Raw genomic sequence first — 72,089 nt, forward strand, 5'->3', positions numbered from 1 at the left:
GCCCTTTGAAGAAGGCATTCTTTGTTGAGTAGTAATGAAAATGGGAGGGATGCTTCTGACCATCTCAACACTAACAGACCATTCCTTTGCTTTCCTTTTTAAAATCACATCTTTGAAGTCAAAAATAAACTCTTTGGCAGGTTTTTGTGTTTTATGATTTGTGTTTTTGATCCTCTATCCTGGGTAGGACAAGAAGTAGGCACTCTATGTGCATTTGCTTAATATACGCTTGACCGGCTGCAGAGATGCAGAAAGTTTGTGCAATGGATCAGATTTAAAGGGCATATCACTCAGCCATAAAACGAAACAAAACTGAGTTATTTATAGTGAGGTGGGATGGACCTAGAGTCTGTCATACAGAGTGAAGTAAGTCAGAAAGAGAAAAACAAATACTGTATGCTAACACATATATACGAAATCTAAAAAAATAAAATAAAATAAAATGGTTTTGAAGAACCTAGGGACAGGACAGGAATAAAGATGCAGACGCAGAGAATGGACTTGAGGACACAGGGAGGGGGAAGGGTAATCTGGGATGAAATGAGAGAGTGGCATGGACATATATACACTACCAAGTGTAAAATAGATAGCTAGTGGGAAGCAGCCACATAGCACAGGGAGATCAGCTCGGTGCTCTGTGACCACCTAGAGGGGTGGGATAGGGAGGGTGGGAGGGAGACTCAAGAGGGAGGAGATATGGGGATATATGTGTATGTATAGCTGATTCACTTTGTTGTAAAGCAGAAACTAGCACATCATTGTGAAGCAATTATACTCCAATAAAGATGTTAAAACTATAAAATAAAGGGCATGTCTGTGGCAGAGCTGTCTGCTTCCTGTTTGCTAGCTTTCTGTGTTATCTGTTCGCATTATTTAATTTAAATTACCCAAGTACCCCTGCATCAGGTCCCATTTCCAGTAACTATGTGTTGCTATGTGTTTATGTGCCATAGTTGTTATCGAAGCACAGAGCATAAACAAATTGCTTAGTAAATACTTTCTGAAACTAACACAAAAAATTGTTCAGCGGTGTGGAATCAGATGCTCGTTTACTCCCTGAGAGTTTCTGAACACAAGGTTTAGCGCCCCATGATAGAAGAATGAGGAGAGGAGTAGCTATTTGGTAGAGGGATGGGAAGTGGAGTTACAAGTCTAATTGTCCCAAGTGTCCATCAACAGGGAATCAGGTCATTCCCACCACCTGGCCACAGGGCAGGTGATGCTGAGTTCATCTTCTCACTGCAAATGCTGGGATGATGCAGGACTGAATTACCACACTCACCCATGACACAGCCAGAAGTGGCTCTGTAGCATCGCAGAGGGGAGAAGCAGCTTGAGAGCTTCCAGCACCCTGGATAGCACACATTTCTTCCAGGCCATTCTGGGTCACCTGCATGGGGACAAACACAGCCCTGGTGCCACATGTCTGTGTGGGTGATCACACGCACACAGAGGCGTAAACCTCTTGACAGATATCAGCCAGTGTGTGGCTAAGGCAGTCCTCAAACAACAGAGTAGAGAGATATATTTCATGCCTGAAATGGCATAGATCTTCCTCCAGCTTACACCTTGAATCGATACCTTTAAGAGGTTTTATAGGCCACACAGTGATGATTGGTGCAGAACAGGTGGTAGAAACACGTTGTGCCCAATGTCCCCTGTCCACCAACGCCACTCCACAAGCATCAGGCCTTTAAGCATCTGTCAGGAGGGGAAAAAATTGAAACAGCAACCATCAAGACTCACTAGCCCAAACCAGTAAAAAAAAAAAAAAAATAGTCCTCTTCCTGTAGCCACCTACGAAGGGAAAATCTTTTATTACCATTCTTTCGTGATGCTTAATGCTACTGTGTGTGAGATGTTCTACAATTTGCTGTCACTATTTAATACCACCTCAGTATAAAATTGAGCAGAATTCTTGACATTCGTTAGCACGCACAGATCCATTTATCTCTGTCCCCTTTTTTGCTTCAGGAACCAACCTTGCATTGCAAAAAAAAAAATGTACACAGATCCCATAAAGACCCACTGATAGAGTGATAGATCTTTTTTAAACACTGGGACATTACAGGATTTTATGAAGCAGTAAAACTTTCTCCAGGCATGAGAAGTACAGGCTGACAGAGAGACCATTTTATCTATAAGGCATTAAAGTGTAAGTGCCACATCGGGCAAGCATAATAGAAGAGAAGAAAATAATAATTTCAGGAAAGGTGGCCAAGTCCTCAAGCAAAAAGAATCAGACCAGGAGGTAGCTAATGATCTTCAAGAAACCCGAGAAAGAGCTACTCTGTACAGTGCCTGAGTTTTCAATCAGAGGAAAATTCGCTGCCGCTCTGCCCTCTAACTCGTTGCAAAGAGCAGCAGAAAATTGAAGTAATTCCAGAAAGCCTTTTCTGAAGTGAATAGTTTAGACACTAAGAGAGAGGATGCTATTTTCTCATCCCATCCTGCCTCATTCTCTGCATCACTTTAGCAACAATATATGTAGTTCTCTTTTTCCACAAATATCTATTGAGCACCTACTATATACAAAACAAGGCATTATATGCTGGGTAGGTAATAGCCAGGTCTTTGCCCTCACAGACTGTACATTCTTATGAGGGAAGAGGCACAATACTTAACTAAACAAAATAAACTAGATGATTTCAGATTAGCCTAAGGACTGTGAAAGAAATGAAGGGGGGTATTATGGGTTCTTGACGAATGGTGGGGGAGAAAACTTCAGATAGCGTGATTGGAAAAGAAATGTAGGAAGTAACTATATCATGGGCTTACCTGGATGCCTTCATTCCTTTGTCTCATAAGAGTCTCATTTCTGGAAGGAATCTCCAGTGTTTAATTCATTCTAATTCTCTCTCTTCAGATAGTTTGGCTCATAAGTCTTTGCTGTTACAGAGATGTCTGTCCTATTCTAAAGGAAACAGATTCCAAATACTATTTTTTTCTGTTCTAGGTTTTAACTGTCTTTAGTCGTGACCTTGAGTTTACCTTGAGTTTCCTCATTGCTTAATTTAAGCATCTATCTGGGTTTTTCCGTTTTAGTAGGGGACCTAAAAACTGTTATTATCTCCATAGCAGGACTTCTGTTCTTCAAATGTTTACTTTCTTTATTTAAACTTTAGATATCATTACTATTTTCTAAGCTTTGGTTTTGCTGAAGTGACCTCTTCTGAGACATCTCAAGTACTCCAGCTTGCCATACGAGTGCTCCATTTGGACAAAACAGTAGAGTTCTTGATCCAAACTCAGCATGCAAAGCTCAGCCACTTGGAGATGGACTCAAATCACTGCTTCATCCAAGGATACAGATCATATCCAGGACCGCCTACAACAAAACTGTTCCCTATGCTTCATTTAATCTGTGTTTCCCTTGATATGACACTAACAGATTGAAGTTTGAGTTGGGGAAGCGATTCCTTAAGACTTGCTTCGTGATTTCACTTCACTGTTCAAAATGTCCAATGACCTCTTCTTGTCTGAGATATTATGTCCCCCTGACCTCCAAACAGCCATGAGGCTATTCTTTTTTTTTTTTAAACATCTTTATTGGAGTATAATTGCTTTACAATGGTGTGTTAGTTTCTGCTTTATAACAAAGTGAATCAGTTATACATATACATATGTTCCCATATCTCTTCCCTCTTGCGTCTCCCTCCCTCCCAGCCTCCCTATCCCACCCTTCTAGGTGGTCACAAAGCACCGAGCTGATCTCCACGTGCTATGCTGCTGCTTCCCACTAGCTATCTATTTTACTTTTGGTAGTGTATATAGGTCCATGCCACTCTCTCGCTTTGTCACAGCTTACCCTTCCCCCTCCCCATATCCTCAAGTCCATTCTCTAGTAGGTCTGTGTCTTTTTTCCGTCTTGCCCCTAGGTTCTTCATGACCATGTTTTTTGTTTGCTTTTTAGATTCCGTATATATGTGTTAGTGTATGGTATTTGTTTTTCTCTTTCTGACTTACTTCACTCTGTATGACAGACTCTAGGTCCATCCCACCTCACTACAAATAACTCAATTTCGTTTCTTTTTATGGCTGAGTAATATTCCATTGTATATATGTGCCACATCTTCTTTATCCATTCATATGTTGTTGGACACTTAGGTTGCTTCCATGTCCTGGCTATTGTAAATAGAGCTGCAATGAACATTGTAGTATATGACTGTTTTTGAATTATGGTTTTCTCAGGGTATATGCCCAGTAGTGGGATTGCTGGGTCGTATGGTAGTTCTACTCTTGGTTTTTTTAAGGAACCTCCATACTGTTCTTCATAGTGGCTGTATCAGTTTACATTCCCACCAGCAGTGCAAGAGGGTTCCCTTTTCTCCATACCCTCTCCAGCATTTATTGTTTCTAGATTTTTTTGGTGATGGCCATTCTGACCGTTGTGAGATGATACCTCATTGTAGTTTTGATTTGCATTTCTCTAATGATTAATGATGTTGAGCATTCTTTCATGTGTTTGTTGGCAATCTGTATATCTTCTTTGGAGAAATGTCTATTTAGGTCTTCTGCCCATTTTTGGATTGGGTTGTTTGTTTTTTTGATATTGAGCTGCTTGTAAATTTTGGAGATTAATCTCTTGTCAGTTGCTTCATTTGCAAATATTTTCTCCCATTCTGAGGGTTGTCTTTTGGTCTTGTTTATGGTTTCCTTTGCTATGCAAAAGCTTTTAAGTTTCATTAGGTCCCATTTGTTTATTTTTGTTTTTATTTCCATTTCTCTAGGAGGTGGGTCAAAAAGGATCTTGCTGTGATTTATGGCATAGAGTGTTCTGCCTATGTTTTCCTCTAAGAGTTTGATAGTGTCTATTGAGCACCTACTATATACAAAACATTTAGGCCTTACATTTAGGTCTTTAATCCATTTTGAGTTTATTTTTGTGTATGGTGTTAGGGAGTGTTCTAATTTCATACTTTTACATGTACCTGTCCAGTTTTCCCAGCACCACTTATTGAAGAGGCAGTCTTTTCTCCATTGTATATTCTTGCCTCATTTATCAAACATAAGGTGACCATATGTGTGTGGGTTTATCTCTGGGCTTTCTATCCTATGCCATTGATCTATATTTCTGTTTTTGTGCCAGTACCATACTCTCTTGATTACTGTAGCTTTGTAGTATAGTCTGAAGTCAGGGAGCCTGATTCCTCCAGCTCCACTTTTCGTTCTCAAGATTGCTTTGGCTATTCAGGGTCTTTTGTGTTTCCATACAAGTTGTGAAATTTTTTGTTCTAGTTCTGTGAAAAATGCCAGTGGTAGTTTGATAGGGATTGCATCAAATCTGTAGATTGCTTTGGGCAGTAGAGTCATTTTCACAATATTGATTCTTCCAATCCAAGAACATGGTATATCTCTCCATCTATTTGTATCATCTTTAATTTCTTTCATCAGTGTCTTATAATTTTCTGCATACAGGTCTTTTGTCTCCTTAGGTAGGTTTATTCCTAGATATTTAATTCTTTTTGTTGCAGTGGTAAATGGAAGTGTTTTCTTAATTTCACTTTCAGGTTTTTCGTCATTCGTGTATAAGAATGCCAGAGATTTCTGTGCATTAATTTTGTATCCTGCTACTTTACCAGGTTCATTGATTAGCTCTAGTAGTTTTCTGGTGGCATCTTTAGGATTCTCTACGTATAGTATCATGTCATCTGCACACAGTGACAGCTTTACTTCTTCTTTTCCGATTTGGATTCCTTTTATTTCTTTTTCTTCTCTGATTGCTGTGGCTAAAACTTCCAAAACTATGTTGAATAATAGTGGTGAGAGTGGGCAACCTTGTCTTGTTCCTGATCTTAGTGGAAATGGTTTCAGTTTTTCACCATTGAGGACGATGTTGGCTGTGGGTTTGTCATATATGAGGCTATTCTTAATTACAGAGCTTTCTTCACATACAGAGCTGTGTCTCCACGTAGCCTACTCATTTCTCTCACCCTCTTTAATCCTGTATCCCTCTACCTGTCCTCTACCATGAAGCCATGTTTATTTGTTTCACCATATTTTTCTCCATTTTTCTGAAATCCTACTGTGATTATTATCTGAATTTCTCTTTCAGAGTACTTCATATGTAGCAACATAAATTCTATTATATAACTGGGGATTGAATAGCCAGACAACATACAAACACCATGCATATAACTATATGAACATAAGTAACTATATATGAAATGCACCAAAGTAGCTATATATGAAATGCACCAAACTACAAGTTCAGATAATAACACGTAACTATATTGTATATACTATATTATGCATTATATATTAGATGTTGCACATTATACATGACTATTATTCTCCTGAATACATTCTGTGGCATACAGTATTCACCGAATACTTACTGAATAATAAAGATTTTCAATGTTATTTTTAAAAAAAAACGACTGGGCTTCCCTGGTGGTGCAGTGGTTGAGAGTCCGCCTGTCAATTCAGGGGACACAGGTTCGTGTCCCAGTCTGGGAGGATCCCAGATGCCGCGGAGCGGCTGGGCCCATGAGCCATGGCCGCTGAGCCTGCGCGTCCTGAGCCTGTGCTCCGCAACGGGAGAGCCCGCAACAGTGAGAGGCCTGCGTACCGAAAAAAAAAAAAACAAAAAACACAATTTATAAATACTGAGAACAAACAGGTGGCTGCCAGAGCAGAGGAAGGTGGGGAGGAGGGAATAATAGATGAAGGAAATTAAGTAGTGCAAACTCCCAGTTATAAAATAAATAAGCCATGGGGATAAAATGCAGCATGAGGAGTATGGTCAATTATGTTGTAAGAACTTAGTACAGGGGCAGCTGGTTACTAGGCTTGTGGTGATCATTTCATAATGCATGCAAATGTCAAACCACTATGTAGTACACCTGAAGCTAACATAATGTTGTATGTCAGCTATATTTCAGTAAAACTATGTTTCCACTGTTACACCTTATTTTGAAACTCTTGTTGGTTTGGGTTTAAACAAATGGGTACAAATCTTTTCACAGAAGACTTTTTCCCACTTGGAAATTGTTTTCACATAAATTCATTTGTAAAGGTTATACAAGAAAAAAAGCCTATTTTAATGCATGTTGATTGGAAAAAAATATATTACATAATATCTGTGTCTTACATAATATCTTCTGAAAAATATTTAGGAAATATGGTACCAGAACCACAGCCTAGTCTGACTATAAAACTTGTTTGATAAATGTCACAGAAGGAAACCAGAGGTCACCAAATTCATTACATAACTACATGACGTTCACCTGTCCTGGACTCTGGCTAGACCTACAGAAGTGACTTGTCCACTGTAGAGGCGTGGGTATTAGCCACAGTGTTGGTGGTATTTTGAGTGGGACCTCTGCCCCTAGGCTAGCCATCTGCATCCCAGCAGGGCGCTTTAGTTACACCAGTACCAGTTGGTGGGGAGCAATGTGGCCAGCCTCTGGCATAAACTTTTACTTTCCTAACACTCTTGTCGGTCCTCATATCATTTAGCCGTTGTATTCATCATTCTGTAGTCAGACACACCAGGGAATTCTAAATGGTGTGTAAAGAGAGCATCTGTCCACTGCAGGATGGGCACATCTGCACCCATTAATTTTTCATCATTTCCTCAAATCAGAGGTCAGATGTTCACAATGTGCTAATGTCCTGGCATCTCTTCATGTCTCTGAAGCAGATCTTGCAATTATAAGAAAATGATGTAGCTCCAGCAGGGAACATGGAGAGCTGTAGGGAGACTACCTCCCACTTTCAATGGGGGGGAAAAAAAAAACATTTAAAAAGATTATATCTTCAAGGAGGATGGAAACAAGGAATCAGCTTGCTGATTATTAAACATGGGATAATCATCTTTGTTATTTCCTATATGCTTGTTTGGAATAAAATAGGCACGATTTTCTTGCTTGAAAGCTCCTTCTTTTGTATTGTTCTTAGATGTAATGGCCCATAACATTATCTTACTTTTCTTTTACCTGCTAATAGAACTGTCTTACCACCTATTATCTTTTTTCCTCCAGGTATTTCTTAGTTTTTCACATTTACATCATCTTTCATTTTATTCCAAGAGAGGAAGGCAATGATCAGGTGCTTTTGGACACCTACCCTTAGCCACTGTATTTGCTGAAGATTTCTGATCCCTTCCCTTTCATTCTGCCACTTGTGGTCCGGTACAAGGAAGGGAAACAATTTACAGAAAGACAGATAATCATGACCTTTGTACGTGGCTGGCAGGGATTAAAGTCTTCAATGAGCTAACAAACATTTGCTGTAGGGGAGAAAAACCCTTATGCAAATATTACCTTTGTATATAGAAGCAAACTATTCTCAGAAACATCACCTTGGTTAATTACCAATCTCATGGTGTGTTAAATATCTAAAAATAACTGTTGATTGTCCTTCTTTGCAGAGAGTTGAAATCACAGCAGGAGGACCACGAAGAGAAAAGATGTTTTTAAAACTTGGATGACTTCCCAGGATTTTTTTTTTTTTTTTTTTGGCTTCTCACTTTCCAAAAATACAAGGTAACTTCAGAGATTTCCCAAGCTGTCATAAGGTTTGGAGAGCATGTGCCGGCTTGCTCATCGCCCCTCAGGAAACAGGCTCTCTGGGTTTCTTCCCAGCCTTGCAGTCCATGGAAGCATTTTGCTAACAGTAGGTCAGCTGTTCCAACTTCGCAGTGGCTATCAACATAGACCTCGTTATCAAGGGTAAGAAAATGCTTTATTTCAAGCCTGGTTTTCTTGAAGTCTCCCCTTTGTTAGAAACCATAGCCATCACTGCTCTTGTGAATATATTTCATCCAACAACCGTCCTTCCTTAAATAAAATTGCCTGGCTCCATTCCAGAATTTTCACAGGGCCTCTAAACCACTGCCAACACCGGCCCTGGCACCCTCAAGGTAATTATCCAGTGGACATAGTTGGTACAGCACGTTTTCTTGTTATTAAAAAAACAAAAGTAGTTTGGCATCCTGGCATCCATTGAACTGTTCGAGTACTTGCTCTCTTTGCTCTTTATCAATCAATCACTACAGACTTTCTGTTTGTTTCTGGGGAGCTAATGTTGATCCAGGTGTTACAGGATGCAAAAGGACACACAAGGATGGCATTTTAGATACGCACAGCACTCTAGTTTGTGAAGCATCTTTATAGATGTCGTGTTTTCCTTCCAGCCACAGATTAGAGAGTATTAGAGACAGTAACAATCTATTTTGGGTGATAGGGCTTATACACATTCACATTTTTTTAATAGGGAAGGAAGCTAATATTTACCTAACATTGCCCTAGATATTGTGGTAAATTTATATATACATATATATTATATATATTAATACATATAAAATGAGATATACATATATAAATATACAGTATAGTAATTATATATTTATATATACATATCTCTTTATTATATATACATATAATCTGTATATATGCACATATATTTATTACATGTGTAAATTTACATATATATATTCTAATTTCTCCTCCCAACAGCCTTTCAAGATAAATTTTACTGCCCAAATCAGCCTCAGAGAAATGAAGTAACTTGTCCCAAGTCCAAACCAGCTCTAACATCTGTGTTCCCTCTACTAAATCATACAGACAATTTATAACAAATATTTTCTGTAGGAATTTTTTAAAAAGGACTACTGCCACAGGGTAGTGGTATTTCAGTGCTCCTCGTACGTAGTGATGTTTCTAAGGTCAGCTACGGGGAGGGCCAGATGGGGTTTCACAGAGCATGGGCATCTACTGGGTCATAAGCCCAGGTTTTGAGTCTCCCCTTCATTATATGACCAAGTGCAAATGAAATTCCTGTCCCAATTTCCATGCCAGCTTCCTGTGTTAGTGGATGGGTTCAAGTTCCTGACCTACCCATGAGACTAGGCAATTTGTGTTAAGTGCCAATTTAGATAACTCAAAGAAGATTCCAACTGGTAGGTTTTGACCAATGATGAATAATATAGATAGTCCTGCATATGAATCCTTTCTTTTATCTTCAATCCCATAAGCACTAATTCCCAGAACCAGACACTGTCCAATTAGGGAATTAATTGGTTCTGTTCTATCTACTAATTTACCCAGAAAAGAATTGTATAGGTAAGGTGAGTGTAACTCACACTGGTATAAAAGGATGCCCAGATGAAAGTAGCTTCCCAATTGTCAGAAAACAAGCATACATGTATACTGCTAGTGGGACTCTAAATAGTAAGGGCAGTTATACAATATGTGCTCAACTCCCTAAAAAGTTCAGACCATTTTTCCCCCAAGAAAATAGCCTCTAGGAATATGTTAAAGGAAACAGAGTTTTGCAAAAATCAATTTATGAATTCAGTTGGTCATCCCATATCAACACATTATATTCACACCTAATTGTGGAGTTTTAAAATTACTGTGGTATTATATATGTACACTAAACAATACATAATTAAAGTGTACAACTCAATGAATTTTAGTTTATGTTTCCTGCCATGAAACAATCAGAAAAATCAAGATACTGAATATTTCTATCACCTCCAAAAGCCCTCTCATGTCCCTTTGGAATCCATACTTGTCTTTAGGCAACTGCTGTCACTGTAGGGTACTTTGTAGTCTATAGAATTTAACGTAAATGAAACCATACAGCACATGTTATCTGGTATCTGGATTCTTTCAGTCTGCACAATGATTTTGAGATTCTCCCATGTTGTTTGATGTTTCAGTAGTTCTTTCCTTTTTATTGCTAAGTAGTATCACAGTATATGTATATATACCACATTTTGTTTATTCTCCTGTTGATGGGCATTTGGGTTTTGTTCAGTTTGGGATATTACATATAAATCTGCTATGAATATTTGTATACATATAAGTCTTTGTATGGACAGATGCTTCATTTATCTTGGGTAAATATCTAAGGAGTAGAATGGCTGTATTATATGGTAGGTGTTAACTCATTAAGAGAAAATTTTCACACTACCTAAACAAAAAACAATTAAGTAAATTAATGCTATCTCCAAATGGATCACTATGTGATAATTTATAATTAAAAATGATGACCCTGAGGAATATTATGAACATGATATAATGTTTACAATATATTATTAAGTGAAAAAAAAGTACACTCAAGTAATATATACGATTTTTAGAAAAAGGATTTGAAATATGTACAGTAATGTCACCAATGATTTTCTGTAAGGATAATTTTCAATTTTTTCCAGTTGCCTTTCTTTTCTAAATATTCTAAGACAGAAATGTATTATCAGAGAAATACATAAATATATTTATAAATGTGTCTACCCTTTTACTGTTTACCAAGCGTTTTTCACATATATTAACTCTGGTTAATCTGTACAACCACCCTGTAAGTGGTCCCAAAGGAGTTTATTGCTGGAGTAAAACTATAAATTGTGAGTTTAAAATTTGCTAGCAGATATAAAGCTCCCTCTTCAAGTGTTTTATTCAAAAGTATAAAATTTTAAAAAGCTCACTGTATCCTAGGCTTACTTGGCACAATCTATGTGTACAGGTGCTTGAGGAGAAAAAACATCATGGTGTGTGCCAGTGAAAGAGTCGTTCTGAGATGGCTTTGTGTTGCTATGAGTAATGGTAGAGATGGAAGCAGGGATGTCGGTTTTGGTCTCTCCACGTCTATAAATAGGCACAGGGGATCTGTACATAGAAGATGAAGGATGCTTTTTCTTTGTATACCTCCTCTTTTCCTTCAATCCAACATCTTCTGCTCTCTCCCCATCTCTTATAGTGTTTTGCTCAATGAACGATGAGGGATCCCAACTCTAAGACCTAAGTTAGATAACTCCAGGCCAGTGCCACGAAGGCCTGGTGGTGTTTAGATACTGTAATGAATGCTCTCTCAAGGTCCCTGCTCTGACCTTCCTTCGGAGAGAGGCTTCTTCATGAACTTTTCGTTGGGAGCATGCAGACTAACCAGAGATGTGGAACTCACACAGATGGAGCCAGAGTAAAACAATGCCCACACCTAACTTCCTTCCTCCAAAATGTCTAATCCCTTAGTACTTGGCGCCTCTTTATTTTTACAGCACTTATACAATTTATTTAAATTACTTTATGCAAATTGCAATATGATTTGATACAAAATGTTTCCCACCCAAAGTATAAGCTGCCTCATTTCTCCTTAGTCATCTCTGCGTCATTTGTAGAGCTCAGCCTAGTGGCTTTGCGCCTAGTAGGTGTTCAATACGTTTGTCGAACTGAATTTGTTTCGCTGATTCACAGTCCATTTTACAAAATGCTAACGGATGAATGTACCTTAACAAACTGTTTTCATCATACTTTTTCTGGCATTATGATCGTCACAAGCACACCCGCCCCCGCACCGTCACCTAACGTCAGTCTTCTTAGTGCCAGCCCAATGCGGACAGTGGACTTCCTGTTTGCTCTGTAGGTTCACTCTATGTTGCCCCCCAAAATTCCTGTTCCTCCCACCCCAGCAAGAGAAATACCTGCAGAGGCCTTAGCATCTTTAGTATCATAAGTCTTGGGTGTGATCTAGTTCTGGCATGGAACTCCTCCGAACAGTATCAAGAACTGAGAAATAGTACTCTACTTGCAAGCTAACGAGTTAACCTGCCACATCTTCGTGGATTTGCTGATAGAAAACATTAAGTGTCTTGTGTCAGAGACAAAGGACATTTATTACAGCAACAGAAAGTGCCAGAATGTTAACATTTTAGCATTTGTGCTGGTTCTCTGACACGGGGACAGGAGGAAGGCCAGATGAACCCATCACATGCAGTAGATTCCATTCCAAAAGAGGAGCCCTGAGCTTAGGGCACTGGAGTCTTCTATAATGATCAGAAACCACGCATACCTACCCTTTGCTCCAGGGGGAGACACTATCACGGTCTTCCAAGACTGTAAGTCAATCTGTCCTTTGCTGTGGAGGGGAGTACAACCTCTACCTTCCAAGAATGTTTGTTGTGCAAATCTAGAATGAAGGACTTGCTTCCTGAGTTGTGCAGAAATGCAAGAGACCCGTGGAGAATTGTCTCCCAACAATACCCACCCCTCATTTCTATGTCATCCCTGCTTCTCATTTCTTTGCCATGCGTATCTCATGCCAATGATACTCTGATTAATCTGACCAACAGAGTCTGGAGCAAAGTCCATTCAATTTGTATCATATAGCATTTAATAACAGCTACTATGAACAGGACTCCAGGCAGCAGGATAAGGCCAACCTGCAATAGTAACGTCAACTATTCCCCCCAGGATCCGAGATCCAGCCGGCTGAACCCACCGTATAAGCCACCAGGGTCTACTTCAGAGAGTCAAGTCGCTTTCTTTCTCTCTACGTTTCTATATGGACGTTTCCACTTGACCTGAGACAACCAGGCACAGCAGGATGTATGAACACTTGCCCAGACTCTGTGCCTTGGCCCATAAGGAGGAAGACTAGAGCAACTGCATCATCCGTAACAACTCTGGCCAGTGAACTGGGGCTAAAATGTATACTTTCTAGGGTAAAGTTTTCATCGTTGATGACATCAGCCCACGTCAGAGACAAATTTCTTACCAACTTTTCTAATTGCACGGTGCCTATCATATGAATAACTCTACATCGTATGCATAAATGTCTACAGAGCGAGCATAAATAATGAATCGGTTATGCCTCCAAGAAGTCTCCCCCACCAGTATCTAAGGGTACCTTTATTTTAGAGACATCTTGCCATCATCTGGGGCTACATGATTTATTGTTGGTGTTTCCTTAAATACTTGAAGGTCTGTTATGAACACCTGCAAAGTACAAGTCACTATGTTTTTAGAGAGAAGTCAATGAATGTCAGGCTTTCTCACAATACAGTCCTGAGGTCACCCATGGTACCACTTGAAAGAATTTATAATTGCTAGGGCCTGCCAAGTGGAAACCACAAGCCTGATGGCAGAGGCTGACAGTCCCTTCAGTATGACCTCCTAGTCAGATGGCAGGCCGTAGGTTTTCCAGCTCAATTGGAATAATTGTCTTGGAGGGCCTCCAAAGAGCAATCCAGCCAATCTGTCATGTTTATCCACACCACACACTGGGTAGCATTTGCCTGCCCTGTGGAATGACGGAGAACAGGGTAGGGAAGCCATCAGAAGGTGATGACAGGTGGACCCTGGGACCATCCCCTGTTATTTCTAGTAGGCTTGGCAGCAAGGTTAAGAGGAAATGTGATCAAATCATGGTCAGGACTGTCTGGTTGGGAATGGCAGACCCAACACTGGGTTAAATATATGGTACTTGCAATAGCTTGGGAGAGATACAACAGGGTGTTTTGTTTTGTTTTTTGAGAAAGTCTCCACTGGTAACTCTGGAAGACAGAGATCATTAATATCTGCCCGCCGTCACATCTCCCGGGGTCTAATGTTTTCCCTCCCCAGCCCTACCCCCCAGATTGTTGTTCTCATTCCACTGCCACAAATGTGGCCTGGTCCCCACCTGCACTCAGAACTTTTGTCTAAGAGAGTCAAGTGCAAGAGGGAAAAGTGAATTTTTACAAATCTCACAGAGACTCATTATGCCCCCAGTTTGGACCCACGTGGGCCTCCATCAGGGATTCTGTGAGCAGTACACACAACCAAGAGGTAACGTTTTATCCTTAAAGATCTTAGACCCTCTCAGTCAAACGAGACTCCAAAACCTGAACCAGAATTAAGTTTCAATCTCCTAGGTCCCCTTCAGGCTGGCCTGTCATCCAGCATATGGGCCAACCGGGCTGACCTGGGGCTGTCATTAGGGAAAAGGAAAAACATCATGCCCAAGAATAATCAGGGAGGAATCCCAAATTTACAAAATAGGTCTATATTATTTTCTAGTCCTCTTATCCTAATCATAGGAAGCAGCTAAGAGAAGATGAACTCTCTCTGGGGAGAAGTCATTTGGGGAACAAATGCCTTACTAAGGTGCAAAGCAGGTAAGGGGGTGGATTCAGAACTCCTTTTCTGGCAAGTTTTGAGGAGCCATTCCAAGCTAGGTAATAGTAGGTGCGTGTGTATGACAAGCAATGTGGGAAGTCCATCAAATATCCTTACTATACCACTGTTGAAGGGTTGTTGCAATGCAATGTGTAACAATGCACCTCATTTTCAGTCTAAAAATGATCTGGAAAGCTGAAAAGATGGCACAATTAGTTTCAGAGTCCACATCGTATGGCCAGAGTCAGCTGACTGGACTGGTACACAACGTGGTTACCTGCATCAGCAACGTAAAGTCCTTTGAGCCCAGTCTATGGAGACTGGTGTATCACTGCATACGGTATGATGAGGGACCCAGGCAGGTGTGTGGATTTGTGTAGTTCAGGCTCCATGAGCAGCTAGATTACAGTTGGTCTCATAAGAGAACAGCCCTTCCCATGGGCATCTTTGTGAGTGACATAGACGCTTCAATCAGCAGTCCCCAGAGTACCTTTAATCTGCTCCAAAGGGTGCCTTTAATTTGCCCAAAGTTTGTCTTTAATCTGCCTGCCTTTGGTTTTCTACGTGACAGACCAAACAGCCAGACTCTTGGCAGCAGCTCAAGAATGAGTAAAAATATACCACAGTTTATGAAGGTAGGCTTTGGCCAGAGCTATGAGAACAAGGGCTGTGTTCTGTTCACTGACTGGCACAACTGCATCCGTTTTCACTGCTGTGTAGCTGAGTGGACACCATCGAATATCAGCTTGGCCAAACCATCCGATAACCACTTCCCAGTATCCAGGAGAACCTCTGGAAATCGACGGTTCCACTGAGCCAGTGACTCTGCTACAGGTTGAAGTTGGGAATGACATTCCCCCCAAATGAAATAGCTGTCACTTTTTTGCAGACACTGCTGGAGCCAGGCCCTCTTCGTTGTTGAACATGCCATTTTCCATTGAAAAGAGCCTTGTTGGGCCCTCCTACCTTGTTACCCGGTAAGTAGGAATTGATCCACCCCAAAATAGAAATATCAGGACACAGAGTATCAAATCCTGCTCGAGTTCAGGGTTCAGGGTTGACGAAAGCCCAACAGCAAGTCAATAGCTGCTTTTCAAAAGGGAGGCAAGGAAAAAATCCCAAGGAGGGACTTCCCTGGTGGTTCAGTGGGTAAGACTCCCTGCTCCCAATGCAGGGGGCCCAGGTTCAATCCCCGGTCAGGGAACTAGATCCTGCAGGTATGCCGCAACTAAGAATCCGCATGCCACAGCTAAAAACAAAACGATCCCGCATGCCGCAACTAAAAAAAAAAAAGATTCCCGCATGCCACAACTTAAGACATGGCACAGCCAAAAATAATAATAGATAGACAGATATGTAAATAGATAGATAATAAAATCCCAAGGAACGTTTCCAGGTAGAGGCTGGCTCCCTTTGCCAAAGGCTCCAACTGGTAAAATCCTAAATCATAGAGAATTGTAGTTCAAAGTGGTCTTCAGAATTAAGGACCCCAAAGGCATGATTACCTCTCGACATGCAACAATTTCTGATCAGAATAATCCTGTCTGGCATTTATGGGACAGAGAATTAAAAGCATATGACACATTAATTCTTCCTTTACATCAGATGTAGAAACAACATCAGTACATTGAATGTGCCCAAGGCCCCACCCACAAGGTCATGCTGGCTTTTCTTTCCCACTGAGACCCGTGGTTGGAGTTCAGGTGCCCCTGCCTTCGCAAGATTGAGTAGGATGGAGACCTGGATGCCTATATCCAACAGAACCGTAGGAGTTTAAGTCCATTCCCTCCCAGAAGTTCCCTAGCATGTTTATTCTGGTATATATGGCTTTTGGTAGTCTTTGGGGACAGGGAGACCTCAGCCCTACCTCTGGTCATCTTCTTAAAGCAGCTGAGGTTGGAGTAGACGAGGAGGAAGGAATCAGGTGGCACCAATCACAAGGTATGTTTACTTTCAGTTTTGAGCAATATGGCGTCTTCTTGTGGCTCAAACAAATAAAATTGGTTTTGGGAACCCTTTGGCTCAGCAACCATAGGCACTTTATTGTCTGCCTGGGACCACAGGGTTTACATTTTTTGTGGACTTGGGCTTGACTTTTTTGTTTGTTTATTTACTAGATAATAGGTATAAAGATTTATCAAACACTTTTATGGTTTATGGGTACTGCATAACTTTCTACTTCTTAAATAGGTAAAATTGTCCTTTCCATAGTACTTTGATTGAGATATAATTCACATGGCATAAAATTTACCTTTTTAAAGTATACAATTCAATGGTTTTTCTTATTTTCATTCAGTTGTACAACCATCGCCACAATCAGTTTTAAACCATTTTCTTCACTCCTAGAAGGTTCCTCATAACCATTAGCAGTAACTACCCATTTACCACCACGAACACTACTCCCAGCACTGCCAGCCACTCACCTACTTTTTGTCTTTACAGATTTGACAGATTTGACCTTGTTATTTATCCATTCTATATATAAAAGCTGACATCTGCTCACCCCAGCCTCCCACTCCATCCCTCTCCCAACCCCCAGCCCCTCCCCCTTGGCAACCACCAGTCTGTTCTCTATGTCCACAATTCTATTTTTGTTTCATAGTTAGGTTCATTTGTGGCATATTTTAGATTCCACATATAAGTGATATCATATGGTATTTGTCTTTCTCTTTCTGACTTCACTTAGTATGGTAATCTCTAGGTCCATCCATGTTGCTGCAAGTGGCATTATTTCATTCTTTTTTATGGCTAAGTAATATTCCATTGTATATATAAACCACATCTTCTTTATCCAGTCATCTGTTGATGGACTTTTAGGTTGTTTCCATGTCTTGGCAATTGTAAATAGTACTGCTGTGAACATAGGGGTTTATGCATCTTTTTTTTTTTTGCTGTACACAGGCCTCTCACTGTTGTGGTCTCTCCCGTTGCGGAGCACAGTCTCCGGATGCGCAGGCTCAGCGGCCGTGGCTCACGAGCCCAGCTGCTCCGCGGCATGTGGGATCTTCCCAGACCGGGGCACGAACCCGTGTCCCCTGCATCGGCAGGCAGACTCTCAACCACTGCGCCACCAGGGAAGCCCTATGCATCTTTTAAAAGATAATTTGAACAAAGGCTGATCAATGTGTCACTTTGCAAGATGTACAGAAATACGAGGGACCTATAAAGAATTGTCTTTCAACGAACAGTGAGTACCAAAGTTCAGAATGTTTTTCTCCTGCTTGTGGGATTTTTCTTAAGCTCTTACTGTATAAACATCAAAAACATACATTCTCAGAATGGCAATAAACTATGGGGCCATAGATCCTATTTAGTTGATTTTTCCTTTTAAGTTTCTCTAATAGAGCCTATTTAGTGCCTAAACCAAGAGATTGTTTTATAGTATTGGGCATCTTATAAGTGTCCTGGTTTAACTACCCCTCTCCTGTTAGATATTTTAGTGGATTTTTGTTTGTTTGGTGATAAAGGAGGGATTGTGAAAGGTGTGTGTGTGTGTGTGTGTGTGTGTGTGTTTTACTGTTCTTTGACTTTATTATTTTTTTGACTTTATTTTTTAGAGTAGTTTTAGGTTTACAATGAAATGGAGAGGAAATTATTCACCCCCAAACATACATAGCCTCCTCCATTAACAACCTCACTCAACACAATCGTACATTTTTAAAAGGATGAACCTACGTTGACATATTATAATCACCCAAAGTTCACAGTTCATCTTAGGGTTTATTCTTGGTGTTGTACATTCTATGGGTTTGGAAATAGGTATAATGACATACATCATTATCATATCATACAAGTATTTTCACTACCTTAAAAATCCTCTGTGCTCCACTGCTTTTTATTGTCTCCATAGTTTTTTTTTGTCTTGTTTTGTTTTGGCTGCGTTGGGTCTTCGTTCTGTGCACAGGCTTTCTCTGGTTGTGGCGAGCGGGGGCTACTCTTCTTTGCAGTGTGCGGGCTTCTCGTTGCAGTGGTTTCTCTCGTTGTGGAGCACGGGCTCTAGGCACACGGGCTTCAGTAGTTGTAGCATGCGGGCTCAGTAGTTGTGGCTCGCAGGCTCTAGAGCGCAGGCTCAGTAGTTGTGGCTCACGGGCTTAGTTGCTCCGCAGCATGTGGGATCCTCCCGGACCAGGGCTCGAACCCATGTTCCCTGCATTGGCAGGCGGATTCTTAACCACTGCACCACCAGGGAAGCCCTGTCTCCATAGTTTTGCCTTCTCCAGAATGTCACATAGTTTGTATTATACAGTGTGTAGTCATTTAAAGTTCCTCCATGTCTTTTCATGCCTTAGTATTTCATTTCTTTTTAGCATTGAATAATATCCCACTGTCTGGACATGCCACAGTTTATCCATTTGCCTACTGAAGGACATCTTGGTGGCTTCCAAGTTTAGGCAATTATGAATAGTTTCTGTAAACATCCGTATGCAGGTTTTTATGTGGACATAAGTTCTACATCTATTTTCGAATTTAATCGGATCTGTATGCATTCCTCATGATTTTGCAATCTTTGAGCTAAAATTGCAGCTATCTTTAATACTGTCCACTTACAAGGTATGGAAAAAGTAGAACCACCACATTAAAAACTCCAGTATAGAAAAGTGGAACATGGGAAATAATATCGAGTCCCATATCCTGCCTTCTAGGAAAAGCACAAACTTCTTGTTGAAATAACCTGGTGACCCTGAGTTTCATTCTTTGGAAGAATTTCTCTTGGCCAATATCTTTCATGGCTTAGAAGGGCACTGAGCAGGGCTTTCTGTTAGGGGCCATTCCCCTTAGCAGACTCTTTACTGTTGGCACAAAAGTTGCCTGAAAGAAAGGGAAAGTTATAAACCTTTAAATGTGGTGCTAACTGAGCCGGTGGTAAACATAAGAAGTGAGAGACAGTGTCAGGTATATTTCATTTGCTTCTTTTAAAAAAAATAATAAATTTATTTATTTTATTTATTTACTTCTGGCTGAGTTGGGTCTTCGTTGCTGCATGGGGGCTACTCTTCATTGCGGTGCATGGGCTTCTCATTGCGGTGACTTCTTGTGTTGTGGAGCAAGGGCTCTAGGCGCACGGGCTTCAGTAGTTGTAACACATGGGCTCAGTAGTCGTGGTGCACAGGATTAGTTGCTCCACGGTATGTGGGATCTTTCCGGACCAGGGCTCAAACACGTGTCCCCTGAATTGGCAGGCAGATTCTTAACCACTGCGCCACCAGGGAAGTCCCTATTTCATTTACTTCTGACATGGGACTCAGTCCTATTAAAGCACACCTTGGTTCATCCAGGCAATGGCTAGTTCTCTTCATAGTCTGTGGGAGATCATAGCCATTGAAATCTGTGATACAATAAATAAGAGAGCAGAAACATTTCTTAAATATTCATAAATTTGCCACGATGGATGAACTATTCATGAACATATTCCTACTTTCAGTCCTTGGATATAGATTACACATGGTGAAGAAAAGAAACTTTGTAAAGGGATCATTTTCTAAGTTCAATCGATCCTTTATTATAGGCCACTCTAGGGAGGAAAAAATTATCAGCAACTCAGGATCCTATAAAAAGGAAAGGAGAAAATGATCTACAGAATTTGATTCTAATAGAGAGCCTGGATAATTTTGTAAAATCCATGGTGCACACACACACACACACACACACACAAATATACATACACACACACCCATACAGACACATACACAAACATACACATACATTTATGGTAAAGTTCATCTAATAATCCATCCAAATAAATAAGTGGATGTCCTTATGCCTCAACACCTAAAAAAATATTTTCTTTCCAAGTGGCTATTTATTTAGATGGTGGCCAGTAGCTCTGATACTTCTTAAGCCCCTTAATCTTTTTCTAGTCCAGTGATTCTCAAAATTTGCAGACATATAATCATATTTTGTAATAAAATACACAAAAACTCCCAATAAATAAATAAAAGCATATTTATGAGTACATTTTACATTTGCAAGTATTAAATTCAAATTTATAATATATACTTGTAAAGCTAATCAATAGGTAGTCAAGTTAATGCATTGTTTACCTGCAATGAGTTAATGTTCACATAACGCATTTGCATGCGCATTTTTTTCTTTTTAATTCAAGTTTTTAAATAGTTTGAAGTAAAGAAGAAAAGGAGATTTGAAGCATTTGTGGAACCTAAAAACACCTCTGAGGAATAAACATAGTTTGAATGGCACAGTCTATTTCACTTAAAGTTTCTGTGAAGCGGTGTCTGTAATGGTTTAACTTAACTGCGGTTACAACGTCTTCCTGTAATTCCCTTTAGAACAAAGTAACTTCAGAGCTATTAATTCACTTAAAAAAAATTATCCTGGCTAATTAAGTGACTCCAAAAGTCATCAGTGAGTTGTGTCTAGTAGATGCTAAGGACCCACTGATCATAGGTCTATCATATTTCCCTTTGAGACACACTTCTTTGAAATTTGTCAACATGGGGATTGCTATTTTCAATTTCCCATTGCTATAATCCTATTAAATGTTAGCTTGTAAGGGAGTGTATTTGATGTCCTATATGAACAAGCCAGCATATCCTTGTTTATATAGGAAATTGGAACGCTGGGTGGTGTGTGTGTGTGTAAGAAGATATATGGATAACCATTGATAAAATGAAAATCAAAATATCAGTAACCTCCTAATATAGAAAAATTTGGACATTCTTTGGGCAAACATATTAGACAACTAAATATTTGGAATATTTTTGCTCTGTTGCACTCCCAAAGAGAAGTCATTGTAAAACCTCATTAATAGGGCTTCCCTGGTGGCACAGTGGTTGAGAGTCCACCTGCCAATGCAGGTGGTTCGTGCCCCAGTCTGGGAAGATGCCATATGACGCGGAGCGGCTGGGTCTGTGAGCCATGGCCGCTGAGCCTTCGCGTCCGGAGCCTGTGCTCCGTGCAACGGGAGAGGCCACAACAGTGAGAGGCCTGCGTACAGCGAAAAAAAAAAAAAAAAAAAAAACTAATTAATAAAATACAACAAAATAAACATGATTTAGGACTGGCTTAAGAAGAGGGTCGGAGTTCAAATTAGCTCTGTGACCTTGGGAAGCAATTTAATTTCTCAGGGCATCCCCTTTTTCAGTTGCATAATAAAATGGTTTCACACCCTGTGGTGTGAAAGTATAGTAAGTCTCAATAGGAAAGTACAGTAAGTCAAATGTAGTAAGTCTCAATAGGAATCACCTGGGGTTTCTTAAAGATCCTGATTCCTGGGGCTCATCCCACATCAAACAAATCAGAATTTCTGGAGCTGAAGCCTAATTTTCGTATTTGATATTCTTTTCCTCAGTAGTTCTGATGTACAGACTGGGTTGAGAACCATTGCTCTAGCATGGTTCTAGAATCTAGTTGGCCACGAAGATCCTCTTCAATGCTAAGTCTCTTCTATTATTTTAGCTCAGTGTCCCTCAAACTTTAATTTGCCTCAGAATCCAATTACCAAAATCAAGAAACTAGAAAAAATATACAATAAAATAAAAGAAATAACAAGAGAAGAAATAAAGATAAAAGCAGCAATTAGTGAGGTAGAGAAAACTAAAACCACAGACCTAATTAACAAATCAAAATCCTTTTTAAAAATATAATAGTCAAACTACCAGCCAACTTGGAAGGAAAAGAAAGGGGAGAAATCACAGTATGCAAAATACAAAATGAACTGGAGATACAGTCACAGAAATTTTAAAACAAACTCATAAGATACTACTCATAAGGTGCAGGCACCTGTGCAAATAAATTTGAAAACCTAGATGAAATAGATCATTTCTTAGGAAAATACAGATTACCAAATTTGAACCCATTGGAATTAGAAAGATTAGCCAGACTAATTTCCATGGAAAAAATAGAGAAAGTTATTAAGGAACTATGCTACCAAAAAACCATCAGGTTCAGATGAATTCATATTAGAAATTTAGCAAATCTTTAAAGAACAGATAGTTCCAGTGTTCCATATATAGTTCAAGTGTATTCAAAGTGAAGAAAAACTCCCGAGTTATTCTTATGAAGCATCTGTAATGTTGATACCTAAACCTGACAAAAACGGTATAAAAGAAAAAAGAAAAGACCAATACCATTTATGAATATTAATGCAAAACTGCTAGGTAAAATATTAACAAACAATTCAATACCACAATAAGAATTAATAGACTATTACCCAGTGGAATGTATTCCAGGAATGCAATTTAGGTCTAATATTAGGAAATCCATTGATATCATATATTAATATATCTAAGGAAACAATTATATGATATTTCCACATATGCTAAAACCTCCTTTTACAGAATTTGACACCCATCCATGGTAAAAACATTCAAGAAAATAGGGTTTGAAGGCTACTTTCAAAAAATCATGAAATATGTGTACCTCATCCTAAAGCCAGTATCTTACTTAATGAGCAAACATTAGAGGCATTTCCACTAGAGTCAGAAACAAGTCAAGGAGGCTACCCTTGCTGTTATTCAACGTTGTATTTGAGACATTAGCCAATTCAGTTGGACAAGGGAAACCAGTCCGAGGCATAAAGGATGGGAGTTTACAAGTAAAACTCTCTGTATTTGCAGAGTGAAGGACATTCTGCAAAATATCTGAACAGTACCCTTCAGAAGTGTCAAGGTTATAAAACTTAGGGAAAGAATGAAGGACTCTCACAGAGTTGGGGGTACTTAGGAGGATATCAACTAAATCCAATGTGAGACATTGAATTATATCCTAGGAATGAAAAATAAAAAGGACTATAATTGGGGCAATCAGTGAGATTTGAATAAGGTCTGTATATTGGCAATATTATTATGTCAGTGTTAGTTTCTCTGTGTTGATCATTGTGCTATGATCAGGGATAACTCGGAGAGTATAAGGGAACTATTTTTTCAACTTTTCTCTAAGTCTAAAATTATTTCAAAATAAAAATAAACAGCAGTAGCAGTCCCTCCAGTCGATTCTAATGCATGCTAAAATTTGAAAGTCAGTGCACTGGAGTTACAGTCCTGATCTCTTCCCTCTTGTTATTTTTCCCCATGGAGGTGATGTTCACTTGTTTCTGTTTCTCAAGTGGGACTTTAAGAAACAGATGACTCTCCCTTTTGCTTCTCTCTCCACCGTGGATCTGTGAGATGTCTTGCTCTATAGAACCAATCTTTCCCTCAGGTTGGCTTCCCCAAAGTCTAGACTTTGGACAAGGGTGAGAGGGAATGTTACAAAACTATTTTGACCAATGTTCTAGAGTCACATTTTCTAATCACCTTATCAGTAATAAAGCTAACATCTGCCTATGCCTGCTTCTGCCTTTCCAATGATTCTGAACTTGTGGAGAGGAGACCTTCCTATAAACCCAACACCTCAGTCAATCAGATGTGATCAAGGGATGTGAAGTCACATGGTCAGTATAGAACGTCTGGTTCAGTGCAGGCAGTAGGAAGGGCCGTTTCCTAAATTCATTCCTAAGTGCAGGTAGGAAGATACATTTACCAAGGGATAATAACTCGTCATTTAAAATAGATTAGGGAATATATCTAAAGCAACAGAGAAATGTCCTGAAAAATTCCACATATATAAATGCATGGTAGAAAGTTATATGCAAGTCAATGGGGAAAAGAACAGTTTTTTAATGTATGCTGGGCCAACTGGATATCCACATACAAAAGAATGAAGTCGGATCCTTTCCTTACATCATAAGCAAAAACTAACTCAAAATGGATCATAGACCAAAATGTAAGAGCTAAAACTTTGAAACTTTTAGAAGAACACACAGGAGTCAGTTTTCATGATCTTAGATTAGGCAAAGACTTCTTAGATGTGACACCAAAAGCACAAGTGAATAAAGAAGAAAATAAGTTATTTGAACTTCATCAAAATAAAAAACATTTGTGCTTCAAAGAAAGTGGAGACAGTGTTCAAGAAAGTAAAATGATAGCCCATAAAATGGGAGAACATATTTGCAAATCATTTATCTGATATGGGAATTGTATCTAGAATATATAAAGAACTACAATTTATTCACAAAATGATACACGAACAAATTTTAAAAGAGGCAAAGGATCTGAATGGGCGTTTCTGCAAAGAAGCTGTATAAGTAATCAACAAGTATATGAATTGATGCCTAACATCATTAATTTTTAGGGAAATAGAAATCAAAACCACCATGAGATACCACTCCACATCCACTAGGATGTCTACAATCAAAAAGTTGGATAACAAGCGTTGGCAAGGATGCGGAGAAATTAAAACCCTCATACCTGGCTTGTAGGGATGTAAAGTGGTACAGCTTTTGGAAAGTTGTTTGACAGTTCCTTAGAAAGTTAAAAATAGAGTAACTATAAGCTACAGGAATGCTACTTCTAGGTATGTATGTATATATATATATATATATATATATATATACACCCAAGAGAATAGAAAACACATCCACGCAAAAACCTGTACACAACTGTTGAAGGCATTATTCACAATATTCAAGAGGTGAAAACAACCCAAATGTTCTGCTGATGGATGGATAGATAAACATAGTATATCCATACAATGGAATGTTATTCAACAGTGAGAAGTAGTGAAGTACCGATATATGCTACAACATGGACGAACCTTGAAAAAATATAGGTTAAGTAAAAGAAGCCAGTCACAAAAGAGCATGTATCGTATGATTCCATTTCTATAAAACATCTAGAGTAGGCAAATCTGTGGAGACGGAAAGTATATTAGTAGTTTTCCATGGCTGGAGGATTGGGTGGGAGAGGGGAGGGGATGGGAGTGACTGCTAAAGAGAAGCTTCTTTTGGGGTGAAGAAAATGTTCCCAAATTGATTGTGGTGATGTTTCCACAGCTCTGTGAATACGTGAAAAGCCATTGAATTGTACACTTTAAATGGGTGAATTAAATGGTATGTGAATTATATACTCATATGAATATATGAATCAATAAAACTGCTTTTAAAAAGAGACTTGAGGGAAAAGAAACTTACACAACTTGTTAAACAAAAACTTAACCTCAAAATCTTTAAAATATTGACCATGATTATTTCTGGGTGATAAAACCAAAAGTTGTTATTTTCTTCTTTACATGGCTACTGTTTTCTCAACAGGTATAAATACTAGTTTTAAAATGAAAAAAATTAAACCTTTATTTTAAATGATTAAAATGTAAGAAAAAACTGGCTAATGTAACAAGTTTCTCAGCATGCCAAAGAGAGCCATTTGCGGTGAAAAACATCAATATGAAAGATCTATTCATCAGATCCTGGGATGACGATGTCTCTGGCCTGGAATACATTTGACCCAAGTTCTGGTTAGCTGTAAATGGTTGACAGGCCTACTAGGGCCAATCTTGAGAAAGATCTCCTTTCCAAACACCACTTTGACTTGCATCATGTAGCCTGGAACTGGAATCACAGCTCCTGGAGCTGCTTATTTTACAGAGGCTTCTGTTTCCTCATCTATAAAAAGTGGAGAGAAAATAAATACATACAGTGTAATGCTGCACTTGGATTAGATCAGCCTGCAAAATCAGCATACCCTGTGAACTTGATGGAAATGTAAACTCCCGGCTTCATCTCAGGCCTCCTGAATCAGAAGCTCTAGGAACCTGGGGAAAAGTCCAGCGATCTGTGTTGAAGCAAGCCCGCTCCACGATTCTGATGGCTGCTGGGTTTGAGAACTGCTGATCGTTACAGATCTTCCTCGGTTTACGATGGCGTTATGATCCAATAAACTCATCGCAGGTTGAAAATATTGTCAAGTCAAAAATGCATCTGATACACATTAATTTACCGAACATCATAGCTTGGCCTCACCTACCTTAAATGTGCTCAGAACATTTACATTAGCCTAGAGCTGGGCAAAATCATCTAACACAAAGCTAGTTTTATAATGAAGTGTTGGATATCTCACCTAATGGATCGAATAGTGTACTGAAAGTGAAAAGCAGAGGGGCGGAATGGTTGTGAGTGTGTCAGTTGCTCACCTTTGCGATGGCAGGGATGCCTGGGAGCTGAGGCTGCTGCCCTGCCCAGCATCACCAGAGAGGATCGTACTGCATATGGCCAGCCCAGGAAAAGCTCAAAATTCAAAATTCGAAGTACACTTTCTACTGAATGCCTATCGCTTTTGTACCATCATACGGTTGAAAATTTTTACATCAAATCATCTAAAGTCAAGGACCATCTGCATTGCTAAGGGGCTGAGAAGGAAAATCATCAGTTGGTACCCAGGGAATATTTTCACATCATGCATCTCCAAACCGCAGGCATTCTGCGATGTCCTTTTAAGCCCTTTTATTCTCTCTCTCGCTCTCGCTCTTTCTCTGTCACACCCACACACTTGAACTGCTGTCGTAACGAGTCACCATTACTTATGAGCTTGTGTCTCCCTCAGATGTCCAGGAATATAGTCAAAACAGTTCAGAACTTTCATACAGATTTCCTCTAATTTCTTTCTGGCAAAGGCCAGTAGGCATCTTTTCAGTTGGGAAGGCACTTGAGTGCCCCTGAATTCATACCCCTTTCTTTTTGGATATGCCCCTGTTGGAAATACCTACTCCTACCTTTTATTTTGGTTATTTCTTTTCGCACAACATTTTTCGTTTCTTACACTTAACTCTAGATTTTTTTCAAAAACTCCCTGCTGACAGATTAAAATGTTCTTACCTCCTGCTTTCTTTCTCATCCAGCTCTCCTTTCCTTCATGTCTGTTGTAGAGTTTGGGGGCCAGAAGCTAGCTGTGATTTGGAGGGAAGTGGTATGTCATTTGAAATTGACTGGAAGTCTGAGCAGGGGGTCAGGTAGGAGTTAAGTTTTTTATTGTAACATTTGATTAAATACACACACATAGCCTCTCTCTCTCTCATGCACACACACTCACACACTTAAAGAGAAAGGTGATATAAAGAAAGAAATTCCAAAACAAATTACTTTGCCCATCTGAAGGAATCTAAGTTCATATTTTGTTTGTTTTCCACCAATTCTCTCTTCTGAGAGACCTGATTTCTCTGCCCAGCACATTGGTGATGCTCAAGACCTTCTATGAGTACCTTGATCTGAGAACTACAGAAAAGGTTTGCAGGCTGAGCAAAAAGGTGAGAATGGATCTCAAGTTAAATCTCTTCTCCCACCTTTAGAAAACAACAAAAATAAGCAGACGCACTTTGTGACGCTCACCATGTTGACAAGATTACCACGAGTGCTACAGGCAGAGACAGCAGCAAAGAGCTTCCCTCGTGTGCCAGCTGTTCTGTGTCTTAAGGGAATGGGTTGACTCTGAATGACTGAACTAAGTCATTCTGCAGAATATACGAGCCTCGCCTCCGATCCTAGTGCTTAATGGCTGCATTACGGGACCGCGTTCTCCACGTCAGACATGATCTGTAACATGATAGCAGTACCATCTCCTTTGCTCTCCTTATTTTTCTAAGGCTAACGGGAAAGATTCTGTCACCTACCACTGATGTTTGGATCTTTCACCAAGTTTTCTCAATTCAGCCCAGAAGAGGTTGACGGACCTTACCGTTTTGTAGGTTTCGGCAATAATTTCTCATGTTCAGAGAATTTTATCGTAATAAGATGGTGTTTGTTTATTTGTTCACTCCTGTCAGACCAGAGATCTGAAAAAGTATGTCCATAACATGTACGACATCAACTGGGAAAGGCAATCACATTCAAACACGCTTATTTTGTTCTCTAAAATAATCTGGTAGCCCATTTTAACAAGGGACACAATGTGACGTTGGTTTGTATCTGAAATCCCTTTACTTCCACTTCCTTAGATCTTTCTGGTCTGTCCACTGTCCCCAGTGGAAATACTCAGGGGCCTCAACTCTATCCAAGTTCCTTGCTTTCTTCTGAACACATTTAACATACTCCAGGGATATTTTTTTTTTTTTATTTCTTTCTGACCCAGAGCCTTCTAGAACCAAAGGACTGAAACAGCCATTTGGGGGAAGTGGAACCACGTTGGGAGGGTTTGACGTCCTATCCTGTGCCCGCAACTGAACTCAACAGCGATCTGTTGACCCGGAAGACTGGCCTAATCATCCACCTGGTTATTTAACCATCTCCTTGTCTGTCTTGGAGAATCCTGGATAGAAGTCCTGTATCTTTAGTAGTTTCACAGGTTGCCAAGGAATGTCTGTCTTCCGGATCTGTTTCTCTCTTTTCTCATGTTTGCTATAGAGCATATCCTCATTTTTTTCACTGTCAGCACAATCACAAGAGAAATGAAGCTATGGAGATGGATCTCCCCTCAGGGATCCTGGATGGTCAGTTAGCTCTCTCCCTGCAGTGAAATGGAATGACATCAGGGCTTTACATCTTAGCTCCGCCACATAGAAGCTTTATGAACCTCTCTGAGCCTTAGTTTCTCCCTATCCGTAAGACCCTGACGGTAATACCAATTTTAAGGTATTGCTGTTAGAATTCATTTGTTATTTTTAAAGTTCCAGGCAGCACATTCGGTAAATATTATCTCCCTTTCTGTTCCCCCCCAAAATATACCATTAATAAATATATTTATGGCATGGTATTAAACATAATAACAGAATTCCGGACCTCAAGGAAACTAACAATGGCATAAAATGAAACTTCCTTTAGTGGTAGAATAATTTTTAACAATATAGCTCTTAGGAAAATAATTCATTTCCCCTTTCTTGCCTCTCTAAGTTTCCCAGAAAAAACAGCTAGCTGCAGGAGATGTGATCTGTATTCACAACCAATCCCTGTTACCTGGTTCAAGCTTTTCATTATAGCTAAACGTGTGTTTCTTCTATCTAAGAAATTACTGACTCTCCTGGATATCTTTATAAACCTTATTTTGCCTTTTCCACCATTAGTGTGGAAATTAAATACTTGTGCTACAGTGAGTGTGAGTGCTATTAAAACTGCAGGTAATTTTTTAAGCCTCATAATCCAAAGATTGAACTCTCCATCAGCTTATATATTCTCTGACTTTTGACCAGTTATGGGCTGAAATGTGCTTCATTATTGAATCTCAAGGCCAGAACTTTTCTCTGAGCATCTGCAAGTCTGCATTTATATACTGTGTCCAGTTCATCAGGGTAAATGTAATCATCAGGACATGGTTTGCAATTGTCAGAGCTAATGTTCCTCAACGTTACCAACTAACAGACTTTTGACAGTTATTTAGTTGGAGTAAGTATAATACTGAAAAGCAAGAATCTACTTCTCTGGGTCCGAGAATAGCAACTATGCACTAAGATTTAAAAAAAGAAAAAGAAAGAAACTGAAGCTCTCCGTTGTTATAAAACCTATGGACTTAGTTTTTCAGAAATTAGTCTCAGACGCTACTATATGTTGCCCCATTTTTAAATTCGTGAGATCATTCATAGGAAACTTAAAACTCTGGCAGTCACGTGGGAAGCACCTGGTTGGAGAAACTTCCACTTCTGAATGACCAGCTTCTGTAACATGGCAGAAAACAGTGTGCAAAGCCCAGGGTTATCGTGTCTAGCTCGCGCTAACTGGCCCTCTCTGCAACCAAAGCCACAACAAGCAGCACTTGTTGGTTTTCAGGGCTGCTGAAATACACACAGAACAATAAACACTGTTTGCCTGGTTCAACTCTCATTAGTCAAGCTTGGAGAATATCACCTCCTGTCCTAAGGGTCAAGGTTTATTTCTTTTCCAGTCAAATCTGCGGGCCCAGCAGATCGATTTTTCTCTGTGAATTTTTTCTGGAGCGAGGTTTTTTTTGTTTTTTCTTTTTTTTAATGTTTTGTATTTATTTATTTATTTATTTTTTGCGGTACGCGGGCCTCTCGCTGCTGTGGCCTCTCCCGCTGCGGAGCACAGGCTCCGGACGCGCAGCCTCGGCGGCCATGGCTCACGGGCCCAGCCGCTCCGCGGCATGTGGGATCTTCCCAGACCGGGGCACGAACCCGTGTCCCCTGCATCGGCAGGCGGACTCTCAACCACTGCGCCACCAGGGAAGCCCGCGAGGTTTATTTTTAAAGATAACATTAAAACTATGTCAAGTTAGGTACAATACTTACATGTGTGACTGAACTCAGAAGAGTAGTCCGTTCTTCTAAGCAGTCATTTCTGACTGTCACGCAAGTCCTCTGTCCGCCATCTTCCTCCAGAAAGAAGTTGTATGTATGAGGAAGCAGAAAAATTCATTTAACTGAAAGGAGAGTTTGTCATAAAAAGGTACAACTTGTCATTGAAAGGCAGGAAGGGAGGGAGGGAGGGAGGAAGAGAAGAGAGGAAGGAAGGAAGGGAAGGGGGGGTGGGAGGAAGGGAGAAAAAGGAAGCAAGAAGACAGAGAGACAGAATAGAAAAGAAAGGGAGAGTCACTCCTTTTGTTTGTATTCCATGAGGTTGTCAAGTGTCAGAACTGACAAGCCCTGTGCGACATTTAATTCAACCTTCTTTTTAAACTATTGGGCTTATATTGATGCAATGAATGCTCTGCCGTCAATCCTTTGAATATAGATGGCGGATTTCCAGTGCTGAGTTCAACAGAACTATTAAGAAGAAAGTTAGGATGTTACAGGGTACACCTATCACCTTTTCTTTATTGGGTGGCTGAAAGATGACAAATTTTCTTTTATTTCCCGAATTGACAGGATTATTCAAATTCTAAAGGCAGAAATATAACTTTAATTTGGACTAAATGCTAATGTTTTGTCTACAAGGTAATTCCAAAGTGGTCATGATAATGGGCATTCTATTTCCTAATCTGATCAAGAAATGGCTCTTTGAATCTCTCCAGAGACCCTGTAGCATTTTATGCTTCATCAATATTCGTAGACATGTTTATAATTTTCAAGACACCGAACAGAGCCCTGCTGGTGATGCAGATTCGTCCCTGTAAAGGTAGTATCGTGCAGGAAGTAAAGTGTGCCCTTAGGGACCTTCTCCTCCTGCCTGCCCCTACCTCATCGACCAGGTGAGAGGCACCCTCCCCCCACTGCCCACTACTACTCAGAGCCGGCTATAACGTGCCATGTCTTCTGCTTCCCTTCCCCTCTCTTCCCCGAACATCTTGCTGCAATGCTCACGTGACTGTAGTAATCTCATCTGCGTGCACTGCACACGTTAACAGTTCATCAGAGTTTCATGTGTTCCCCTCCCAGGCAACATGCTTACATACTTGGATGTTTGCTTGAACTTCCAGGGCTTTCATGTCAGGGAGAAACCTAACATCCTCAAGATGGTATTCGCTGATTTTAATAGAGTTCAGGGCTAACTCACAGAAACCATCGAATATCCAGCCATCTGCAGGAAGAGCATCTCCATTCCACCTCCTTTTTCCTGAAATATGAAAAAAATCAATAACCAGCTCTCCAAAATTATTCTGCAATGGTGCGTCCACCTGGAGCAACAGAAGCACACGGTTCAGGTGACAGCCTCTGGACAAACACAGCATCCCTGCGTAGCACGACTGGCAGAAGTCTGGATGTATTTGAACTCTGACAGCTCTTCCGAGTGAGTGCCCCTCAGTCACTATGTCTCATGAAAGGTGCAGGTGTCCCAACCCAAACGAGGAAAAGCACCTTCAGTCGTTATTAATTCCAGGGGAGGAGGATTCAGAAGAGCGTGCACTCTCTGAGCGCCCTAAACCAAAATTTGCTGGGGCTGAGAACAGAAATATCTTCAGGGGTTCATCTGCCATTACCCTGACCCTCCCCCACTTTGCAAACTCCCTGGCACCACCCCTTTACCCCTCATTCTCCAGGATCTTAACAGTGGCATGATAATAGGACCCGCGGTTTTTAAAGGTATCCAAGAAATCTGTCCTTTGTTATGCAGAGCTTTGGGGGCTAAAGAATGAGGTATTTGCAGGCCTGATTATTTTTCAAAGAAAGAAAGAATCTGCAACTACTTAGGAAGCTTGTCTTTTCTCCAAGTCCCCCAGCTTCAGATGTCCATTATATAGAACCATTTGGTGGCATCATTTTGTACCAAAGACTCTGTTTTGTCGATATCTGTCCATCCCCAAGTAACTGGGGCCATCTGGCACGCAGCAAACAGGCTTGTGCATGAACTAACTGACTGTGCTCAGGAAACCTAGCAGTTAGCAATTAACTTTATCCCTGAATAATGCAGTGGAAATGATAATCAATGGGACAAAAATGGACAGCATTGGAAAACAGCTCGGAAAACACTTAGTGTGTCCAGATATAGAGGTTCCTATGCATTCACTCAGATGAGAAATCAAATCCATGTCAGATTATCTTGCAGTTTATGGATCCTAGTCGGTTGCATAAATGGCAGCCCACTGATCATAAACTCCACACCGACTTCCCTTAATGACCTTAGCGGGTTGCCATTATTTTACTGTGCTATCATTCAAAAAAAGCCCATCTGGTATTCATAAATACATGCAGAGGAGGGTGGACTTTGATATTTATAAATGCAACTGAAAATATCTTCAGTTCAGGTGGAATCAGGAGCTTCTCTGATAAAACAATTTTTTTTTTTCCTCAGTGTGTTTCCATGATTCCTCCATTAGATGCGTGAACCCAAATGCCCAACATTAGGGACTAGTTAAGCAAATTGTCATTCTTTTACATCATGGACAATTATTTTACAATATGTTTACTTAAATTCAAGTGTTATGAAAATAGGAAAGCATGATACAAACTGCATTTCTACCATAATCTCTACTGTCTAACAAAACTTCATAGACCTATAGGCAAGTGACTTTTACTCTCTTGGTCTCAGTTTCCTCTTTTGATTTTTTAGTTTTAATATTTTTTATTGAAGTATAATTGATTTACAATGTGTTAATTTCTGCTATACAGCAAACTGATTCAGTTATACATATATATATACATTCTTTTTAAATATTCTTTTCCATTATGGTTTATCATAGGATATTGAATATAGTTCCCTGTGCTGTACAGTAGGGCCTTGTTGTTTATCCATTCTATATATAAAAGCTTACATCTGCTAACTCTAGCCTCCCACTCCATCCCTCTCCCAACCTGCTCCCCCTTGGCAACCACAAGTCTGTTCTCTATGTCTGTGAGTCTGTATCTGTTTTATAGATAGGTTCATTTGTGCCATATTTTAGATTCCACACATAAGTGATATCATACGGCATTTGTCTTTCTCTCTCTGACTTACTCCACTTAGTATCTTAATCTCTAGTTGCAACCATGTTGCTGCAAATGGCATTATTTCGTTCTTTTTTATGGCTGAGTAGTATTCCATTGTATATATGTACCACATCTTTAGCCATTCATCTGTCCATGGACATTTAGGTCGTTTCCATGTCTTGGCTATTGTGAATAGTGCTGCTGTGAACATAAGGGTGCATGTATCTTTTCGAATTAGTGTTTTGTCTGGATATATGCCCAGGAGTGGGAGGGTTGGATCATATGGCAACTCTATTTTTAGATTTTTGAGGAAACTCCATACTGTTTTCCATAGTGGCTGCACCAACTTACATTCCCACCCACCATGTGGTAGGGTTCCCTTTTCTCCACACCCTCTCCAGCATTTGTTATTTGTAGACTTTTAATAATGGCCATTCTGACCGGTGTGAGGTGGTACCTCATTGTAGTTTTGATTTGCATTTCTCTGATAATTGGTGACGTTGAGCATCTTTTCATGTGCCTGTTGGCCATCTGTATGTCTTCTTTGGAGAGACGTCTGTTTAGGTCTTCTGCCCATTTTTCAATGGGATTGTTTGTTGTTGTTGTTGAGTTGTATGGTCAGTTTCCTCTTTTCTATAACGAGAGGTGGCCAGGTTTGAGTGCCTCCAGAGCACACCCTGATCAAGGGCTTAAATACAAGTAGCTTATTAGTGCTGTGGCTCCAGGAAGCACAGTGAAGAGTGAAAAAGTGAGATTCAGAAAAGAAAAAGGGTGTTAACCAATGAGCTGTAATTAACTCTGTGGAAAACTGGAGACGAGTCCTGCTGGAGACCCCCTGAGATGATCACTTCTCAGAATTATTCACCAGGGTATTTATTCATCAACAGCCATCCCTCCTGGGACACTTCATCTTATTCCATATGGACCAAGCATGCTTCCACCACCAGAGAGTAGCAAGAAATCATCTGAGCATAAGAGAACTGCCTCTAGGGTGGGCCAAGGAGATGCAGGCAGGGTACCAATGGCATCTGCTCGAAGGTAATTGGATTCAGTGACCTCTAACATGCTTTCAATCCCTGAAAGCTTACTTAGCAGACAGGGATATTACTGAATGATCTTGCACTGCATCTTTAGAATTTTCTACAATAAGCTTTAGAAGGCAAAAAAAGAGTAGGTGGTAGGAAGCTGGTAAAATTGTTGTCTTTGGGTTCCCCAGAGCAGACCCGTAGTCAGAGACTCAAGTAGAAGTTGTTCAGCTGGGAGGTTATTCCAGGAAAAATTAAAAGTTACAAGGAGATGAGAGAGGAGAAGGGCACATCCAATAAACAGGGTGCTATTAATTAGTGCTTAGTTATCACCGTTATAAACTAACCCTCAGAAGTCAGCCAGCCTGTGTGGAAATGTTGAGGACAAGCGGATGAATGGGAACACCGAGAGCATCTGCTGTAGAGGAAGTCATTTCTCTTATGGTAGCACTTGAGGGCCCCGTGATGTGTCATGTACACATCCTGCAGCTTGCTGCATTAATCTAGGGAGCCACTGGGTGGAAGGGGACCTACCGCTTCCATCAGGGGTCTCCTCACCACCACAGCCAAGCATCTTCATCTTCTTCAAACCCTTCGCATGACGGTACTGTCTCTACCTCCCATTCAGAACTTATGGCACCCTTTTTGCTTCTATAAGGCAATGAATGACTTGTCTTCCTAACTACACTGTAAGTTTCTGTGGAACAGAGCCTCTGTCTTACTAGCATATTTTATTCTCAGGGCATAGTACACAGTAATGTTCCTCAAATACTTGTTGTCTTGGATATACTATAAAAATTAAGTACAGAAAAAGCTAAAAGGAAATATGCCCTTTGAAATGGAAACTGTGGCTGGTGGAATTGTTTTGTGTTTTTGCTTTTGCTTCCTTTTATTTTTAACTTTTGTTTTTCATAAAAGCAGTATGTGCTTTTTTCGAGAATTTGAAAAGTCTAAAAAGAGTCATGTTTTTAATCTACTTGTCTTACAATGATGAAAGCAAGAAAACAGACTCCTTCTTAAAAATCTAATTTAGCCCTATATCCATGACTGAATCTGTCTAATACCAGAATGTTTCAGCTCTCAGGGCACATAGTGTTTGGTTATTTAAGTGATAATTACTTTGTATGCCCACCTAAAATAATAATGCCATATTTCAACAAAGAAAAGAAATGGTAAGATTGAACAGATGACACAAATAACCCATCCATGTTAATTTCCAGCCTCCAAAGTGTTCTTGTTGCTTCTGGATCCCTCCAGGTGCAAAGTTTGCCTGATTTAATTTAGAAATCAGAATACACTATAGTATAGTGCTCAACTTGAGAATGAGCTTTGAACTGTAATGACCTTCCTTAATTTCAATACATCATTATAACTACCTATATAATTTCTCAAACCTAGAGAAACCTAGGTTTCAGTCAGCCCATTATTAACAATTAATGGTCAGATTTAGGATAGGTTATTCTAATATTCATAAAAGCCTTCATAGGAAAGGTCAGTGAACTCTACAGAATCAATCATTTATGAGCAGTCTTTGGTTTTCACTGAAATATTTACGAATGATAAAATTATTTTGACAAGGCAGAGTTCGATAGGGAGGCCATTTCTGGCAACATGACATGGTTTCATAGAAATTCCGGGTACAGTTAAAATAAGGCACAAGCTAAGCCAGAGGAAATGGATAATTCCATTTTTACCTCTGCAAGGGACAGCAGGCACTGAATGTGAACATTCACACGCTCCTATGTGCCACACGTTGTCAGCATCAGACCAAAAGAGGCAGCCCAAAATAAAGCTTAAAACAAATATATGAGAAAATAAAGCTATTCTCCAATGTCTTAGCAAGCAGATGTTTGGATATTTCTACCGTATAAGAATGACATTCGTTATTACTCAGCCATAAAAAGAAACGAAATTGAGTTATTTAGAGTGAGGTGGATGGACCTAGAGTCTGTCATACAGAGTGAAGTAAATCAGAAAGAGAAAAACAAATGTCGTATGCTAACACATGTATATGGAGTCTAAAAAAAATAAATAAATGAAGGTTCTGAAGAACCTAGTGGCAGGACAGGAATAAAGATGCAGACATAGAGAATGGACTTGAGGACACCGGGAGGGGGAAGGATAAGCTGGGACAAAGTGAGAGAGTGGCATGGACATATATACACTACCAAATGTAAGGTAGATAGCTAGTGGGAAGCAGCCGCATAGCACAGGGAGATCAGCTAGGTGCTTTGTGACCACCTAGAGGGGTGGGATAGGGAGGGTGGGAGGGAGATGCAAGAGGGAGGAGTTATGGGGATATATGTATAGGTGATTCACCCTGTTATAAAGCAGAAACTAACACACCATTGTAAAGCAATTATACTCCAATAAAGACGTTAAAAACAAAATGACATTCCATCAAAAAGCTGGTTATGCACATGAAGAATCAAGTGACTTGATTATTTTTTAACAAAGAATGGCCCACCCCTCCCGCGACCAAATTGCTATAACAGAAACCAACTGCATTGTGTATTCAATACAACAGTAGCAGAGATCAGGGACGGTTCAATTAAGAATGTGTACATTATGGGCATAGTGAATTAGGGCCAACCCCCTCGGGGATCACTAGAAGAAAGAGCTGGTTTCCAAGCTCCTTTCTGTAACATATGTATAAAATTAGTCCCTATACCCTGGAAGCATCGCCAAACAAAAAGGTGGTTGACGTTTGTTTCAATCTAATTTCACATGTGTACAAACAGAAATCCAGGAGAAAGTCATTCATTCATAAATGAGTGAGCTCATGACCCTCCCTCCAACCCCAGATCCCATGGTAGATCCAATCACAAGGCCTTAGAGTTCAACAAGAACTGCCTTTTATTTGGGGAGCAGAATTAGCCATGCTTAAGTGAATTCAACAACCTTGAAAATCAACGGCTTGCTTTACTTTCTTTCTGTATCATCCCATAATAGAAAACATATCCAGACAAATTGAAATCAGTGAAAACTTTCCACAGTTAGTCTGAACTTGTTTAACTTTGCTTAAACACAAGACTCCTTGAGTACGTGGAATGTTAGGAAAAATTAAAATATTTTATGGATTTAATCTATAGATTTACAGTGTCAGTAAACTCTAAACATTCTGAACATTAATTTAGAATAATAAGGCAGAAGTGAAATATCCAGAAAACAAAAATGTTCACGTTATTCAAGCACATATATATGATGTAGTATGTAATTAAACTATTTCCAACGGGAGGCTGTGAAATACTCTAGTTGTAATATTAATGAAACTTCTGTATTTTTTTAATATTAACCACACGCCAGTGACTGTTGTTCTAGTGGCTTCAGAATACACGAAAACAATTAATTTCCTTGAGATATTTTTTAAGGACAATGCTGGCCTGCCTTTATTAGTAATCTGCCTAAGGAGTAATTATTTTCTACAGATGGTACAGAAATTCCTAACTAATAGAGATGGTACAGAAATTCCTAACTAATAGACCCTCTTCAAGTGATCACAGATCTCAAATTAGTAAAAACAGAGTCTATCAGAGTATTTATTCCATCGCCAGGATGATTTGTTTCTGGAGGGATAGAGTTCAGATTCCATCATGACAATTACTCATGTAAGATTTAATTTTCTGAACTTACGGAAAATGAGTTTGAAAAAATGGAGGTGCCTCTAAAATTAAACAGCCTGTTTCTGCCAACCTAGAGGGAGCTCCCCCTACGGTTCCCAGTGCCAAGCCCTCCCTCATCCCAAGCAGGTTCTTCTCCAGTACATCTGCGCTTTCTCATTTGAAGTCAAAATCAACCATCCTTTTGTCTTCATGCAAAATCCCACTAGTTCAGCCTCCTGTCCCTCCCAGGGACCACCCCTATCTCCTCCATTAGATCCACTGGGGATATTTCCCTAAGCCCAAATCCTCATCTTGATATCTCTCTACTCAGAAACCTTTAGCGGTCACCATTGCCTGAGGCGTAAACTTCCAATTCATGAACATTAAGTGAACACAGGTTGAGTAAGACAGTTACCCATCTGTGTTAGTAAAGGGGACAAAAATTGCCCTTGTTTTGGTGATTTTGCTGTGTGTTAGTATTCTTTTAAAATGGGATACCGGCATCACCGGCTTTTCAAAATAATTGGGAACATTAATTAAAAGTATGGAAGTGAAAGTACTCTGAAAAGTGTAACACTCTGAACACATTGGGTGGTCACTGTAAGTAGTTCCGTAAAGCCTGTTGGCTTCTTTCCTCACTGGTAGTAGCAGGTTTCTTGGGCTATCAAATACAACATGAGGTGACATGCTTCCTTCACTGGTCCTTAATTTCTGTTCTGCCTCAGAGGTAAATAAGCTAAAATCAGACACACTTAGCCCCTTGCTGTGAAAACCATTACTACTTTTTGCATAATAACTGCGCTTACAGATTTTATAGTTCTTCCTTTGCGTTTGACATTTTACTTGGTACTCTGTATCCAATTGTCGTGTAAATCAATTCAATTTAATATCACCATCAGCCTCTTGAAACAATGGTTTCCCAACACGAGGCTTCAAAGCCTCTCTCATTTTCTCCTTTCTCTGATTCTTTACTTGGTATTTCCAATATTCGTATGATCTCTTTGGAGATCACCGCATAAAAAGAAGGATGCAAAAAGACCAACAGGAAACATTCCAAGATGCTTGTAAACCTAATTTTCTGGGTCCTTATTAAGAGTCACATTCATAAAATGTGCACTAACAAAATCTCAGTTACCTGTTATAGTGCATTAAACTTAATCCTCTGGACTTTTCTATTAGACCGACCTCCGATTTGATTAGGCAAAGGAGATCCCGAGACATTAAAGCTGTCTAAAATGGATGGACACATACACACACACACACACACGCACACACACACACACACACACACAAAATCGAGCGGTTTGAAAACCTTGCAAAGCATTCTCAAGGTTTGAGCTTGGCAGTTTTGACCTTCTGCATTTATGTGGATTCCCATGTAGCAGGTAATTTTGTTGTATTTTATTTTTTCCCCACCCAAGAAGAAAAGATGGAAGGAAGAAAGGAGGGAGCGAGAGAGGAAGGAGGACAAGGCAAGTGAAGAAATAAGGAAGAAAAGAAAATGGCAATGAGTAAATGATAGAATTTTTTAAAATTCAAGAATGAGATAAGAGCAAAGGAAATATCTCTTTGAAGGGTGGACTTTAATGCATCCCCTTAAAAAGGACAACTTAAGCAGTCATTCATTTCCGGAGTTCAATTCAATTCTGATTTTCATTTCCATTAATGAGAAAGAGGTTCTCTCTCTCTGCGGCTGAGAAATATAAGAAAATAATAAGAAAATAGTCCTGTTAACATGCGTATTTGTGAATTAGCACAAGCCAACCCTGCTTTTGCATTAAGGCTCTGAGTAGTTCACCAGGTTTAAAATTTATTGAGGGCTTCCCTGGTGGCGCAGTGGTTGAGAGTCCGCCTGCCGATGCAGGGGACACGGGTTTGTGCCCCGGTCCGGGAAGATCCCACATGCCGCGGAGCGGCTGGGCGCATGAACCATGGCCGCTGAGCCTGCGCGTCCGGAGCCTGTGCTCCGCAACGGGAGAGGTCACAACAGTGAGAGGCCCGCGTGCCGCAAAAAAAAAAAAAAAAAATTATTGAAACGCAAACACTTAACCTTTGCTCCCTTCCATTCCTCAAGTAGAGTTATTTGGTAGTTAGGCTAGAAGCATCAATATAATATATGTCTGTACTTCCTGATGTTCACCTTCTCTGGTTGCTGCTGGCACTTTCCATTGCATTACAACGTAACGGCAAAATATGAGTTGTGTTCAAAGTCTTGACAGAGAACATGAAATAGAAATTTCAGAGGAAGGGAAGGGTTAGGACCATCTGTACTACTTCAAAAGGACCTTAGTAGGTGCATTTTAAAATACCTATTATTAATTTGTTTGGTCTTTGCATTTAGATGATATATTAAAAGGGAGATGCAGTGATAAACAATTATCATTAAGATAAAGTATGTTTCTTCCCTAAAAAAAGTATTGAAAGTTATTCTAGTTTATTATGCACCTGAATGACACCATGAACAAAGAAACTGAAATCAACAAACAAAGGGAGGAAAGTGAAAACCTACTGAATTGCATTATAAAATATAATCTACATTACAGCAGGAGTACATTCATTTAGAAGAAAATTAGCAAGGTTCTGTTAACAGAATAATGAAGAATTTCAAAGGTGTACCATATCAAAAAGAGCCCTAATTGCGTTCATTAATTCCCAGCCCAACATTACTGTGGAAAAACTAAATGTGAACAAAGCAATAAGATGCCTCCTATTCTCAGAAACCTGCACAAATGCTTGCCATCCATTAAATTTACTTTGGTATGTCCCATCTTAATTATTATAGGAGTATAATGAAGGCAACAGTCTCTAAAGATGAAGACAGGCATTGATTTGAAATATGACTTTCAAGAGTTGTACGGGGAGCGGTAGGAGGGATATATGTGACCTTAGAGGTCAAGATAGAGTCACTGAGGAAAAAAAAACAGGTAGTATAAATGAAGAATTTATACCGAATAGTATATATAGATTTCAATACACTATTGAAATACCTAAAAATGCTATTGTACCCTAAATAGGAACAAGAATCTAGGCTCTCAGAGAAGAACTGAACTTATACAATTAGGTAGGAAAATAAAATCAGTCCAATTGGTAATTTAAAGACATGGGTGAAATGTCCAGATGAGAGACTGGCTTTTTCCCTTCTCAAACTGGTTGTCTGGGCAATAGTCGATGCGATATTTATGTCTGTGTTCTGGGGGAAATCAGTTTCTCTGTTGCAATTTTTCATTTTTAATAATATTAGTATGAATTTCTCCAGTGCCTTTCATTCCATTAGCTCAAAGCACTTTTCAAACCACTAATGAATTATGCTTCCTGAGATTCCAGCAAGGCAGAAAGCATCCCATCCATTTTCGAAGCAAAATACCTCACTTCTAGCAGCATCAGCCATTAGAGAACAGCCACAATTTAAAAAATATATATTTTTATCACTTTCTCACTTCCCATTTTGTCTCCTGCTTAATAGGTACATCTGAGGCATTAAGAAATTTAACGAGATCACCCAAAGAGGGAGAGGTCAAGCCCTTGGTTCTCACTAATGTTTTCTGTCCTACACCATAAAGTATCCACAGGAAATGGATCCACTCAAGTTTCCAGAACTCTCCACAGGAGGACAAAGAGCAAAGAGGGATGCCCTCAAATCCAGTCTCTTATAACTAGGCATCTCCATTATCTTTTCAGTATTCATCAGCCTGAACCATAAAGCGCTGAAAAGAACAGGTTAGGTGACAAAAGTTTTTTCCCAAAACTGAGTGACTCATTGACAACATCATATTCATTACACCCCGAGAGAGTAGGAAATTGCTAAAGAGAACGTTAATTTCAGGTCCATTTAAATTCCAAGTCACTTCTTTTTAGAAGTCTATCCTGAGTGAGTCCTTTTAGGTGTCTAAGCAAACAAATGAGATGATGAGAGAAACTGAATGAGTCCATTTGTTTCCACTTTAAACAATAAATTATGATAAGTTCTACCGTTACCATTTCTGAATTTTTTTATTTTTAAAACTTTTTATCAAGGGTAAAGGGTGACTTTTATCTGTTCTGTGTCTACCATATTGACCATATTAAAATATGAAGAATAACCATGATATTGGTGCCTGCGACTTACCTCCCACAATTACTGCATTAGAATATTTAATTGTATGTTTCCATCACTTGAAAAGCAGACACTGTGTTCTTTTTAAAGCACGTGGGCCTTACATTTTTCCAAAAGGAGTTGGGAGAGGTCAAGATATTTCTGATTTGCACAAAGTGGAGCAGAAGAGAAGAGCAGAGCGAGAGGACTCCGTGGGAAAATGGAACGACCTGCTAGAATCTTCTGAGGCAGAACTTTATGTAACATGGTCAAAATATACAATAAAATCTCAAATTATCAGTTATATCCATAGCGAAACGGCCCTTCAAACATATTCTGAAGTCAAATCTAAATCCTATAAAAATTATACCATAACATAATGAAAACAACACCAGAAAGGTACTATAACTGCCCCCAGTTTGCAGGGATAAGAAAAGGCAGGCTGTACAGACTTGTCTGGGTGTGCAGAGCCCTTCTCAAAAAAACACACACGCGAAAGCAGAATGAGGTGGGAAACACATTTCCTAAGCTTCCACATAAGCCCATAGTTACTCCCTATCGACACCAGACGGCCTTCCATAGCCAAGTGTTCACTTATTTTATCCCCAACGTTAAAAAAAAAAAAAGAAAAGAAAAAAAGACAGGCTGCTGCAATAAATACTATATATAAATGTGTTGTAAGCGTTCTTAGATAAGTATATCAGCCAAATTTAAAACTATAGAAAAGCAAAGACTGTATAAAGTTGTTTCCTTTTACATAAAGAGCTCAGCCTATTAGTTTATGGATTTAATTCTAGTACATCATTGATAGTTACAATAATTTCCTTTGGAAATAAAAAAATGGCTATAACTCTATATGACTAACATAGATCAATGAGATACATAGAAATCAAATTCAGAGCTAGAAGTCAGTAAAAGAAAGAATTCAGGGGAATAAAAATTACTTGAACCTTGGAAATCTTAAAAAATGGATTAAAATAAAATAATAAAGTCACCAATATGTCATTTTCTATCTTCTTTTTGAAATCACCGTTCAAAGAAAGATCAGTCTCAGGCCTCGAGCAAAATAGGTTAAGATCCCAGAACAAAGCAGACTTTTCTTTTTTAATACAGCAGGTTCTTATTAGTTATCTGTTTTATACATATAGTGCATACATGTCAATCCCAATCTCCCAATTCAGCCCACCACCACCCACCCCCGCCCCCACCACTTTCCCGCCTTGGTGTCCATACATTTGTTCTCTACAACTGTGTCTCTATTTCTGCCTGGCAAACCAGTTCATCTGTACCATTTTTCTAGATTCCACACATATACGTTAATATACGATATTTGTTTCTCTTTCTGACTTACTTCACTCTGTATGACAGTCTCTAGGTCCATCCACGTCTCTACAAATGACCCAGTTTTGTTCCTTTTTATGGCCGAGTAACACTCCATTGTATATATGTACCACACCTTCTTTATCTATTCATCTGTCTATGGGCACTTAGGTTACTTCCATGACCCGGCTATTGTAAACAGTGTTGCAATGAACATTGGCACGCATGTGTCTTTTTGAATTATGGTTTTCTCAGGGTACATGCCCAGTAGTGGGATTGCTGGGTCATATGGTAATTTTCTTTTTAGTTTTTTGTTTGTTTGCTTGTTTTTGCTGTACGCGGGCCTCTCACTGCTGTGGCCTCTCCCGTTGCAGAGCACAGGCTCCGGACGCGCAGGCTCAGCGGCCATGGCTCACGGGCCCAGCCGCTCCACGGCATGTGGGATCCTCCCAGACCAGGGCACGAACCCGTGCCCCCTGCATCGGCAGGCAGACTCTCAACCACTGCGCCACCAGGGAAGCCCCTCTTTTTAGTTTTTTAAGGAACCTCCATACTGTTCTCCATAGTGGCTTGTCTCAATTTACATTCCCACCAACAGTGCAAGAGGGCTCCCTTTTCTCCACACCCTCTCCAGTATTGGTTGTTTGTAGATCTTCTGATGATGCCCATTCTAACTGGTGTGAGGTGATACCTCATTGTAGTTTTGATTTGCATTTCTCTAATAATTAGTGATGTTGAGCAGCTTTTCATGTGTTTGTTGGCCATCTGTATATCTTCTTTGGAGAAATGTCTATTTAGGTCTTCTGCCCATTTTTGGATTGAGTTGTTTGTTCTCTTAATATTGAGCTGCATGAGCTGTTTATATATTTTGGAGATTAACCATTTGTGCATTGATTCATTTGCAAATATTTTCTCCCATTCTGAGGGTTGTCATTTCATCTTGTTTATAGTTTCCTTTGCTGTGCAAAAGATTTTAAGTTTCATTAGGTCCCATTTGATTATTTTTGTTTTTATTTCCATTACTCTAGAAGGTGGATCAAAAAAGATCTTGTTGTGATTTATGTCATAGAGTGTTCTTCCTATGTTTTGCTCTAAGAGTTTTATAGTGTCTGGTCTTACATACAGGTCTTTAATCCATTTTGATATTATGTTTGTCTATGCTGTTAGAGAGTGTTCTAACTTCTTTCTTTTATATGTAGCTGTCCAGTTTTCCCAGCACCACTTAATGAAGAGACTGTCTTTTCTCCATTGTATATCCTTGCCTCCTTTGTCATAGATTAGTTGACCATAAGTGCATGGGTTTATCTCTGGGCTTTCTATCCTGTACCATTGATCTATGTTTCTGTTTTTGTGCCAGTACCATATTGTCTTAATTACTGTAGCTTTGTAGTATAATCTGAAGTCAGGGAGTCTGATTCCTCCAGCTCTGTTTTTTGCCCACAAGATTTCTTTGGCTGTTTGGGGTCTTTTATGTCTCCATACAAATTTTAAGTTTTTTTGTTCTAGTTCTGTAAAAAATGCTATTGATAATTTGATAGGGATTGCATTGAACCTGTAGATTGCTTTGGGTACTATACTCATTTTCACAATGTTTATTCTTCCAATCCTGGAACATGATATATCTCTCCAACTGTTTGTGTCATCTTTGATTTCTTTCATCAGTGTCTTATAGTTTTCTGAGTATAGGTCTTTTGTCTCCTTAGGTAGGTTTACTCCTAGGTATTTTATTCTTTTTGTTGCAGTGGTGAATGGAATTGTTTCCTTAATTTCTCTTTCTGGTCTTTCATTGCTAGTGTATAGGAATGCAAGAGATTCCTGTGCATTAATTTTGTATCCTGCAACTTTACCAAATTCATTGATCAGCTCTAGTAGTTTTCTGGTAGCATCTTTAGGTTTCTCTCTGTATAGTATCACTGTCATCTGCAAACAGTGACAGTTTTACTTCTTTTCCAAATTTGGATTCCTTTTATTTCTTTCTTGTCTGATTGCCATGTCTAGGACTTCCAGAACTACATTGAATAACAGTGGCAAGAGTGGACATGCTTGCCTTGTTCCTGATCTTAGAGGAAATGCTTTCAGTTTTTCACCATTGAGAATGGCGTTTGCTGTGGGTTTGTTGTATATGGCCTTTATTATGTTGAGGTAGGTTCCCTCTGTGAACACATTCTGGAGAGTTTTTATCATAAATCGGTGCTGAATTTTGTCAAAAGCTTTTTCTGTATCTACTGAGATGATCATATGGTTTTTATTCTTCAGTTTGTTAATAGGGTGTATCACATTGATTGATTTACATATATTGAAGAACGCTTGCATCCCTGGGGTAAATCCCACTTGATCATGGTGTATGATCCTTAATGTTTTGTTGGATTCTGTTCACTAGTATTTTGTTGAGGATTTTTGCATCTATATTCATCAGTGATATTGGTCTGTAATTTTCTTTTTTAGTAATTTTCTTATCTTTGTCTGGTTTTGGCATCAGGGTGATGGTGGCCTTTTAGAATGAGTTTGGGAGTGTTCCTTTCTCTGCAACTTTTTGGAACAGTTTAAGAAGGATGGGTGTTTGCTTTTCTCTAAATGTTTGATAGAATTCACCTGTAAAACCATCTGGTCCTGGGCTTTTGTTTGTTGGAAGATTTTTTTTTTTTTTTTACATGGGCCTCTCACTGTTGTGGCCCCTTCCGGACGTGCAGCCTCAGCGGCCATGGCTCATGGGCCCAGCCGCTCCACGGCATGTGGGATCTTCCCGGACCGGGGCACGAACCCGTGTCCCCTGCATCGGCAGGCAGACTCTCAACCACTGCGCCACCAGGGAAGCCCTGTTGGAAGATTTTTAATCACAGTTTCAGTTTCATTACTTATGATTGGTCTGTTCATATTTTCTATTTCTTCCTGGTTCAGTCTTGGAAGGTTATACCTTTCCCAGAATTTGTCCATTTCTTCCAGGTTGTCCATTTTATTGGCATAGAATTGCTTGTAGTAGTCTCTTAGGATGCTTTGTATTTCTGTGTTGTCCATTGTAACTTCTCCTTTTTCATTTCTAATTTTATTGATTTGAGTCCCCTCCCTTTTTTTTTTGTTGAGTCTGGCTAAAGGTTTATCAATTTTGTTTATCTTCTCAAAGAACCAGGCTTTAGTTTTATTGATCTTTGCTATTGCTTTGTTTCTATTTCATTTATTTCTGCTCTGCTCTTTGTGATTTCATTCCTTTTACGAACTTTGGGTTTTGTTTCTCCTTCTTTCACTAGTTCCTTCAGGTGTAAGATTAGATCGTTTATTTGAGATTTTTCTTGTTTCTTGAGGTACGATTGTATTGCTATAAATTCCCCTCTTAGAACTGCTTTTGCTGCATCCAATAGGTTTTGGATCATCGAGTTTTCATTGTCATTTGTCTCCAGATATTTTCTGATTTCTTCTTTGATTTCTTCAGTGATCTCTTGGTTATTTAGTAACGTATTGTTTAGCCTCCATGTGTTTGTGTGTGTTACGTTTTTTTCCCTGTAATTGATTTCTAATCTCATAGCACTGTGGTCAGAAAAGATGTTTGTTATATTTCAATTTTCTTAAATTTACTGAGGCTTGAGTTGTGACCCAAGACGTGATCTATCTTGGAGAATGTTCCGTTCGCACTTGAGAAGAAAGGGTAATCTGCTGTTTTTGGATGGAATGTCCTTTAAATATCAATTAAATCTATCTGGTCTGTTGTGTCATTTAAAGCTTCTGTTTCCTTATTAATTTTCTGTTCGGATGATCTGTCCATTGGTGTAAGTTAGGCCTTAATGTCCCCCATTATTACTGTGTTACTGTTGATTTCCTCTTTTATAGCTGTTAGTATTTACCTTATGTATTGAGGTGCTCCTATGTTGGGTGCATAAATATTTACAATTGTTATATCTTCTTCTTGGATTGATCCCTTGATCATTATGTAGTGTCCTTCTTTGTCTCTTCTAATAGCTTTTATTTTAAAGTCTATTTTGTCTGATATGAGAATTGCTACTCCAGCTTTCTTTCGGTTTCCATTTGCATGGAATATCTTTTTCCATCCCCTTACTTTCACTCTGTATGTGTCTCTAGGTCTGAAGTGGGTCTCTTGTAGACAGCATATATATGGGTCCTGTTTTTGTATCCATTCAGCCAATCTGTGTCCTTTGGTGGGAGCATTTAGTCCATTTACATTTAAGGTAATTATCGATATGTATGTTCCTATTGCCATTTTCTTAATTGTTTTGGGTTCGTTATTGTAGGTCTTTTCCTTCTCTTGTGTTTCTTGCCTAGAGAAGTTCCTTTAGTATTTGTTGTAAAGCTGGTTTGGTGGTGCTGAACTCTCTCAGCTTTTGCTTGTCTGTAAAGGTTTTAATTTCTCCATCAAATCTGAATGAGATCCTTGCTGGGTAGAGTAATCTTGGTTGCAGGTTTTTCTCCTTCATCACTTTAAATATGTCCTGCCAGTGCCTTCTGGCTTGCAGAGTTTCTGCTGAAAGATCAGCTGTTAACCTTACAGGGATTCCCTTATGTGTTATTTGTTGTTTTTCCCTTGCTTCTTTTAATATGTTTTCTTTGTATTTAATTTTTGACAGTTTGATTAATATGTGGCTTGGTGTATTTCTCCTTGGATTTATCCTGTATGGGACTCTCTGTGCTTCCTGGACTTGATTAACTATTTCCTTTCCCATATTAGGGAAGTTTTCAACTATAATTTCTTCAAATATTTTCAGTCCCTTTCTTTTTCTCTTCTTCTTCTGGAACCCCTATAATTTGAACGTTGGTACGTTTAATGTTGTCCCAGAGGTCTCTGAGACTGTCCTCAGTTCTTTTCATTCTTTTTTCTTTAGTCTGCTCTGCAGTAGTTATTTCCACTATTTTATCTTCCAGGTCACTTATCCGTTCTTCTGTCTCAGTTATTCTGCTATTGATCCCATCTAGAATATTTTTAATTTCATTTATTGTGTTGTTCATCATTGCTTTTTTCATCTTTAGTTCTTCCAGGTCCTTGTTAAATGTTTCTTGCATTTTGTCTATTCTATTTCCAAGATTTTGGATCATCTTTACTATCATTATTCTGAATTCTTTTTCAGGTAGACTGCCTATTTCCTCTTCATTTGTTAAGTCTGGTGGGTTTTTATCTTGCTCCTTCATCTGCGGTGTGTTTTTCTGTCTTCTCATTTTGCTTATCCTACTGTGTTTGGGGTCTCCTTTTTGCAGGCTGCAGGTTTGTAGTTCCCTTGTTTTTGGTGTCTGTCCCCAGTGGCTTAGGTTGGTTCAGTGGGTTGTGTAGGCTTCCTGGTGGAGGGGACTAGTGCCTGTGTTCTGGTGGATGAGGCTGGATCTTGTCTTTCTGGTGGGCAGGTCCACGTCTGGTGGTGTGTTTTGGGGTGTCTGTGGACTTATTATGATTTTAGGCAGCCTCTCTGCTAATGGGTGGGATTGTGTTCATGTCTTGCTAGTTGTTTGGCATAGGGTGTCCAGCACCATAGCTTGCTGGTCGTTGAGTGAAGCTGGGTGCTGGTGTTGAGATGGAGATCTCTGGGAGATTTTCGCCATTTGATATTATGTGGAGCTGGGAGGTCTCTTGTGGACCAGTGTCCTGAAGTTGGCTCTCCCATCTCAGAGGCACAGCACTGACTCCTGGCTGCAGCACCAAGAGCCTTTCATCCACACGGCTCAGAATAAAAGGGAGAACAAGTAGAAAGAAAAAATTAGTAGAAGTAGAAAGAAAGAAACAAAGAAGGAAAGAAAGAAAGGAGGGTGGGAGGGAGGAAGGAAGGAGGGAAGGAAGGAAAATAAGAAAGAAAGAAAGAAGATAAAGTAAAATAAAGATAAAATATAATAAAGTTATTAAAATAAAAAATAATTATTAAGAAAAAAAAAGGACGGATAGACCCCTAGGACAAATGGTGGAAGCAAAGCTATACAAAATCTCACACGGAAGCATACACATACACACTCACAAAAAGAGGAAAAGGGGAAAAAATCATAAATCTTGCTGTCAAAGCCCACCTCCTCAATTTGGGGTGATTCGTTGTCTATTCATGTATTCCACAGATGCAGGGTACATCAAGTTGATTGCGGAGTTTTAATCCGCTGCTTCTGAGGCTGCTGGGAGAGATTTCCCTTTCTCTTCTTTGTTCGCACAGCTCCAGGGGCTCAGCTTTGGATTTGGCCCCGCCTCTGCGTGTAGGTCGCCAGAGGGCGTCTGTTCTTCGCTCAGACAGGATGGGGTTAAAGGAGCCGCTGATTCGGGAGCTCTGGCTCACTCAGGCCGGGGGTAGGGAGGGTCACGGAGTGCAGGGCGAGCCTGTGGCGGCAGAGGCCGGCGTGTTGTTGCGCCAGCCTGAGGCGCGCCGTGCATTCTCCTGGGGAAGTTGTCCCTGGATCCCAGGACCCTGGCAGTGGCGGGCTGCACAGGCTCCCCAGAAGGGGGGTGTGGAGAGTGATCTGTGTTCGCACACAGGCTTCTCGGTGGCGGCAGCAGCAGCCTTAGCGTCTCATGCCCGTCTCTGGGGTCCGCACTGTTAGCGGCGGCTCGCGCCCGTCTCTGGAGCTCCTTTAAGCAGTGCTCTTAATCCCCTCTCCTCGCGCACCAGGAAACAAAGAGGGAAGAAAAAGTCTCTTGCCTCTTCGGCAGGTCCAGAGTTTTCCCCGGACTCCCTCCCGGCCAGCCGTGGCGCACTAACCCCTAAAGGCTGTGTTCACGCCGCCAACCCCAGTCCTCTCCCTGCGCTCCGACCGAAGCCCAAGGCTCAGCTCCCAGCCCTGCCAGCCCCAGCGGGTGAGCAGACAAGCCTCTCGGGCTGGTGAGTGCTGGTCGGCACCCATCCTCTGTGCAGGAATCTCTCTGCTTTGCCCTCCGCACCCCTGTTGCTACGCTCTCCTCCGCGGCTCCGAAGCTTTCCCCCTCCACCTCCCGTCTCCGCCGGCGAAGGGGCTTCCTAGTGTGTGCAAACCTTTCCTCCTTCACGGCTCCCTCCCACTGGTGCAGGTCCCGTCCCCATCCTTTTGTCTCTGTTTATTCTTTTTTCTTTTGCCCTACCCAGGTACGTGGGGAGTTTCTTGCCTTTTGGGAGGTCTGAGGCCTTCTGCCAGCGTTCAGTAGGTGTTCTGTAGGAGTTGTTCTACGTGTAGATGTATTTCTGGTGTATCTGTGGGGAGGAAGGTGATCTCCGTGTCTTACTCTTCCACCATCTTCCCCTTGTCCCTAAAAAAATTTTTTTAAGATAGAGTAGCAAAATCTCTAGGACATGTTTAAAATTTTATACTATCATTCAGCATTTGTCTACCTGTTCTTTATCACCAGAGAAGTACAGTGGATTCAACCAAACCTGGGATCAAAAACATTTGCGGGGGAAAAGAAAGAATAATTCCAGAAAGTTCCAAAAAGCAGAACTTGAATTTGCCGCATGCTGACAGCTATTTACATAGCATTTACATTGTATTAGGTATTATGAGTAATCGACAGATGATTTAAAGTATAAGAGAGAATGTGCATGTTATATGCAAATACTATGCCATTTTATAATATATAAGAGACTTGAGCATCCACTGATTTTGGTATCCATAGGGGTCCAGGAACCAATCCCCTGAGGATACCCAGAGAGTATTCTTTATTCTATGGCTTTCTTTTTTTTTTTTTCTGCCGGTACGTGGGCCTCTCACTGTTGTGGCCTCTCCTGTTGCGGAGCACAGGCTCCGGACGCGCAGGATCAGCGGCCATTGGCTCACGGGCCCAGCCGCTCCGCAGCATGTGGGGTCTTCCCGGACCGGGGCACAAACCCGTGTGCCCCGCATCAGCAGGCGGACTCTCAACCACTGCGCCACCAGGGAAGCCCTATGGCTTTCTATTTTAATAAACACAGTCAAAACCTTCCTGTTAAAAGACAGCCTCCTCTCGCTTACTGAAGTGAATGTGCTATGCTCTGCTTGAAGATACGCCATCCTTGTACCATGATTAATGTTTACCCCTGGGCTCCGAGTGCGCATGCAGACTGCCAGGGCTTATAGGCACAAGTCAGGAAAATACAGCCACAAATCATTCTCCCTAAATAAAAAGGTCAACTGGTATTAAATTAGTTCATTTACAGAACCCATTGAAATTAGCAGCATGTTCTTAAATTGCTTCTTGTTTGAGGACATTTGCCTCATTAGTTCTAAACAACCTGAGAAGACTATTAAAGTCTCATAGAAAAAATTGACCAAAGGACAAGATTCACAGTACACTTTACCCAGAGGACAAATGGTAAATCCCGGAAAATGTATACACAGAGGGAGAAATGCAAGGTGAGGGAGTTTAACTTCCCCATTCTACATGGAAATCCTCATCTTTTTTCCATTTATTTGTGCTTTCATTTTTCCAGCCAGGGAGGACTTTCTTTTTTTTTTTTTTTGAATGGTCTCATTGACTTCATTTTTTGGTTTTTTTTACATGTCTATTCTTTTTCAAATTCTTGGTACAGAATATTGAGCAGAGTTCCCTGTGCTATACAGTAGGTCCTTGTTGGTTATCTATTTTAAATATAGTAGTGTGTATATGTCAATCCCACACTCCCAGTTTATCCCTCCCCCCACCTTTCCCCTTTGGTAACTCCTAAGTTTTTTCTAAGTCTGTGAGTCTATTCCTGTTTGCAGCAACATGGATGGACCTGGAGATTATCATACTAAGTGAAGTAAGTCAGAAAGAGAAAGACAAATACCATGTGATATCACTTATACGTGGAATCTAAAATATGACACAAATGAAATTATCTATAAAACAGAAACAGACTCACAGACATAGAGGACAGACTTATGGTTGCCTGGGTGGAGGGGGGCATGGCTTGGGAGTTTGGGGTTAGCAGATGCAAACTATTATATACAGGATGGATAAACAACGAGGTCCTACTGTACAGCACAGGGAACTATATTCAACATCCTGTGATAAACCATCATGGAAAAGAACATGAAAAAGAATGTATATATATGTGTAACTGAATCACTTTGCTATACAGCAGAAATTAACAACATTATAAATCAGCTGTACTTCAATTAAAAAATTATTGAGTACCTCCCTGCAATAGGTAAGACACTGTGCTAGGCACTGGATATTCAGTATTGAGTTAAACAAACTCAGTCCTTGCTCCATAAGACTTTTACTACGAGAAAAGAAAAAAGCATTATATGACTAATTTTATAATTATTATCTACCTATAATCATAAAGATATACTATAGGTAAGAGGAATGTCATGCTTATCAGGAGAGTGAGACTGAGGGAGGGGATTTTTTATAATGGATGAAATCTAAGTGTGTCCTAATCCTGATAGCAGGGATCTAGAAGATAAAGTTAAGATACAAATGAAAGAGCTAGTAACCATAGGTTACTATCGCATAAAATGCAGAAGAGAATGGTGTCTGGAGAACGTGGATGACCTTAGATTAAAAAGCAAAAAAACCCCCCAAAAAACCCCAGAAAAGCTAAAGGTGAACCTGAACATAGGGTTTGGAGGTTTCACCAGCAGTAAGTTGAAGTGACGCCTGTGGTTTTTTTCTCTGTGAAATTGGAGACCAGATTGTTTCCTGATGGTAAAAAAAAAGTTAGAGAAATGGAATGACTGAGAGGTTTGAAGAGCATGACAATGGGCACTTGTGGCAAGAAAGATGCAGTTCACTTTGGCTCAGGGTTTGAGCTGTGGGAAATTAAATTGGGAGGAGAAATCAGGGCAAAACTGTATGGGCATCGGCTATACAGCTCAGCATGCCTGCCCTTCAGCTTCCGATTGCCTTACTGGAGAAGAAGTAGGATAGGAACTGTAACCAAAAGCTACTTTTTTTAACTTAAATAAAGGAGATCCTTTTTTTTTTTTTTTTTAACACCTTTATGCGTCTTGATTGTGCTAGGGGAGAGGAAAAGCTCTTGTCTTTCACTCTGTGCTATTTCTGGACTTGAGAGAAATCCTTGGAAGAAAGGATATCACAGAGCACCTCTTGCTGAAAAGGTACGTAGACCACCTCACATCTCTGCGTCATCGGTGGATGGAGGTGGCCCTTATCAATGTCCGTCACAGATGATCCGATGGTACCATCACAACAGCTGGAACAGAACTGAGAGACCATTTCATTCATTGACCGCATATCCCAGCTCACAAAGCACTGTTGGGAAGTGAAAACCCACCGCAGCCTGCATCAGCGGATCAGGGTTCTGGAGCACTTTCTGTAGGGCATGAAAAAAGATCACTTAAATCCTGTCTTCCTCATTTGTACAAAGGAATCCTTTGATTCGTCCAATTTTGAGTACTTTAAATTGCAAACGTTGTTAAATCGCTGCTTTTATCCCCAGTGCAACCTCCAGTCAGTCATGTTTTAGCCATGACTTTCTACAACATACAGTTCAAAGAATTTTCCTTGGCCATCTTATAGCAACCTCTTAATTCTTCCAATCAATGTAGTGCCCTTCTCTTCATCCTATTAAGAGGTTATATCTATTTTGAAACATGATCAAGTACATCATCCAATCCAGGAAAGGCAAACATGGTTTGGGAGAAATGTAGGGTTCTGTTTTCTATTTTCAGGCTAACCTATCTCCATGTCTTTCAGTCTACAGAACAGCTGTAAGCTAGTGTCTTCAAGGGGCCTATCTATTATGTCTCCAAGGTATCATTTTTACTGTCGTTCTTTGACATTCCCCCCACCCCCCGGGAGCCTTCCTTTAACATATGTACAACTGAAAAATACAGGTAAATAGTCAACCATATCTTTAACCTGACTTTGGGAAATTATCTCAATGTTCCTCGTCCTGAAATGCAAAGAAATAAAGTAAAAGAAAAGCACAGTCATAAGTCCAGTCAGCGTCTTGCTCTGCTCCTGAGCTTTACCTAGACCCTCGCTGACACTGACTTTGCAGGGAATCATTTGGAGAGTAACTATAGAGCAGATGCCTGTTTGTTTGCACATATAAATATGTGCAAGATCATTATTAATTTTTTAAGAGAACACACAGGCACACACATCCTGTGGACTGAAATATGCAAGTACATTCTGGGCAAAATTTGAATAGTGGTTGTCTCACCAACCCCTTATTTTCTACCCCCCAACAAAAGGTGATACTTGCAATGGAATAGTCTCAAACATTTTTTTCTGTCATATCTAGTGATCCTTTTATGTCAGACTACATAGTTTCAACCCTAGAGGAGACAGACTTACTGTAAAACAGCATATGCTCCATTTGAGTTATTAATTTAGCCCCAAATTTCAATTTCAGGCAGCTTGAGGCTAGCCTCCCTAGTTTCCAATGCTCTAATCATCCAAAAGCCCTTTGCGCCCCCTATAACCTTTGGCTACCTCATTACCCTCTTTTGCATAAATATGAGCATCAAGTAAATGAGTTGGAGAGAAAATGGAGCAAAGCTATGCATGAGACAGCCTGGAAGGGGTTCTCTACTCCACCACCCGCAACTTGGTGACAAACCGGTCAGCGTAACGTGAGTGCCAAGATAATAAGTGGGAACGCTCTTTGTGGCTGCATAAATTCTAGCACATCTTAAAAAATATATCTCCACCTGACACTGTGTTCCAAGGTTACTTTTTTTAATGAGCTGGTATATGTGAAATATTAATCCTGACACATAAAAATGGAACCACCGCTGACAAGCCCAGTGTGGTTTTTCAAATCTTTATTATTTTTAATTCTTAGTTTTTATATATATATCATGTGATCTGGAGACATAAAAGATGCCAAAATCCGAAACTACAAATTCAAAGTGTTCAGACCAATCGAGTGAGTTACATGTCATGGTTTAATCACAGCAGGATTTTATTCACGCACTGATTGAGAGTCTGAAAATCCCTTCCCTTTGGAGAACAACGTACTTTTGCTGCCCCATAATTTCCACATTTCTTCTTGCAAAGAAGTAGAAATACATAAAGATATGAGTCCCATCTACAGCTGGTATGTTTTCTTCTTCACGTGACCCAAGCATGATATTTAGTCAAACTACTCATCACAAAAGACAGTTGAAAGAAAACACTGAAAAAAAAGAAACTCTAAAATAGTCTTTGGATTCATTGATCTAATTCCACCTTATGGAGTTGTGTCACGTGGGAATGCTTCTGGTTGTATGTCTAAGAGTGGAACAAACAGTACATATACTATATGATCTCCTTTAAGTGATCTAGTGGTAGACACTCCTGGGCTGATTGTTACTTACTAGGGGCAATGGGATTGTTTTCACCATTCTAGCTACTCAACCTCACGTGTGTGGTCTCTTGACTGCATGACAGCTACCAAACGCCTTCTACAGTATAGTCAAGGCAGGACATAGGAACTGGGAAAGGCTTATTCCTAGAAAGGGTCTGTCTTTTTATCCTGGAAGTGAAGTCCCTGCATCTTCCATACCACACTCTGTGTCTCGTTGGCCAGAATGGGACCTTGAGCCCACACCCAGGATGATCACTGGACCAGGGGATGGGACCGCCATGCCTGAGATAGACCAAGCATGGTTCATCCCCAGAACTAGGAACAGGGCTGACTTCCACTGGGACAGAGGACCTCTTTCTATCTTAAAAATACAGGAGTCTGTTGGCAGAAAATAAGAGAAGGTGGCTCTTGGGTAAATAATTGCGTCAGCCACACAGGGTAGGTATTGTGTCTCCAATCACTTGGATCGTTAGGCAGTTCTTTCCTCCGTTGCATACTGGGTGTATGCCTTCACCCAGTAACTTGAGCTTGCAGTTCGCTCCTGGCAGACCTTGGAGCTTCACAACCAGGACCCTCATTCTCGAGACTTCCATTACTTAGATTACAACATCAAACACCTTCTCACGACATGTAGCAATCCTCTCCCAAACGGCACTCACCGATAGAGCGTCTAGGGGATGATGCTTGAGGTTCCTAGCAACTATCCTCTGTAAAGTTTTTCGTAAGCGTTATTTCATTTTACAATTAAAAGAAAGAAATTGCAATTTAGGCAAGACCTAAACTCAGGGGAGGAAATTGGCTTGCTTGTCCAAGGTTAAAGAGCTGTTTTGTTACAGAGGAAAAGCTGTGGTTATTGGAGAGTTCACAGCAAACAGAATGACCTTATAACTTATTATCCTGATTAGGACATTTTTAAATTTATTCAAGTATAATTGATTTACAGTGTCATGTTAATTTTGATTGGAATATTTTTTTATATTTTATTAAAGTATAGTTGACTTACAATGTTGTGTTAATTTCTGCTGTACAGCAAAGTGATTCACTTATACATATACATATATTCTTTTTCATATTCTTTTCCATGTGGTTTATCACAGGATATTGAATATAGTTCCCTGTGCTCTACAGTAGGACCTTGTTGTTTATCCACCCTATATACACTAGTTTGCGTCTGCTAATCCCAAACTCCTAATCCAACCCTCCCCCTCACCACCCCTTGGCAACCACAAGTCTGTTCTCTATGTCTGCGAGTCTGTTTCATAGATAAGTTCATTTGTGTCATATTTTAGATTCCACATATAAGTAATACCATATGGTATTTTCCTTTCTCTTTCTGACTGACTTCAGTTAGTACGATCTGATTGGAATATTTTTGAAAATAGAAGAAAGTGTTTTACTAAATTATATCAGGATAACACGTGTAAACAAGAATTGTCCTAGGAAAATAAGGACATATGGTTGCCTGAACTACAAACTATAAAAAATAAAAGCTTACAGAAAACAAAACCTAAGAGGGACAAAATCAAGAAATATCCAATTGAAGATTCTGGCATCGATGTTCACTTTCTGTGCTCCAATTCTATCTCTAAGAAACGATTTCCACTACTGCTCCATGTACAAAGTGCATCTGAATTGCTGTTACAGAGTGTAACTCTCCTTATAAGATTTAAGTCAGGGATGTTCTGGCTTTTTTGTTCTAGCAAATCTTGTTTATCTGCCTCTCCCATCTCCCCAGCCTCATTCTGCAGGACAAGCTTTTAGGGAGGGGAGGTTCCAGGAGAACCATAGGTTGAAAAGAGCTTTAACCACTGAAACTGTGGGAAGCGTGCACCATGGAGCTGAAAGAGATTTTAAGAGTTGTGTCTGTGCTGGTTCAGTGCGCTCTGGGGGAAACTCTCTGGGCAAAAAATTGGCACTTGAGCCTGACAGGATAGTGGGAAGATCTTTGTTCAACTTTATAGAGCGTGTTGAACTATCTGGGGGGCTTTAAGGAAATCCAGCTGGAAGGGAGCTAGCGAAGAGCCCCTATCAGGTGTGATTCAAGAAAGATCTAAACCCTCGGGGGGTTTTTTGTTTGTTCACTTTTTGTTTTTCATTTCTCACTGACTGTGTAAGTGAAGTGAAAGCTTTCGGTCTTCTGGTTGCTGGGAAAATGGGGAGGGGATGAAAACATCTAGTGGTCTGACTTTCTGGAAATGCTGGAGAAAATCAAAGGTACTGGTGCCAAAGGCAGCTCTGAATCAGACTGTCCAGGATGGAAGTTGCTGGCTGAGGAGAGGCATGTGCTCCAAAGACAGAGGGATGATTGAGCTCTCTGGTCCCGTTCACTCTTCTTACGACTGTGGTGGCATCTCATATTCACGCCAGCCCTGACTACAGAAACGGGATGCGTTGATCGGAACGGTCCAAGCCCTCCGTGGTCCTGCAGGGTTGGACGAACACACTTAGGGCTCTGAACAGGCCTGCCGAATGTTCCACATGCTGCTTCCCTGCGCCTCAGCCCCTGACTGATGAGAGAAGGTGGTTGGAGGGGAGAGGGAGGTGGTGGGGAGGGCCTCAGGTGCTCCAAAATGGGCCTAATGCAGCATATTAGCCCAATGAAGTCAAAAAGTTAATTTGTAGCTGCCAGCTGTTGAAAAGAAGGTTATAAAGCTCCACAGTCCCATGCAGCCCAGTGGGGGGAACACTGAGGGAGGGGGAGACACACAGACTTTGAATAAACACAATCCACACAATCCACACAGTCAGCTGAGAAGAGCCGGCAGTGGCCAGGTGGCTTCATGGAAGAAGAGATAATGGAAATAATGACAGTAGGTGGCCAGAGCTCCAGTGCGGAGAGGAAGGAGTATTTCTCTGCCCTGGCACTGGATCAAGTCCCTGGCTTACAGCACGCTGTTGGTGCCAGGCTTAGAGGCCCTGTCACTACACGGGTAACAGTCAGCGTCAGTTCTTGGTCTCCAGCCTCCTCTGGCAATTTATATTCAGTTCTCTTATTCTCCTTCTATGTTTCTTTTTTTTTAAATCCACCGACTGGATGCTTGTTTAAAGCTGGCTCATTCCCTGCACTGACTCAGGACATATGCATTCTAAGACAAAAGCAAATTTGCAGGTGTCTTGTAGGAAAAGAGAGTGGGTGCTTTCCTAGCTCCTTGTTAGGTCCAGGGCACTATGGCTCTTGGACTTATCATTCCCTGTCTCCATGGAAATCCTACTGGGCATCTAGGTGGACTCCTACAGAAAGCAATTATCCACCTTATTTTTGACCCTAGAGAAAACACAAGTGGTCTAGGAAGGTAGCAAGTGCACTATGCTTCACGAAGTATACAGGGGAAGAAATTAAAAGAAAGCCTGCTTCATCTGTAAAGATGTATTTTAAGTCTCAACCCCTTCACAGCATTTGGTAAATATCACTAAGAAAGCACATGGCCTATTGTATTGAGTTTATGTGTCTATGCATGTTTCCCTCTAGTAGATTACCATTTCCTCCAGGGAGTTCCAAGTGCCTGGAATTAAAAAAGAGGTCTGAAAAATACCTACTGAATGATTTAAAAGAATCTCTTTACATGTCTCTGTGTGTATAAGCCATCCCAATCAACCCTAGTCCTTATTTTTTACTACCTTCGGATATGGAAAGCTGTTCACAGCATATGTTTGAACACTTAATCATCCACAAAAGTTGTCTAATTGCCTTGTATCCTCCCCTGCCCTGAATACTGCTCCTTAAGAGAGTTGCAACACATTTGAATGCCTATTTAACTGTCCTGCTGACTCTGGACTGAGCTTGGGTCTTAACCTTAGATAAGAAAAATGCTTTTATTAAATCAGGGACTGGTCCTATGCAAAAAGATTACCCCCTTGCTTGTTGGAAAGTTATGTAATGTTGTGGTTGTAAAAGTGGGTCTTATTATCTGGCTGGTGATTAAGTCTATAATTGCCCACTCAGTGCAGTGATTTAGGAACTTGGTGAACCTAACTGTTGAGGCTTTTTCGCTGGGGTGAGAGGCTCCACCAGCTGCACTGCTTGTAATGGCAACTGAGAGTTTCATAATGCTTAGATCTGGCCGGGACTTGCTCTGTTTCAATTCATTAAGTCCTTACCACACTCCACAGTGTTGATTTTCTCATGTGAACAGTGAGAATGATCATCATTTTACAAGAAAGAAAAATGGAGTTCAGAAAGGTTGAGTAAATTACCCATGTGTGCGTAGCCTGTAAGTTGTGAAGCTATCATTTAAGCCCAGAACTATGTAGGTTCTAAAACCCCATTACATCTATGTCTTCTAATCTGGGGCACAGGACTCCTATTCCCTCAGGCCAGTGAGATCTTTAATAAAATTTGTTAAGTTGGGGTTTAGTTATAGTGATCATCTACATGAAAAAACATAGGCCCTTCTATCATCACTTTGTCCATCTGCATAACCACGTGACTTCAAAGTCTGAGTTTCTGAGCATATTCCTGCCAAGTGATAATCAAATAATGTCAGGAAACACCTTACAAATGAGTATTTTACTTTGATTTAAATAGGGAAAAGGAGTAAACAAATGGAGCCATCCCAAGCCTTGCAACTTCATATACCTGAAGCTGTACCAAAGCTGTGGGGACCACAGGCAGATGGATGGCCAACATCCTGCAAAGATGCCCATCTCTGTGTATCAGCACAGGAACGTAAGGTAGTAGTAAAAATGAAATGGTGATTATTTATGCCTAGCAAAAATTGATTATTTGAAAGTAGATTTCAATAATGCAGCAATGCTATGATTACCGGGATCTGTAATTGAATAAGACAACTCTACAAAATCAAATTTCATTAAAATTTGCAATCCTGAATTGATTGGTGGCAGTTTTAAGTATGTGGTCTGATTAACTTGAGCTAGCCAACAATACCTTAAAGGTATTAATACTCATTTGTAAAAACACAATTACAAATTAACATTTTTTGTACTATTGAAGTAAAAACACTCAGAGAAATTAAATGTAGGCTCAAACTTGAGGCTATATCATTCAATCATTAAACCAAATGTTAGTAATTTAGTTTCATCAAAATAGCACCATGCATCATATTAAATTAATGTTATTAATTTGAATTTTATTGATTTTACAGTGTGTCTTCTATATTTAATTTATAAACTTGCTTTGGTTTTACATGGGAGTGATAAACATAAGAAACCTATAAAGTTATACATTAGTATATATTAAGTTACATTTTAACAAAATCACTAAAGTCAGTACTCAGGGTTTACAGTAATTGTATTTTTACTTTAAAATAGGTTCATAATACTCGAGTTTGAGACAGATTGCACTGCTTCCTTCAGGAAAAAACAAATAAGCACTGAAATCTCAACTTGAAAATGAAGCAAACTGAAGAATGTTATGGAAAACTATTATATTATATACCAGATGAATACCCTGGTTAGAGAAGTCACATTTTTTTTTTTTTGAGAAGTCACATTTTTATTTATTTTGAAAGAGCTCCAATGATAAAGATAGCATTTATCATGCTATCCTCTTTCTGTAAAAAAATTATAATATATGTATATACACACATACGCATACACACACACATATACAAATACATAAAGAGATACATATAAGGATGATCACCAAAATGCTGATGTGGTACCTTAGGTGGTGAGATTTTAATATCTCTTATTTTTCTTTTCATATTATATATGCCGTTCATTTAGTTTTCAAGAAGCATAATGGTTAAGCGGGGGGAGAGGGGAGCCAGTTTCATTGTGGAAAAACTAAGCCAAAAAGTGAAACATAAACGTCATATCTATGTTATGTTCATGATTTTAAGATCATATCTGCATATGAATAATGGTTGGGAAGGAACCTTGGATGTTGAAATCAATATGGAAAGGTTGAGCAGGTGAGAATAGTGTTTGATTTTGTTACCTATAGATTTCTATTAATTTTTCTGTGCCATTATAAAATCAAACACTTTATTTCAAGGGCTATCGCAGAGAGAAAGGAAGTAAGGGAGGGAGGGAGGAAAGGAATGATTAAAAAATGAAGCAGAAATTGGATTCCAGAACAGGTTCCCCAACTGTAAGTCCAGAGTACTTTTCATAAATAACTATTATTCGTTCAATAAGTGTGTTTTGAATGTCTGTGCTGTTGTAGGTATCCAGAGACCAAAATCCCTGCCCTCATGGGGCTTAATTGTAGTGGGGAGAGAGATGATAGGCAATAGTAAGTTATATAGTACATTAGAATCCAGTGTTCTACAGATGTAGAGAACAAACGTATGGACATCAGGGGGGGGAAGTGGCGGGGGGTGGGTGGTGGTGGGATGAACTGGGAGATTGGGATTGACATATACACACTAATATGTATAAAATGGATAACTAATAAGAACCTGCTGTATAAAAAAATAAAATAAAATTCAAAAAATAAATTCTTCTTCTGCTAAAAAAAAAAAGGAATCCAGTGTTCTATAAAATAAAATAGCTGGGAAAGCAGGCTTGGGAATGAAGGAGGAAGGGGGATATAAAGTCTTAAGCGGGGACCTCATCTGTTTTTTGTTTGTTTGTTTGTTTTTGCGGTACGCGGGCCTCTCACTGCTGTGGCCTCTCCCGGTTGCACAGCACAGTCTCCAGACGCACAGTCTTAGTGGCCATGGCTCACGGGCCCAGCCGCTCCGTGGCATGTGGGATCTTCCCGGACTGGGGCACGAACCCGCGTCCCCTGCATCGGCAGGCGGACTCTCAACCACTGCGCCACCAGGGAAGCCCCCTCATCTGATTTTGAGTAAAGGTGAGACAGCAAGCCAAGTGGCGAGGGCGGGAGCCCTGTAGAAATTTGGGACAGCGTCTGGCAGGAGGCATCGCCAGCACAAGGGCCCTATGACAGGAGAAAGCCTGATGGGTGGCAGTGTCCCTGCGGAAGCTCAGGAGCCTGGGGTGGAGTGAGGGGAGGACGGCAGGAAGTGAGGTGAGACCGATGGTAGCAGAGGGCAGGTCTCACAGACCACTGCAGGGCCTTTGGTGTTCACTCTGAGGGACACGGGAGCCCCTGGAGGTTGGAGCAGTTGAGTGACATGAGTGGATGCCGCCCATCTTAGCAGGATCATTGTAGCTGCTGTGCTAAAAATAGACTGGGTGACGGAGGCAGGGTGGGCACAGGGCTACTGCTCTAATCTACACGTAGCAGTCAGGATCCCAGAGGACGCTGTGGCACACTAAAGTGGGTTATTTGAAGAACAGTTTAGTAAAGGGACGATTACAGAACAATGGACGGCATGTTGGGAAACCACAAGGAATAGAATATTTGCTATTACCACCCTCAGCTTGAAGGGATGAGGGAGAAGGTTGTCACCAGGACCCCGAGATGGAGAGCGATGCCTAGAGTGAGATGCTTGATGTCAGCTGAGCCTTTGCTGGAGGGATATAGCCAGGCTGCAGTGACCCTGCATGTGCCTGTGGAATACAGATGCCAACCTTCTCTCCACTCTCCCTCCCATTTCTTGCCAACGTTTCCCCATTGACCAAAACCAATGGAATCCATTAGGCAAGGGGAATCCTTGATACAGCCCAACCATTGGCCCAGTCTGGTCCACTACTGGTTTTCATAAAGAAAGTTTTATTGAAACACAGCCATGCTCATTCATTTTCTTATTATCTACAGCTGCTTTCAGAGCACAACCGCAGCACTGAGTAGTTGCAACAGAGACCGTTTGGCCTGTGAAGCCTTAAACATTTACCATCCAGGCCTTTACAGAAAAGGTTTGTCGACCCCGATCACCCCCACCAATTTGCCTCCAGGGTGACAAGACAGAAAGGGTGGTAGACAGTGCGTCATGAGGAGTAATGGGAAGCTAGCTGGTGCCTCAGGCCCAAGGTAATGATGGCTGAGATGTGTTCTACGTTCCAGTATATGGTCTATTTTGGTAAGTGCTTCAGGAGCAATGGAAAAGCATCTTCTATACTTTGGGGAAGTATCCTATAAATGTCAATTATGACAAATTGACGGTTAGCAGAGGAGATAGTGAGAAATAATGGGATTCTGGAATTATTATTATTATATTTTGTGTGTGTGTGTATGTGTGTGTGTGTGGTATGTGGGCCTCTCACTGTTGTGGCCTCTTCTGTTGCGGAGCACAGGCTCCGGACGCGCAGGCTCAGCAGCCATGGCTCACGGGCCCAGCCGCTCCGCGGCATGTGGGATCTTCCCGGACCAGGACACGAACCCGTGTCCCCTGCATCGGCAGGCGGACTCTCAACCACTGCGCCACCAGGGAAGCCCTGGAATTATTTTGAAGTTGGACCCCACGTGATTACAGATGAGTTGGATCTGGAGTTTGAGGGAAAGTGAGGAGGCCAGGATGCCTCCGAGGTTGTCGGCCTGAGGTATGGGAAGGTGGGCTTGCCCCAAATGAGGTTGGCCACAAGAGGAAAGCGGTTGATGAAGGGGTAAAGACAAAGAACTCAGTTTGGGATATGTTAAATTTTACATGCCTGCTAAACGTCCAAGAGGTGGTGTCTATTGTTCAGTATACAGGTCTGAAGTTCAGAGGCAAGCCCTGTATTGGAGAGATAAATTGGGACTCATCGGCATACAGATGATATTTGAAGTCCTGAGCCTACCCAAGACCACTGTGGGACTTAGTGTAGACAGAGGAGACAAGAGGTCTAAATCCCACTCCCGGCCATTTTAAGAGCTTTATACATAATTCATTCTCACAATAATCCCATGATGTCACTAAGTTATTATCCCTACTTTATAGATAAGTCAACTATTGTTCAGAGGTCAGGCTAGTCAAGAGTCACGCTACTATGAGTATTCCAATTAGAATTCGAACTTGACTCCAAACTTCAGAGCCCATTTGTCGCCCTGTAAGGTTTGCCATTTCACAACCCCAGGCAGGACCCTCAGGGTCTGCGACTCCCCAGCCTCATTTCTTAGGTTCTCCCTGCGTCTCTTGGTGTTTTTTTTCTGCTCCAGTACACATCTTCTGTGAGTTCTTTAGGCTGTCGACTGAAGAACTGAGTGTGAAAGGAAGCAGAATTAATGAAAAGAAACAAGGAAAGGAGGAGAAAGATAGAAAACATATATTCGGTTACAATAGCATTCTCCCTAACTTACAGTAATAATGCTAATTTTTATAACATAACTATTAAAACATCTGTGAAGAGTGGTTCCAAAATGTGTTTGCATGGTCATTGGATGAGTGGGTAGCTTCTCAATTAAGCTATACTACAGGTGAAGTCAAATTGCATGTAAATGCCATACACACATATACACAAATATATATATATATATACTGATACCTCACCCCAAAAGGCACTGAAGGATGATGATAATACCCAACTATACATCAATATGTAGAGTCTCTATAGTTGAATTGGTAAGTGTTTAAAGTTATGACATCAGAATCAATTTCAGCACTGAACACTTTGGAGATTTTTTTACTATTTAAGCTAGCAGTATGAGATCCCTCCATAACACCAGAGTGTGAGGCTAAGTATCTAACATAAATGAGATGACAAAGTAAGAAAACCAAAGGGCATTCTGTTCAAAAGCAGAAGAACCAACACAATGTCTAATACCTAGTTTTACTGCAGGATTCAGTAAAGTACAGAGACAATAAGATCTCAAAACAGAACTTTGTCAGATACTCATAAAGACATGATGTGGCTCTGAATATAACTGTCAAACTTCCTCAAAAACACCTGTGGAAATATCTAAGGAAGCCATTCGTCAGTTCTGATAAACTTCTTCATTCAACTTCTTATTAACAAACAGTTTAAACTGAAAATTATTTTGGGGGGACTTCCCTGGCGATCCAGTGGATAAGACTCCGTGCTTGCACTGCAGGGGGCATGGGTTCGATCCCTGGTCGGGGAATTAAGATCCCACATGTCATGCTGCTCAGCCAAAAAAAAAAAAAAAAATTATATTTAATAGGCTGTCAACTAAAAAGAAAGCACAAACGAACAACAAGAATTGTATAGTGGTTCAGACGACCCTGTGTCTCACTGCATATAAAATTCTACAATTGCTTACGATACTGTCTTTTCTCACCAATTTATATACAATGTTTGTAACCCATACAATATAATATAAATTATATATATTATATTTTTATATTATAATTGTAATATAAATGTGATTTGATGACAGTTCTGGAAACGTTGCTCCTTGGCCCCTTAGCCAGAGTAACTAAAGGCTAGTCTCACACTATATTAGAGTTTCTACAGGAAAACCATGTTGATAGAGAACATGCTATGTGTTGGGGGCTCCTCTCTCTTTGCACAAGGGCTCCCTCAATCAGCATCGGCCTGTTGCAATAAAAGAAAGTCAGCCAGCTAAAGTCTGCCACCTCTACTACAAGGATATATGAAGACTTCTTCCTCCGGATCACCAATTTATGCTCACCAGGCACTTAAGACTCCCTCCAGGGCTCTCACGCCCGGGATCTGGGTGGGAGCAAGTGATGGCTGTGCCCCGCCAGCCAGATTGCGTGAGGAGAAATCAGCGGGAACGGCTGCAGGTCCAGCTGCTTGGGCTGGTGTTGAAAAATGTTGAATAATCAAATTGCCCATTTCTGCTCAATTGCTCTAATTTATTATCCCAGGCATTGTGAATGCTAATGAAATCCGCCTATCCTGCCAGTCCATGTCACTCTACTTTATGATCTTATTAAAATCTCAGAATTCCTTAGCCCGGTGACATCAGGTAGAGAGTGGGACAGCTGCCCTCCTGACTCTGGTGTGGTTCAGACACCCGCCCTGATACCACTAATGGCTGAATGATTTAGACCCAATGAGCAGCCTTGGAGTGATATTTTTATACCCCGTGACAGGAGAAAGGCCATTAGTGAACACAAAGGAATAAGCAGGAGGGGGGAAGCAGGTGAAAAATGGGCAAGTAAATCTTTGGATTTGACTCTTCATAATAAAATGCCCTTCACATGTAGATTTAATGAGCTGGTTATCTCACCAAAAGGGAAGGGGGAAGCTGTCGCCTGGGCTTTCCAGCTTTGCTCAAGATATAACCAATTACAAAAAAAAAGGGGCTTCCCTGGTGGCGCAGTGGTTGAGAGTCCGCCTGCCGATGCAGGGGACACGTGTTTGTGTCCCCGTCCGGGAGGATCCCGCATGTTGCGGAGCGGCTGGGCCCGTGAGCCATGGCCGCTGAGCCTGCGCTTCCGGACGGAGCCTGTGCTCCGCAACCGGAGAGGCCACAACAGTGAGAGGCCCGCGTACCAGAAAAAAAAAAAAAAAGATATACCCAATTACAAAGGGGAGATGCAGTAGACAATGGATGCCTGGCTCTTTCTAGTTCTGGGTGGCATTGTAGCCAGAACACAGCCCTGTGGGAACGTTGGCCGTCCTCGGATCTCAAGACGGTGACTGGGAGGGGACCCCGGAGTTCATGTGTGTGACCCAAATATGATATAAAGCTAATGAACTGTAGGCTGTTTAGGCTTTCTCTGTGGTTGCCAGTTCTTTGTATCCGCTTCATTGAAATGGAAATAACACCATTTCCCTAGCAGCATATGGTGGGAGCTATTTGACAGAGAGTCCTAAAGCCATCTGACCCCAGGCGTGTTGCAAGGGTTCGGGGGGGCCCCCCCACGACAAACCATTTCAGTATTAACTATGAAAACCATACGATGTGAAAGCTTCCAGAGAAAACGTTATCACTGCCATTCAAGTATCACTTTCCATTCAGCAAGTACGTGCATTTTGTTTCCTCCTGGACATTCTTTGTTTGTCAAAGAAAGATAATATATTTGAAATTTATGTTCACATATTACATTTCTCAAATTTCTTTGTTTTTTAGTTTTAGAGCAAACATTCGCCTTTGTTTTAGCTGAGGCTCATATATAAAGCTGTGTCGTTTTTATTGTAAATGATATCTAAGTAATATATTTATTTGTGTGTGTGTATGTATAAGTACTAGATAAAACTCTTTAATGCCCCCTAAGCTCACCAGCGTATGGGTCCTAAGTCAGATTCCTGTAGTCATCAGACCCTACGTCCATAATATTAATAATCTTCTCTTGCTGAATAAGCTGTCCATTGTATTTCTCCAGGTGTTCAAAGACAGTTGTAAATAGGACATGGAATTTGACCTTTATTTGGGCCCTGGACTATACCTTGCTCTTCTTGCGAGCCCACTATGCTTTCGTGCTTGCCCCAGGTGATACCACCTACACCTGCTCAAAACGGGCAGTGCCAGTCTTCTGGCTTTCCATCCCCCCGGCCATCTTCACACTCCCTATTCACAGACCTCTGGCCTTCTGTGCTCACCTCTTTACTATTTGGAATTTTTATCTCTTTTCTCCCCATGTCTGACGTTCATCTCCTTCTGGCTTACAGGCAACTTCCTTCTTTTCTAGCATCGTCATTTTTACCGAGGACGTGGGCGATGGTTAAGCAGTAGGGCATCTCTCAGCACAGGTGCTTGCCACCACCTGCAAGGGATACAGTCAGAAGTTTAACACAGAGACCTCTCCTCCCAAGGGAGCTGAGTCACCTTCAGGGCGCTGAATTGAGATGCTTTCCAACGTAGTGTAGTCAGAAATACTCTTCGCTCCAAGTTGTGCCCCTGTTATTGGGCCAGGCTACTTCCTTCTTTCTGCTGATGCTTCTTTCCTCAAACCCCTGTAGTGCCTCCCTGCAATCTGGTTTCTATCAGGCTCTATTTAATTTCTCATAAATATCTGTACTACACTGAATCCCGGTTGTGGTCAGGGTTTACATCCTTACCCATTGGCTCCTTGATCCCAGGCAAATCATGGGTTGTGGCTATTCTTAGGGGTGAGGCTTAAGAGAATGTTTCCTTAACTCCGTCCACACTCTTGCACATCCTAGATTGAGCTGTATCCAGCTGGAAGCATTACTAGATGGGGAGAGGGCATAGAGGAAAAGCAAATAGAGCGAGTGAGTCTAGAAGTAGCTAGCCCTGAAATTAAATGTTTTATCTGGACAGTCACTAAGTGATATATTAAGATCCAAGATAAACAAGGGGAAATGTGATCATGTTAGCTGTGTGATGTTAAACCTTAACCTAATGATCATGTCAATATTGACTTTGGGGATGTTGCATTCTCAAATTTGTCAAATTTAACCAAAAACAAAGTGACCAAGGGAAACACAGGTTGTTTGTTTTCACCTGAAGATCCAACTTTGTTTTATATGTCTGAGGGTACCTAGGTGGATACCAGGAAAGCAAAACTGTTTTCATGTTAGACTTTCAGCTTTTTCATTCTACTAACTCACTACTGGAAACACTGCCATAGAAGGAGAAAGACAGGATACAGCATGAGTTCTTACTCAGTGGGCCACAATCAAGCCCCCGTGTCTATTTCACCTCTCTTTGGGTGGCTCTGTGTGTGTAGAGGTATGTTTGTGAGTGCATGCATGAGTGTATTTGTGTGTATGTGTGTGCACGTGTGCATGAATCATCATTGACGTTCACCCATGAAGAGAAATCTTCAAAGAGAGATGAGACTAATAATTGTGGCCTTTAAAGTCAAAATCCATTTTATTGTGCCTTCCAGAGGATGAGGTGCCATAAATGTTACTCTCTTAAAACTAATACTCCCTCCTTTGCCTGGTGCTTCAACAAGCGTATAGAATCTTACGGTAGAGCTGGGCAGGATGAGTCTGGAATAGGAGGAGCTACCTTCCCTTTTTAATTTTTTTTTTAATATCTTTATTGGAGTATAATTGCTTTACAATGGTGTGTTAGTTTCTGCTTTATAACAAAGTGAATCAGCTATACATAAACATATATTCTCATATCTCCTCCCTTTTGCATCTCCCTCCCACCCTCACTATCCCATCCCTCTAGGTGGTCACAAAGCACCAAGCTGATCTCCCTGTGCTATGCGGCTGCTTCCCACTAGCTATCTATTTTACATTTGGTAGTGTATATATGTCCATGCCACTCTCTCATTTTGTCCCAGCTTACCCTTCCCCCTCCTGCTGTCCTCAAGTCCATTCTGTACGTCTGCATCTTTATTCCTGTCCTGACCCTAAGTTCTTCAGAACTACTTTTTTTTTAGATTCCATATATATGTGTTAGCATATGGTATTTGTTTTTCTCTTTCTGAGTTACTTCATTCTGTATGAGAGACTCCAGGTCCATCCACCTCACTACAAATAACTCAACTTTGTTTCTTTTTATGGCTGAGTAATATTCCATTGTATATGCATGCCACATCTTGATCCATTCACCTGTCAATGGACACTTAGGTTGCTTCCATGTCCTGGCTATTGGAAATAGAGCTGCAAAGAACATTGGGGTACATGACTCTTTGAATTATGGTTTTCTCAGGGTATATGCCCAGTAGTGGGATTGCTGGGTCATATGGTAGTTCTGTTTGTAGTTTTTTAAGGAACCTCCATACTGTTCTCCATAGTGGCTGTACCAATTCACATTCCCACCAGCAGTGCAAGAGTGTTCCCTTTTCTCCACACCCTCTCCAGCATTTATTGTTTGTAGACTTTTTGATGATGGCCATTCTGACCAGTGTGAGGTGATACCTCACTGCAGTTTTGATTTGCATTTCTCTAATGATTAGTGATGTTGAGCATCCTTTCATGTGTTTGTTGGCAATCTGTATATCTTCTTTGGAGAGATGTCTATTTAGGTCTTCTCCCCATTTTTGGATTGGGTTGTTTGTTTTCTTGATATTGAGCTGCATGAGCTGCCTGTATGTTTTGGAGATAATCCTTTGTCAGTTGCTTCATTTGCAAATATTTTCTCCCATTCTGAGGGTTGTCTTTTTGTCTTGTTTATGGTTTCCTTTGCTGTGCAAAAGCTTTTAAGCTTCCTTAAGTCCCGTTTGTTTATTTTCTTTTTATTTCCTTTTCTCTAGGAGGTGGGTCAAAAAGGATCTTGCTGTGATTTATGTCATAGAGTGTTCTGCCTGTGTTTTCCTCTAAGAGTTTCATAGTGTCTGACCTTAAATTTAGGTCTTTAATCCATTTTGAGTTTATTTTTGTGTATGGTGATAGAGAGTGTTCTAATCTCATTCTTTTACATGTAGCTGTCCAGTTTTCCCAGCACCACTTATTGAAGAGGCTGTCTTTTCTCCATTGTATATTCTTGCCTCCTTTATCAAAGAGAAGGTGACCATATGTGAGTGAGCTTATCTCTGGGCCTTCTATCCTGTTCCATTGATCTATATTTCTGTTTTTGTGCCAGTACCATACTGTCTTGATTACTGTAGCTTTGTAGTATAGTCTGAAGTCAGGGAGTCTGATTCTTCCAGCTCCGTTTTTGTTTCTCCATATTGCTTTGGCTATTCGGGGTCTTTTGTGTTTCCATACAAATTGTGAAATTTTCTGTTCGAGTTCTGTGAAAAATGCCATTGGTAGTTTGATAGGGATTGCACTGAATCTGTAGATTGCTTTGGATAGTATAGTCATTTTCACAGTGTTGATTCTTCCAATCCAAGAACATGGTATATCTTACCATCTGTTTGTATCATCTTTAATTTCTTTCATCAGTGTCTTATAGTTTTCTCCATACAGGTTTTTTCTCCTTAGGTAGGTTTATTCCTAGGTATTTTATTCTTTTTGTTGCAGTGGTAAAGGAGACTGTTTCCTTAATTTCTCTTTCAGATTTTTCATCATTAGTGTATAGGAATGCAAGAGATTTCTGTGCCTTAATTTTATATCCTGCTACTTTACCAAATTCATTGATTAGCTCTAGTAGTTTTGGTAGCATCTTTGGGATTCTCTATGTATAGCATCATGTCACCTGCAAAGAGTGACAGTTTACTTCTTCTTTTCCAATTTGTATTCCTTTTATTTCTTTGTCTTCTCTGATTGCTGTGACTAAAACTTCCAAAACTATGTTGAATAATAGTGGTGAGAGTGGGCAACCTTGTCTTGTTCCTGATCTTAGTGGAAATGGTTTCAGTTTTTCACCATTGAGGACGATGTTGGCTGTGGGTTTGTCATATATGGCCTTTATTATGTTAAGTTCCCTCTGTGCCTACTTT

This window comes from Phocoena phocoena, chromosome 21 (assembly GCF_963924675.1).
Source record: "Phocoena phocoena chromosome 21, mPhoPho1.1, whole genome shotgun sequence".
NCBI classification, from domain to species: domain Eukaryota; kingdom Metazoa; phylum Chordata; class Mammalia; order Artiodactyla; family Phocoenidae; genus Phocoena; species Phocoena phocoena.